This window comes from Nelumbo nucifera, chromosome 6 (assembly GCF_055504915.1).
Source record: "Nelumbo nucifera cultivar China Antique chromosome 6, China Antique-T2T, whole genome shotgun sequence".
Classification (NCBI taxonomy): Eukaryota; Viridiplantae; Streptophyta; class Magnoliopsida; order Proteales; family Nelumbonaceae; genus Nelumbo; species Nelumbo nucifera.
The window spans coordinates 34,378,915-34,451,003 of NC_142654.1; the positions used below are offsets into that span (position 1 = coordinate 34,378,915).

The 72,089-nt window shown below is 38.1% G+C and overlaps 2 protein-coding genes and 2 long non-coding RNA genes across 6 annotated transcripts; 2 read left to right on the top strand and 2 right to left on the bottom strand.

The window, feature by feature from the left end:
* The first annotated feature begins 19,785 nt into the window (after positions 1 to 19,785).
* Positions 19,786 to 26,348, top strand: LOC104606450 (uncharacterized). The gene is made up of 2 exons (XR_736769.3): positions 19,786 to 19,909; positions 25,835 to 26,348. It is a non-coding gene; the product is annotated as an uncharacterized LOC104606450 (long non-coding RNA).
* Positions 26,349 to 36,994: 10,646 nt separating this feature from the next.
* Positions 36,995 to 42,343, top strand: LOC104606451 (ent-kaurenoic acid oxidase 2-like). Its single transcript, XM_010271669.3, has 8 exons — positions 36,995 to 37,543; positions 39,763 to 40,240; positions 40,367 to 40,630; positions 40,843 to 40,932; positions 41,040 to 41,118; positions 41,220 to 41,326; positions 41,442 to 41,563; positions 42,105 to 42,343. Exons 1-8 carry the CDS (start codon positions 37,302 to 37,304, stop codon positions 42,208 to 42,210), a joined length of 1,488 nt encoding a protein of 495 aa, XP_010269971.1. The 5' UTR covers positions 36,995 to 37,301; the 3' UTR covers positions 42,211 to 42,343.
* An 883-nt stretch (positions 42,344 to 43,226) lies between these two features.
* On the bottom strand, positions 43,227 to 45,159 carry LOC104606452 (glycine cleavage system H protein, mitochondrial-like). The gene is made up of 4 exons (XM_010271671.3): positions 44,987 to 45,159; positions 44,633 to 44,721; positions 43,662 to 43,832; positions 43,227 to 43,552 (listed from the first exon to the last, which is right to left on the bottom strand). Exons 1-4 carry the CDS (start codon positions 45,093 to 45,095, stop codon positions 43,424 to 43,426), a joined length of 498 nt encoding a protein of 165 aa, XP_010269973.1. The 5' UTR covers positions 45,096 to 45,159; the 3' UTR covers positions 43,227 to 43,423.
* Positions 45,160 to 68,820: 23,661 nt separating this feature from the next.
* LOC148790755 (uncharacterized) lies at positions 68,821 to 71,950 on the bottom strand. Of its 3 annotated transcripts, XR_016077173.1 has the most exons (4): positions 71,285 to 71,950; positions 71,086 to 71,162; positions 70,616 to 70,758; positions 68,821 to 70,254 (listed from the first exon to the last, which is right to left on the bottom strand). It is a non-coding gene; the product is annotated as an uncharacterized LOC148790755 (long non-coding RNA). The 3 variants fall into 3 exon arrangements; XR_016077171.1 differs by having other exon boundaries at positions 68,821 to 70,758; positions 71,285 to 71,948; XR_016077172.1 differs by having other exon boundaries at positions 68,821 to 70,758; positions 71,393 to 71,946.
* Positions 71,951 to 72,089: the final 139 nt, after the last annotated feature.

Consider the following 72,089-nt stretch of genomic DNA (forward strand, 5'->3'; position numbering starts at 1 on the left):
AATGTAGGTTTCTTTTAACTATACCGACTTTTATTTGGACTTGATTGGGGAGATCATTTTGCTATACTTTGTTAATTTTGATGTCCCAAGGTGTACTTTAGTGCATCGCCCATTTATGTTGTTCTAGGTTGGGATTTAGAATTGACCTTCATTACTTTGATACGAAAACCTTAAAGAATAATTGCAAGGATCGTTATCCAAGAGAATGGTTATTCACTGCCTTTCAATGGAGCAAACTGCCCATATATATACAAATACATCAAAAATAAAAATAGCAAGAATAAAAATTAGCAAGACTAAAAATTAGCAACTTCCTAAAACTCTAACTTCCTAAAAGTTTATATGCACAAAATTAGCAACTTCCTAAAACTCTAACTTCCTAGAAGTCCATATGCACAAAATCTTTCTAAATATCTTACAATATCTCTATTACTCCCCCTCAAGTTGGAGCATGTAGGTCATGTATGCCCAACTTGCGAAGAAGAAAATCAAATTGTCATCGGCCAAGTGCCTTTGTCAAAATGTCTGTTAACTGATTATAAGTCTGCACATGAGCAATCTCAAAAGTCTGGTCTTGCAAGGCATCATGAACAAAGTGACAATCAACCTCTATATGTTTGGTGCGCTCATGAAACACCGGATTAGCTGCAATATAAATAGCGACACAACTATCACAATGCAATTTCATAGGTCTGGGATGTTCCACCCCAAGGTCACGTAGAACACTCTTCAACCACTTCAGTTCACACGTCGCGGCAGCCAGGGACCTATACTTTGATTCTGTAGATAAATGTGAGACGGTATATTGCTTTTCGGTTTTCCAAGAAATAGGAGACCGTCCAAGCATCACAAAGTACGCAGTCAAAGAGCGCCGTGTCAAAGGACAACTAGCCCAGTTGGAGTCACAATAAGCATATAGTCTGAGATCACTGTTGGTGCTCAAAATGATACCCTGGCCCAGATTCCCTTTGAGGTGTCGGGCCACCCGTAGAGCTGCATCCCAATGTTCTTGTCGTGGTTGTTGCATAAATTGAGCCAATATATGCACAGAATAGCAAATCTCTAGCCGTGTTATAGTAAGATAGATTAATCTCCCGACTAGACGTCGATATTTTTCTGGGTCATCAACCAACTTCCCGTTGGCCAGTGCGAGTCGATGATTTTGTTCCATGGGCAAATGAGCCGGTTTAGCTCCTAGCAATCCTGTTTTTGAAATAACATCTAGGGCATACTTTTGTTGACAGAGATAGATGCCCTCATCTCCTCTGGCAACTTCAATGCCAAGAAAATACTTCAGCATCCCAAGGTCCTTCATGTGAAAGCACCGACTCAGATACTGCTTGAATTGATGTATCATCTCTCCATTGTTTCCTCCCATAACAAGATCGTCCACATACACCAAAACACATAGTGTAGCTCTGTCCTTATGGTAAGTGAATAAAGAATAATCTGAGTGTGATTGAGTAAATCCATACATCTTCAAGGTCGTGCCCAATTTGGCAAACCAGTTTCTGGGTGCCTGTCGTAATCCATATAAAGATTTGTGCAAGCGACATACCTTTCTTGAATGTGTAGATGAGAAATCGGGCGGCAATCGCATGTACACCTCTTCTGCCAAGTCACCATGCAAAAAAGCATTATGCACATCCATCTGATGAAGCTCCCACTTTCGTGCTGCCGCTACATCCAAAAACAACCGAACAGTCACCATCTTTTCCACTGGAGCGAAAGTCTCATTATAATCTATCCTAGCCTTCTGATTGTTCCCTAAAATCACCAATCTAGCCTTGTGTCTTTCGATCGTTCCATCTGAGTTATACTTGGTCTTGTACACCCATTTACACCCGATCGCTTGCTTCCCGGGGGGCAACGGTTCAAGAGTCCAGGTTCCATTACGCTCAAGAGCATCAATTTCCTCCTTCATTGCTTGTCTCCAATGTGACTCACGAATTGCTTCTGAAAAACATGTGGGATCTTTCCCTACAGTTATAGCTGCCAAGAACTGTCTATGTCTCAAAGAAAAATTAGTACAAGTCACAAAACGTGTAATAGGATAAGACACACCTGAGGAGTGGCATGATGTGGCATGATCAGCGAGGGGGTCGTTGATACGCTGCGCTGTGTGGCATACATAGTCCTTCAGCTTCTCAGGAGGACGCCTTTCCCTACATCCTCGGCCAAGGTTTTCACCTTCACTATTACTTTCCAAGTTCACGTTGCCCTCTCTCTGTTCATTAAGAGCCTCACCACTCCCCCTTGCTTCCGGAGTCAAGTCTTCTTCAGAAGTTGGTTCATTATTCGAAGTATCTGCACTATCCAGCTCATGATCATCAAAGCATTTGCACATCATCATTACAAATAGATGGTTGCTCGGTCACACCGGTGCTGAGTGATTCAGAGATAGCAACCTTATAAGGAAAAATATGTTCAGAGAATACAACATCATGAGATACAAAGAACTCATTTGTATCTAAGTCAAAGAGTCTCCATCCTTTCTTGCCGAAAGGGTACCCAACAAATATGCACCTTCGACTTTGAGAACCAAAATTGTCTTTGTCACGCCTTTGATAATGAGCATGACATAAACATTCAAAAACACGAATATGTTTGTAAGTTGATTCCTTCCCAGACAACAATTCACAAGGAATCTTTTCATCAAGTAAAGGACTTGGAGTACGGTTAATCAGATATCTTGCAGTCAACACACATTCACCCCAAAAACTCATAAGTAAATTTTCCTGAAAACGCAAAGCGCGCGCAACATTCAAGATATGGCGATGCTTGCGTTCCACCCTGCCATTTTGCTGAGGTGTCCCAACACATGATGTTTGGTGAATAATGCCATGAATATCACAATAATTACTCAAGGCTACAAATTCCGACCCATTATCACTCCTTATTACCCGAACCTTACTATCAAATTGGGTCATTACCATGGCACAAAATTTCACAATGTTAGCACTAACTTCACTCTTTTCTGCCATCAAATAAATCCACACTGCCCGTGAGTAATCCACAACTTAACGGTGTTTCAGAGAGGAGGAATAGGACCTTATTAGATATGGTCCGGTCGCTTCTCATACACTCAGAGTTACCCACATCCTTTTGGGATTACGCATTAAAGACTGCGATTTACGTGCTGAATCGGGTTCCAACCAAATCGGTTCCAAATACTCCATATGAACTTTGGACCGAAAAGAAACCAAGTGTCAGACACTTGAAGATTTTGGGTTGTCCAGCACACGTTAAAAGAACGAGTGCAGACAAGTTGGAATCTAAAACCAGTCGTTGCTTATTTGTAGGCTACCCAAAAGGCTCTGTAGGTTACCTTTTCTATGACCCAAGTGAGCAGAAAGTGTTCTGCAGTCGAAATGCGCAAATCTTGGAAACCGACTATATCCTGGACACCCATCGTCAGGAAGTTGTTCTTGATGAGGAGAGCTCAGGGGCAGTGGGAGATGTCCCACAAGTTCCAAGTAGTGACCAACTTAGAAGATCCACTCGGGCATCCAGGCCACCAGTCCGTTATGGTTATGACCAGGATAGTTACCTGGTGGAAACCTTGACTAGTGAGGAGGATCCCATGACTTACGTGGAAGCTATGTTGGACATAGATTCCCAGAAGTGGGTGAAGGCCATGAGGGCAGAGATGGACTCAATGGAGACCAATGGAGTCTGGACTCTAGTAGATCCGCCCTCCGGGGTAAAGGCAATCGGTTGCAAATGGATTTACAAGAGGAAGAAGGGCCCCGATGGTAAAGTTGAGACCTTCAAGGCTCGTCTGGTGGCGTAAGGGTACACTCAGAAAGAAGGCATCGATTATGAGGAAACCTTTTCGCCTGTGGCCATGCTTAAATCCATTAGGATCCTGCTAGTTGTAGCAGCATACCATGATTATGAGATTTGGTAGATGGATGTCAAAACTGCATTCCTGAACGGAGATCTTACTGAAGATATCTATATGCAGCAGCCGCAAGGCTTCATTGCTGCAGGTCAGGAAAACTTGGTATGTAAACTTAACAGATCCATTTATGGGCTTAAGCAAGCTTCTAGAAGTTGGAACATCCGTTTTAACTCTGCTGTCAAATCGTTTGACTTCGAGCAGAATCCGGATGAACCCTGTGTCTACAGGAAGTACAGTGGGGATAAGGTTACCTTCTTGGTTCTGTATGTAGATGACATTCTACTCATTGGGAATGATGTAGGAATGTTAACTACGGTGAAAGTATGGCTTTCGCAGCAATTCTCCATGAAAGATCTTGGAGAAGCCTCCTATATACTGGGTCTTCGACTCTATAGAGATAGATCGAAGCGGATAATAGGATTGTCCCAATCTGCTTACATTGACAAAATAGTCAAAAGATACAGCATGGAAAACTCCAAAAAAGGAAATGTTCCTTTCAGGCACGGAGTCACTCTCTCCAAGAAGATGTCTCCCAAGATTTCTGAGGAGATTGATGGCATGAAAGACGTTCCTTATGCCTCAGCCGTAGGGAGCATCATGTATGCCATGCTGTGCACTCGTCCTGACATAGCTCAGGCAGTGAGTGTAGTAAGCAGATTTCAGGCCAACCCAGGGCAGGAGCATTGGACTGCTGTGAAAAACATACTTAAGTACCTTCGAAGGACAAAAGAGTTTTGTCTTGTGTTCGACGGTAGCTCACTACAGATCCAGGGGTTTACAGATGCCGATTTCCAATCAGACCCAGATGATAGAAAGTCTACATCTGGATAAGTTTTCACGATAGGATCGTGTGCTGTTTGCTGAATGTCAGCAAACAGGGGTCCTAAGTAGCAAATTAATAGTCCACAACCCAAGCCGAAAGCATTGCCGTAAGTGAGGCTGCCTTATAAATGATGGTGTTCATTCCTGAATTTGGAATTCAGCACATCACCCATTCCACTGTTGTATGACAACGCTGGACCTACGAGAGGATAGTGTAAAGAGGTAGCATCAGCGGAGAATGTGGTAGACCCATTGACAAAGCCACTATCACAGAAAGTGTTTGAGAAACACGTGAAAAGCATGGGACTCCGGCTAGTACCTGATTGGACCTAAGTGCAAGTGGGAGCTGTTAGACAATTTTGTATGCCCTTAGCTTCAATCAGAATGATGTACTTTATGAGTTTATTGTAAATGAATAAAGATACATATTTGATTCATGTTCCCTTGGTATGTTTCTGTGTAATACCCTTAAACTGGACACTTAATGAGACTCGTGTTAGTTTAGAATGTTCACAGCCGGTGGGTCGGTCTGGGGAGACCTATCCTGACAAGGCTGACACTGTGGTGCCACCAAGTCGGTTGGGGTGGCCTGTCTTAGCTGCCAGGGTGAGACCCTAGGCACATACAGTGTAGGATTAATTGAATCTTTGAACTGGACCAGATTTCCAGTATTGCCCTGGACCTTGGAGATTGATGGGCAAAACTGGAAAGTTACACCCTACCCCTAGACTCGATTATGATACTGCACTAGGTGTCGGATTGGGCTATCTTTGATGTACCAATCAGTGAGATCCTTAGCGGGGGTCAAAACCTGGGTATGTTGGGACAGTCCGAGAATTCATCTGAGTGGGTGATCATAGTGACAAGATCAACCCCTTTTTCGGACAAAGGTAATGATCGGGGATGCACTCTCACTGATGGAAACCAAGACTGCCGGCAGCCGATTTCAACCGTTGAGATTTGTTTTGCAAAATATATTTTATATAAAAGTATATATATATATATATATATATATATATATATGGTTTCTAAATTGTTTGCAAGAAGGTTTTAATTCCCGGGATCCATATGAGTGGAGAGTGCAACACTGTTCCTTGCAGTCGAGGGAGAGGTCCTCTCTTGTCGGGCAGTGTATGATCATTATGGGCTGAGAGGTTAAGTGTAAGACCATTGAGGATAATGCCTGATGGGCTAATCTTGCATCTGCCCACAGTCCCTGGGTGTTACAAGGTGGCTTGGCCCAGGGACCACTTAGTGTAAGTGTTGGGCCCATAGAGCTCATTTGATGGGTTTCAGGGGGTACACTGTCTTCAGCAGTGCATTCGGCCAGGCCTTGTAACAAAGGCTGGGATGAACCCATGTGGCTGGGCTGAACCCATGTGGCTGATGTGTAGATCAATGCTTGGGTCCCACGCCATACAAGGAAGCCCAACTGGGCAGCAATTTGGAAGGTTTTTGAGTACATAACCTTAAATGGGCCTTAAGCCCATTTCGAACTGGGCTGATTTGTTCAGTCATTTCAAAGGGGGCGAATTCTGAAGTGGGTCAGCTAAAAGGATTGGGCTTAGACCCTATTCACTCAGAGAGTCCAAGATCTAAATGGGATTTAGATCTGGAAACCTCCTAATTAGATTAGGAGACAGCTGATCTTATCTGCAGATAAGATAAGGATTATCCCTTATCACTAAGGGACTTCTAACCCAAATATGATTTGGATTAGCAACTCCTAATCTGATTAGGAGCTGATCCCTTTAAGATTATAAAAGGGGAAGGGGGCGGCATCCTTGAAAAACACAATAAGATCAATAGCATTCTTCTCTTTAAGGAAGAGAGATTAAGAGATTTCCTGCATACTGTGAATTCTCTTCTGCCGCCACCTTCCTGCCTTTGCCATTCCTTCAGTTCGATCTCCAGTTCTTGGGAGCAATCAAGATTGGATCTTGATTTCAATCTTTTGGGAAAAGATTGATTGGAGCTGTACTCACAAGCCGTCCAGTTGATTCTTGCGAAGGGTCAAGTTCTTTTGAAGAACATTGCTGATTTTGCTCCATCCTTCACTGCGCCATCTTCAGTGGGAGCTGATTTTGGATCCTTCCTTGGGCATGAACACCTCCATTGGGAGATAGTGTTTCTCCGTATCAGGTATTATCCTCTCCCACTCCTTTTGGTTCAGATCTGGTTCAGTTTATGGTTCAAGATTGATCCTTGAAAATATGATTTTCTAAATAGGGAATGCGATTCCCAGTTGAAGGGAGAGAAAATTTTTTTTAAATTCGCCCCTTATTCCGCAATCTTTGGGCGTCCATAGGATGGATCTCTCATCCCTTCAGTGGTATCAGAGCCAGGTTCAAATCTTGAACTAGTTTGTTTTAGATTTGAACCTGCGCAATTGGGCAGAAGGTGTTCTACCCAATTTGCACAGATATGGGTTTTGGGAAATTTGTTCCCAAAATTAATGGGCGAATAATCTGAAATTAATTTTACATAAATCTGATTATTATTTCAAATTGTTCTTTATGATTTTCTTGATTTATGGGCTGTTCGTACAAGAGGAGATCGAAATCTTGGTTTGCGCAGGGAACCTGCAAGATTTGCAGTTTCTTGATTTATTTATTACATTTGGTCTGTAAATAATTTTTTTTTTTTATTTTCTAGACTCAATGTATAGGTATTCGATCTGATGTAATTATTAATAGAAATAGGATTTCTATTTATTTTAATTTTGGATCGAAGAAGGCGGCGCAGAAAGGGAGATTTCGCAGAGAAGAAGATTTCACAGATGGGAGAATTGCTATCTGCGATTTGTAGTTTGTGAAACTGCATTCTGTGATCTAACCTCTGTTTTGCAGGATGAATTGTGCGAACAGCCCTGATTTACTGATTGTTGTTTTTCTTTTATCAGTAATTAATTTCAGATTATTTTCTTGAATTAAAGATTTAATTAAAGATCAAACCCTAGACCCATTCGAACCAAGATTGGTTCATACCGTTTGGACCGAATCTAGGGTTTAATCAAGGCTGAAAGTCAGCCCTAATTTCCCACTAATGGGCCTAAGGATTGATATTTAATTAAATGGTTAATTCGGCCCAACCTGTAAAGGCCCAGTTTTAAACAGTTAAAACTGCTATAAGCCCACTTAACACATAAAGCTATATGGGTTGAACCGTTCGGCCCATATACCTAGATAATGTTAATGGTTAATATTATGGATTTAAAATGGGCTTCAAATGGGCTTTACAGATAATTAATTGATTAGATCAATTTATCCCTGCATGTGATGTATGGATGTGTGATGTGCTACGTACATGGGCCATAAGTACTTGGCCCATGCTCAATCGACAGTGGCTCCTTCGCACACCATGGCTGAATGCACATCATTGCCATGGTGTCCCTTTTGGTCATTGGATGACCTCCCTCAGTGGTGGGCCCCACACCTCATCATGAGGTCTCGTGCGGAACCCTAGCCGATTTAGGCCCACCAAAATCTGGCTTTATGAAAGTCAGTAGGAGCCACTTTGGTTTTTCCTAAAGATGGAACTAGGGCGTAATTATCTGTTCCCTCCAGATGATATGAGTGCATGTGATAGGGAGATTCATATGATGAACTCTCTAAAGGCCTTCCATCATTAGCACGAGGATGGGTCCTTCAGTAATGAGAAAACGCACCAGAAAATGGGCTATCCATTTGCTGTTGGGTTTGTCTAAGTGTTTCATAAGATGATAGGGGCGTCATAGACCGATGTGGGAGGGGCTTCACCAGAAAATGGGAACTCTCTCACGGTACCTTGGCGTTCACGAATATGATGGGTAAGCACTCACTGGACAGAAAAGTTTACCTGAAAACGGCTCTGAACCTTGTCTGACAGAGGCCAAAGGGAAAACTCATATGATGAGTGGATATGATCCTTCACAGAAAGGTGGTGGGGTTATGCAGTTGAAACAGTTGGCTTCATGCACCCTATGTGATTTCCCACATTTCCAAAGACAACCCGTAGTCTCCGTCACTGAGAAAGGAGGGAAATCTCAGAGACGAATAAATGGAAATGGATCGTAGATTAAAATCCACATCTATGAAATGAACATGAATCAAATTAGGTCGTGGACTGATGTTTGCTTTTTTATCAGAAAATGGCAAACGGATCATTTGCAAAGCTACTTGATGACAACAAGTTGAAAGGCCCAAACTATGCTGACTGGTATAGGAACCTTATGCTGGTCCTTGCTTCTGAAAAACTTGACAAAGTGGCAAAGAATCCTGCCCCGGAGCGTCCGGGAGATAGGGCTTCTGAGGCCCGAAGGAGAGACTATCAAGAATGGGAGGAGAAAAACTCCCTTGCCCGGTGTTACATCATTGCCTCCTTGGACAATCCGATACAGAGGCAGTTCGATCAGATCGAACTTGCCAAAGACATTTTGGACAGTCTCAGGACAATGTAGGAAGAGCAGAATCGTTCTACTCGACAAAAGGTCTTGAAACAGTTCATGACCACACAAATGTCCAAGGGTCAACAAGTTCACGACCATTGTCTTCGGATGATGGGATACATCAATGAACCGGAGGCTCTTGGATCCGGGCTGGACCTTGCAACCCAGATAGATGCTATCCTTAACTCTTTGCCTCCTTCCTTTAATCCGTTCATCATGAACTATAACATGAACAAGCTGAATGTCAGCTTACAAGAGCTCAGCAATATGTTGCAAAGAGCTGAATAACTGATTAAAAAGGATGAGCCTGTAGCCATGCTTGTTGAAGCTGGCAAGACAGGCAAGAGAAAGAGGAAGGCAAAGAAGCCTCAGAAGAAAGCCACTAAAAGCAAGAAGTAGAAGAAAGACAAAGCATCGGATGCCTGTCACTTCTGCAAGAAGACCGACCACTAGAAAAGGAATTGTCCTGCCTACCTGGAATCCAAGAAAGGTAACTTCGAAACTTGTGTTATAGAAACCAATTTATTGGTAGCTTCTGCGTCCTGGTGTATTGACTCTGGGGCTTCAACTCATGCGTGTAACTCACTGCAGGGGTTCAAGGTAAGCAGAAGGCTGAGTGAAGGAGAAGTCACACTCTACTTGGGGACTACTGCAACTGTTGCAGCCGCGGCCATAGGAACCGTGGAATTATATTTTAGAGAAGGAATAATTGTACTGAAAGATTGTCTTTATGTACAAAATTTAAAAAGAAATTTGATTTCTGTCTCAAAACTGTGTGCAGATGGTTATTCTGTCTTCTTTAGTAATACGATTACTATTAAAAGAAACAACAGATTCATCGCATACGGGGAACTAGAGAACGGTCTCTATGTTCTACATCCTTCTCTAGAAACTAACATAACCGAAACTACGTCGGTTGAAAACCCCAAGAAGAGAGCCCATGATACAGTTAATCCCACGTGTCTGTGGCATTACCGACTTGGCCACATCGGTGTTGACCGAATCACAAGGTTGGTAAAGGATGGTCCTTTGGATTTTCTAACTGTAGAAGATCCTCCCACCTGTGAGCCTTGCCTACAAGGCAAGATGACGAAACGGCCATTTAACAGTAAGCCTGAAAGATGTACAGGCACACTTGACCTAATACATACTGATGTATGTGGTCCCCTGAGTGTTAGGACACGAAATCAACACGTGCATTTCATCACCTTCACAGATGATTTTTCACGATATGGTTACGTGTACCTAATGAGACACAAGTCTGAATCCTTTGAAAAGTTCAAAGAGTTTAGACAAGAGGTCGAGAAACAGTTAGGGAGAGAAATTAAAGCCCTTCGATCCGATCGAGGTGGCGAATATCTCTCTGACGAATTCAGGGACTACTTAAAGGACAATGGGATAGTATCACAATTAGCTCCTCCTGCTACACCACAACTTAACGGTGTTTCAGAGAGGAGGAATAGGACCTTATTAGATATGGTCCGGTCGCTTCTCATACACTCAGAGTTACCCACATCCTTTTGGGATTACGCATTAGAGACTGCGATTTACGTGCTGAATCGGGTTCCAACCAAATCGGTTCCGAATACTCCATATGAACTTTGGACCGGAAAGAAACCAAGTGTCAGACACTTGAAGATTTGGGGTTGTCCAGCACACATTAAAAGAACGAGTGCAGACAAGTTGGAATCTAAAACCAGTCGTTGCTTATTTGTAGGCTACCCAAAAGGCTCTGTAGGTTACCTTTTCTATGACCCAAGTGAGCAGAAAGTGTTCTGCAGTCGAAATGCGCAATTCTTGGAAACCGACTATATCCTGGACACCCATCGTCAGGAAGTTGTTCTTGATGAGGAGAGCTCGGGGGCAGTGGGAGATGTCCCACAAGTTCCAGGTAGTGACCAACTTAGAAGATCCACTCGGGCATCCAGGCCACCAGTCTGTTATGGTTATGACCAGGATAGTTACCTGGTGGAAACCTTGACTAGTGAGGAGGATCCCATGACTTACGCGGAAGCTATGTTGGACATAGATTCCCAGAAGTGGGTGGAGGCCATGAGGGCAGAGATGGACTCAATGGAGACCAATGGAGTCTGGACTCTAATAGATGATGAAATTTTGGGAGAATAAGTTTTTGTAAATCAAGTGTTTTGAATTTTGAAAATAGATGATGAAATTTGTATTAAAAAGTCTATCAAGCTAAAACTAAGATGTATTTGTGACTTAAATATTTTGAATGGAGAATAGGATTTTAAATTTTTTTTGTAATTGATGATTTGATTTTTGTGTTTCATTTTAATTTAGATGAATGAAGAGAAAACAAGTTATTTGAAGCAAATTATAAGCTTATTTAATAATTAAAAATAATTATAGGTTATTTGGAACAAATTCTAGGTTATATGGGAAGGTTGAAAAATTATAGATTTAGGGAAAGTTGCGACACTACTACTAAAAATTATAGTTACTGCTATATTTAGTTTGGCATGAAATCAGAGAGAAGTAGCGATGGTTGCCACTACAGATGATCACTATTGCGCTAAAAATCATTTTTCTTGTAGTAAACATTAATTACAAAAGTTAGAAGATAGAAATCAAAGGAAGTTAAAATACGAAATGGAAATAATAAAAAAGGGTCATCCCACGCCTAGGAATCCCAACAAAGTCAAATAGAAAGAAGTCAACTAAATAAGGTTCAAATAGATGAGACCTTTGCCAAAATAAATAAATAAATAAATGGGGCCTTTAAGAGTTATCCATATAACCAAAATCACCACAATATTCTAAAAAGAATGGCTGATATCTAGAATAAGGCAAATAGAAGATGTAAAGACAAGTTGTTTTATGATTAAAAACCAAAACTTGATATTTAGTAAGAAAGGAAAAAAATTGGGTAGCATGGACTCCCATTGATTTATAATTCTAATGTAATCTATCCAACTTCACTAAAAAACGAAGCTCCAAATACTAACAATGCATAAAGTGTAAACCTAAAAGGATAATAAATACAAATACTTTCATCAGACTTGATACATAAATTGAGCAAAAAGATAACAATTAGGCAAATGTATATATAGATAAACGGTTCATATAAATAAATAGAAAAATTAAATTCACACACTAAGAAAAACAAAAAAAAAAAAATTTACAAATTGCACATCAAATTGAAATCGCATGGTGTGAACCAATTTTTCCATCAATGATGAATTCGATCTCCACCGCACTCTAGCCCACAAATTCAAGATTTATAAAAAATATTCTAAATAATGACAGAAAATAAAAGGATTACATATTCAAATCATTGACCCAAATTGAAAACCAAATCCTAGTATAAATAGCTTCCAAGTCAAATTCAATTGTACTAGTTATTGTTAGACAATGTGTATGCCCTCAACTTCAACTGATTTATTGTATATAATTTATTATGAATAAAGGAACATTCATTTCATGTGTCATTTTGGTTGTTCTGTTAAATTACCCTTGGTTTATATTAGTATTATGTATGAGCCTACATAGTTAATTTAATATGGGCTTAAGATTTCACAATCGATGGATATATTTGGGAAAATCTATTTTGATAAGGTTGTCATTCTCACATTGCCCAAGATTGTGGAGTAGTGGGTCTTATCTACTTGGGTTGTGACCTAAGGTATGAGGATGAGTGTTTATAATAAATATTGAATTGGACCAAGCCTAGTATGCTCTTAGACTTTATGATAGGTGGAACAAATGGGTGCTACTCTTAATCCCTAGACTTGATATTAATATTGGATCGAGTATCAGATTTGTCTATTTTTGATATACTAACCAATGAGATCCTTCTAGGGTTAAACATCTAGGTCATCTTGGTATGTTGGGTCATTCAAGGATGGTATGTCGATTGATGATCAATGTGATAGGAATACTTTGTAAAACTTCCCCTTTGGACTCCTAAATATGCTGTACAATAGGATTATCTAAATCCTCAATGATGGATTCAAATGGTGTTGGAAGTTGGACACCATGTCGTAACAACAAAAAGGGAAAAAGTTATTCCCTTAATGTAGTGTCAAGTATTTTTAATAAAGAGATTAATTGCAAGTGGTTAATTAGATTGTATTGACTTGATTATTACGCAATGGGCTGAACCAATGGACTTGGGACTTTAGGATGATAAGGTCCCAAGTAGCTTAAGTGTTTAGACATTTTATAAGCCTGATTACTTAAGCCCATATCAGCATGGGTCGAATTAGACTATGAGACTAATGAGAATTTAAGTGGTCGGCCCCCACTAGCTTGCATAAAGCATGTGACATATTGTCTCTCCCACTAAAGTGTGGGTCCAACAACATGCAAGCTGTAATTTCCCAATTAGATAAGAATTTTTCTAGAATTATTAGTGTTAATGGATAGTTAGAAGCCTTACATTAGAGTCATAGTCAAACTATGTGCTATAGAAGTCTAATAAGACTAGGATTTGACTAGTTAGACTAGATAGATGGATTCCAATGTAAAGGATGATTCAAGAGAGCTGGACTCTCCCTGATCTTATCCTAAATAAGTTAGGAGCTGTTGTATCAGGAGAGGGCTCATGTATCCCTCCTAAGTCTATAAATAGATTAGAATATCAAGGGGTCAGATCCATACCATTTTCTCATTACTAGCTGAATCCCATCCCATCTTATGTGAGCTTTTGGCTAGGGTTTTGAACTCCATTCGACTAGCAATTTTATCCACTCTTTCCAACACTCTTCTAGATTTGTTTTGGGTTAAAATTATTGTCCAAAATCGTGGCAAAGGTTGGACATTTGCTGTTGTAATTTCTGGAGAAAGAATATGAGATTACAAGGTCAAAGTTGTACCATCTTCAACTCATTGTAGTGTTTTGAGGAAGATTTGTCTTGGGTGTGAACACCACATCGAATTCTTTAATTTGTGGACTTCAAAATCAGGTAATGATTAAATCTTAACCCAAAAGATCAATTATTTCATTGTCCAAAACCCATTTGATCCAAGAGGAGAAAACCCATAATTTTCTCCCATGTGATTTCAACATTACGGTTTCAATAGAAATTTGATTTCTTGCCACTCTAATGGCTGAAAGTTTTGCATAACATGATCATTGGATGATCCTTTAGTTATGGCCGATTTGACTCCTTGATTCAAATCTGTTTAAGTTCAGTGTAAGATTTGAACCTAATGATCTGATACCATGTTGGAAGGGTTAAAATTATGATATTTCATGGCCAAACATGTTAGGGTTGCTGGCCAAATTATAAATAAAATTTTAGTCCAACTTGGGAACTGATTTCTTAGTGTTTGGAAATTTGAACTTTCTAGATCAAACTTGCATTGACCTGGACTGGATTTGAACCCTAAATTAAATTTAAGTGTACTTGATACAGACTCCACATATTGCAGCTCCTAGAGTGGTAGTTTACGGCCAAAATCCAGACCTAGATTGGCATCCCAACTAAAAATGGCACAACTAAAATATTGAGGTTAATCCTGCAACACTACTTTAGCCGATTTGCACTCCAACTAGTGGAATTTGATGCAACTGTGTAAACCGCTTCTTCTCTGATGTTTTCCTTTAAAAACTCAACAGAAATATGGTGGAGAACCGGTCCTCTCCAATAGGGGTGGCAACGAGCCAAGCTTTTCACGAGCTATTGAGCTTGGTTCATGAAAAGCTCAGCTTGGCTTTGTTTAAATCAAGCTTCGAACTAAGCTCGAGCCCAATTTACAAGCTTGTTTGCTAATTGAGTCGAGCTCAAGCCTAATAAAGCTCGGCTCGTAAGGCTCACAAGCCTAATCAATCTTCTACATACATACATACATATATAATATTTTATTTTCATATATAATAATAACTAATTATTATAATTATTGATTTTTTAAATATCAAATAAAAAATAAATTATATATAATATTTTTACTTTTATAAAGCATTTGACTCACAATCGAGCTCAAGCTTATGAACTTTTGACTTGAGCCGAACTCAAGCTCAAGTCTCTAGCTCAAACCAAGCTTGAGCTCGAGATTGAGCTTGAGCCTCATACTGTATTGGCTCGAATCCACCCCTAGTCTCCAAGGCTGGTTAGAACTAGGGTTTTGGGAGCAAGAGAGAAGAGAAAGAGTATAGAGAATGCATAGTCCGATCTCTACCTCTTCACCCTATATATAGACCTCTCTTCTAATTAGATTAGGTGTTGATCCAAATCTGATTTGAATTAGGACTTAATCCTTCTAATAGAATGGAGCTCCATACCCATATTCGATCCATATCGTCATGTGGCATCATTAACTAGTCTTACTAGTAATGGGTTGTTGAGGCCCATTTTCTTTAGTGATTCACATACATAAGTGTTGCAAGGCTTCTTAGGCCTGAATATTGTATGGCGTGGGACCTACAAAGGTCTTGCATAAGTTCATATAGGTTCAGCCCATGTCTAGAAAGAGAAAGGCTGAATTCACTGCACAATGGTAGTAAACCCCTGAGCTAATCAAGTTGGGCTTAGTTTGGGCCCAACACTTAAGTATAAGTGATCATTGGTTTTAGTCATCCTATGAAGCCCAAGGATAATGGGCTAATATGAGATAAAACCCATTAGTTTACAAGCCCTATAACGGTCTCTTGCCCTTAACCTCTTACCCCTAAATAATCAAAACACTACTCATAGGGAAAGATCTCTTCCCTAACTACATAATGTAACCCTCTACTTAGATGGATCCCGGAATTAAAACCTTTTACAAACATTTTTCACAAAATAACATAATATAAGTATAAATATGCTTTACAAAACCAATTCCAAATATAGTTGAAATCCACTACGGGTAGTTTTAGGTTTCCATGAGAGAGAGTGTAAAATCCCGATATTCACTTTGTCTAACAAAGGTGTTGATCCTATCATTATGATCACCCACTCAGGTAATATCTTAAACTAATCCAACATACCCAAGTATTTGACCCTAAGTGGATTTCACTAGTTGGCATATAAAAAATGCAGTTCGGTCTAACACCTAGTGTAATATCATAATCAAGTATGGGGTGAAGTGCAACATTCTAATTTACCCATCTATGTCCAAGGTCTAGGGCATGATTGGAAATTGGTTAAAGTTTAATGCTTCTCACAAACATTTGTTGGTTGTGATTGGGGTCTAACCCTAGTAGCTAACACAAGTTGCTCTACTAATTCAACAACACGTCAATGTCGACTTTGGTAGGATAAATTTCCCTAGTTTATCCAATGGTTGAGAATTTTCTAAACTAATACAAGTCTCATAGGGTTCCAATTTAAGGAATAATTCACAAAAGCATACCAATCCAAACATTAAATAATAATGTACTGATATTATTAATAGATAAAAGTTAGTGTACATCAATCTCATTGGAGCTAAGGGCATACATTGTCTAACAAAAATCACCACCACACTTAAAGTAAAGAGAAAAATACCACCCCTCACTAGAGCTCGCCCCAATTTACAACCAATAAGAAAAATGAATAATAGAAACTAAACTCTAAAATACACCATTCAAGCAAAAAACCAAACCAAAAACAAAATAACAAAAGAGAAAACTACTCAATAGTCAACATTTTGAAACAAAAATGAAATTCACAAACAAAAACAAAAAATAGAAAAAAACATAATAACAAAAGAAAAAAATGTTAAAATTAGTAGACAATCAACGTGGAGACAAACCAAAAAAATAAGTAAGAACAAACAAATTTGATAGAACTGAGCTAATCAAAATCAATAGACCATTAGGGTACTCAATTGGAGACCATATCTACTAGTAGAAGCATGAAGATTGAGTTCAAAAAACCAAGAAAGTAAGTTAGAAAAAACATAAAAACAAAAGTAAAAACTATTCAATCTTCTAAAATAAAACTGAAATTCACAAACAAAAACAAAAAAAAAAGTTAGAAAAAATCGGAGGAAGAACCCTAGAAAAAAATAGAAAACAAACATGCAAGAACAAAAATTGGAAGAATAACCCTAAAGAAAAAAACAACTATAAAACCCTAATTACAAGAACAAACTATATTTCCATCGAAAAAACCTACAAAAAAGTAAAAAATGAAGAAAGAGGGGAGAATGAATAGAGAGGGAAAAGAGTAGAGGTGTAAAACGGGCCGTGACGGGCCAGCACGACATGACCTGCCTGTGTCCCACGCAAAGTGCAGGCTGGGTCGTGCCAGCCCGCGGGCCGTGCTGCCACCCCCAAGGATAATTTGGGGGGGAGTGTCATCCTGGCACTGCCCCAAGCCCGTGTGGGCCCATGCCGTGCTATGTCGTGTTCCTGGGCCAGGTAGGCTATAGGTCGTGTTGGGTTGGGCCACAGGTCGGGCCTTGGGCATGGGCCGAACCGGGCCAGACTGGTTTTTTTTTACATTTTTGATTTTTTATTTATTTTCTAAGTAAAACTAAAATATATAACTTTCCTTTGTGAACTATTTGAAAAAATAAGAAATCTAACAAAGGAATGAAAAAAATACTTAACCGAATAAGAAGTTAAAGAGACAAAGACTCAAAGCGAATAATAAATTGGAAGAAAAATAGGAATTTTATTTCATTTAAATTTGAATGATACAAAGCATACAATGGTTGGATGAATGAAATATGAAAATTGGAAAATTGAATAAATTAATAAAATATAAAAAATACAATATAGTTACAAATTGAAAATAAAAAATTACGTTATTAAAAAATACCAAATAAAATTAAAACAAAATTTACAATAATTTGAAAAATGCTATACAACTATTGAGTATACAAAAAATATTGTAAAGTTATTTCACTTTACCCAAAACGACCCCCAAACTAGTTGTTAGATAGCTGTTGAGGGGCATTTGTGTCATTATTTCTCCCCCCAAAACCAAAATGCGTAAATACCCCCTATATAGTTGTTTATAGTTATTTGGGGGTATTTCTGTAAAAAAAACCCCCAAAAAACTAAAACTAGCCATTGGGACCTCCCCCAATGGTCAGTTCATCGGGCGGGCCGAACGTAGCCTACTACAGGCCTATAGGCTAGGCTGTGCTGACATGTAGGCCATGGGCGGCATGACACAGCCTGTGCACTTAGAACCCCAGGCCCAACACGACCTTGACCATCGTACCAGGCCTAGTACGACCCATATGCCGTCATGCCGAGTTGTGGGCAGCACGACCAGTTTTACACCTCTAGAAAATAGAGTAGAAAACTATGAACTAAATCGACAGAAAACCAAGGGGGCAAGAAAGAATAGAAAGGGGAGAATAAGTAGAGAGGAAAAAGAATATAAGAGCAAAAAACAAAAGGGGGGGGGGGAGAAGAGGGCAGGTTCTAAGACAAAAGGGAAGGGGGAAATACATGGAAAGGCATGGAAAAAGAAGCTCTAAAGAAGTATACAATACATGTCAACCCAAGCACCATGCATTCAGACTAGAATTAGCGACCATATACACCCTAGGCAATTTAAGAAAATAGTTGTTTAGTCTGGATCACCTGCTAACAAAAGACTTCCAAAGCCCTATCAACATCATCTCATACCACACATCTCATGCAATGTCCTACTTTTATGGCGACTCCCAATTTTATAGGAGTTTGGCTTCCATCAAGGTAATGCTCATTCGAGCAGCGTTTATAGCCTTCAATCGAAAGTATCTTTCTCCTCATGTTGTTGGGGAGATATTCACGATACAAAACCATGAATGTAATGTAATTATTGTAAATATTTAAATGTTTTCCAATTCAATTGAGGATATTTAATTATAAATGGATGAATTCACATCTCCGCCCCACAACGTCCCACAGCACATTCCCGCCATCAATTGGGAACATCTCACAACGGAGATGTGCTGTGGGACGTTGTGGGGCGGAGATGTGAACTCTAAATGGATTGAATTTTGATCGCATTAATGGATTCAAAGCCGGACAAATGGATAGCAAGTGCAATCATATACACCGGTCCTAGAAGAGATGGTAATATCAAATAAATGGTTCTATCTGATAAATGCCCATGAAACCAAATACAACCTAAATTTGGTGTGTTTCTTTACATGGAAAAATAGATCAATGTTTCTAAAAAACAGATTAGTAACGTCTTTAATTTTTGTCTTAATTCTTAAAGTTATCGGCCACATGTACAAGCGATTAGCTTTTGTAGAGGTGCATCCAATAAGGGGAGACGGGATTGATAGTGGACAGTCCTAGCAATTGAGTGAGTCGGGTTCGGGTTGGGTCAAGACACCTTGGGTTGATTTTGGGTTGGGTTGTCAAATGCTACACCCTAACCCTAAAGGTTCAGGTTAGAATTGACCCATGGATCAATTCGGGTCATCACAAAAAATAATTGAAATGTAAAAAAATAAAGAAAAATTACATGAAAAATAATAAAATTAAAGGAATTAACATTAAAATTCCAAATATAAAATAAAAAAAAACTTGATTTTTAGCAATTCAAAAGAATAAACAACAAAGAGTAAAGATTAAATAGTAAAAATTAAAGAATGAAAACTTCTTAAGATGCATAAATAGTCTCAATTAGACCTAACAATCGGATCACCAAGTTGACCCATGACCCAATCCAATCTATTTTTTTTTTTTCGGGTCGGGTCATTTTCAAAGATAGATAGTTAAATATGAGACCCTAACCCTGTTTTATCGGGTTGGGTTAGATCTGATTCGCGGGTTGGGTCAATGTTTTGCCAGATTTAGTAGTGGAGCAATCATCCACCAAACAGTCCTCGCGAGCCCTACTTTTCATTTAAAGCCTTCAAGGTACGAATATCAACAGGTACTTGGGTTTTTCCTCCATTTATTTGTTTTTGTTCAGGAAATTCCTTTTGTTTTAATTTGTCGATGTTTCAGATATTTGTGTGTTTGATCGATCTTGTTTGACCTAGGGTTTTCGATGATTTGAATCGTAGGAGGTGTTTGACCCGTTAGGGTTTTACTGGAGGTTTTGGTGTCGAAATCCTTGATACTCGAGAAAACTTAGAATGATTCAAATCAGACATCAGTTGAAGAATTGCAGTTTTTTGCCTGTTAGAAATGGAAGATCCATAAATTGTTACTTGAACTATAAAACTGCTAAGTATTCACGAATAAAAAACTTGTTTTCTCCACATGACTAAATACATGCTATAAGATTCTGCCGGCATCGGGGATATTTAACTGGTATGAAATGACTCTTTGATTTTTCAAGCGGAAGATACAAACTGGTCTGGCGGTGATTCGATTCCAGTTCCATGGTCCTTGCATAACTGCTATAACCATTTTCAACTAGAATAGATTTACTTCCCTACCCTTGGTGTTCAAACTTCAAAGAAAAACAGATGAATATATAGATTAAGAGAAAATCTGTTCTGCCGGAAAGACATGATACCGAGAGAGCTTTGACCAATCAACCCCCACCCACCCATGTGAATTTTGATAAATACCACCTGATTGGTTACCACTTATGGATGGCATGTCTGAATTTCTGTTATTATTCCAGTCGGCTGAATTTTTACATGGAAAGTGGGTAAACGGGCAGGGGGTATCCGGAAGACAATAAAAAATTTTAATTATAGCCCCTTCAAGGGAACCTTTCTGCTTGAGTATTTAAAAGAAATAGAAATTAAAACAGGATAAGAAAGAAAATATTGCAAAAAAACTAGGATGATACCTTTTTTCTTTACTTGTGTAGGGATTTCTGAAATTTCATTTTTTCTTCTTTTGGTTTTAGAGCAGGTCAAAATGCACTCTGAGAACAAAACTTGAATCCTTAGGCAAATTCTTAATGCTGAAGTACTTGTGAAAAGATGGGTTTCCTAAATTTGGATAAAAAAAAGCAAGCTAGCCATGGCATTCCACTTATAGAACCCACATTCACGCACATATACTAAGGTGATGAAAGAGGACCCCCTTACACAGTAGGCTACTGTTTTTTTCTTTTTTCTTTTTGGTGGGTGGGTGGGGGTGAGGGTATGGTGGTGACTGGTGTGCTGTCAATAAGCCAATTACAGTGCAAATCTATGACACACAGGGATACTATATTCTCCAAAATCAGCAAAACAAAATGATTATGTGAAAACTGGACAAAATGCTAGGTTTAAAAATGGATTCAAGGATGTAGTTCAATGGCACTGAAGCATAAGATTAGTTACACAAAGAGCTACAAAAACCAGAGGTTAGCCCGACCTTACAAGTCTTAAAAAATAATGAAAAACAAGCCTTGACAATTTTCTTTAACAGAAGGTATGGCCTTAGAGCAGAATAGAGCAACAGAACATGCACTACTAACTAGAAATGCTAATTTCTGACTCAACCCATGTAACCCACTGAACCCACACATTTACTTAGAAGGTTGTATATGAGTTAACAACTCATTTGGTAAAGTGGGTGGAGAATGGGTTGGGCGATAGGTGCCCATTGGCATCCCTCTAAATGCACATATTCTCTCTCCCATAATGTTTCCCAATGGGTGAGTGTAGGTTGGGTTAGAGTGAGTGGGGGTAGGTTACATCTATTTGGGCTCCATGTGGATGGGGGTTAAATAGGTGGGATAAAGAAATCTAAATGACCTAGGAATCTTCAATGCTGCAAATTGGTTGGAGCCCAAAAGTGGAAAATTTCATCCCAAAAGCTCTACATGTGTTCCATATTCTGTTCTTCTCCTATGGCCTATGGGATGGGAATCCCGTATGCCATCTCAGTCTTATGGATCAAGCTTGTGGAAAGAGATCATGAAGCTAAAACAGGATTTTTCCAAAACAGGCTGAAACCTGGGATGGGAGTCCATGCATTATGTTTACCCCAACTTTTATTTTATTTTAATTTTTTGATAAGCAGCAAGAAATAATTCATTAAAGAGCAAAAACCACACTTCTCGAAACAGGGCAGGTGGACTAAAATAGAGCAGCCTAAGAATGAACCAAAAGAGGCCAAAAAGGCCAAAAACAGAAAAAGAAATTCCTCTTATGGATTACAGCCTGGACCTCGGCACCCCCATTCCAAACTATCTTTACCTACCCCCAACCTCACCAGGGAGTCAGCTAGCTTGTTTGCACTCCTGGGTGCCCAAATGAATGAGATGTTCAAGTTGGTACCCAATGAGTGAGCCAATCTCACCAACTCTCTAAATTGCCATGGAATTAATTCCTGAGATTGCATCCACAAAATAACTGTTTGACAGTCCCCTCAACTACTAAGTTTGACAATCCTTGCTCAATTAATAGTTTAAGGCCTTGGATTAAAGCCAACAGCTCTTCCCTTAGAGAATTTCCAAACCCATCTGGCCCTGAAAAGCTAAAAATTATATTGCCAGCTGAATCTGTAACTACTACTCCCAATCCTGAGTTCCCAGCGTTTCCAAGAAAACATTCATCAAAGTTTAATTTACACCTTCCAACATCTGGTGGAGTCCATTCTACCTCTCTTCGTGGTGTCCTATTATTAAAACCAGCAATGATGTTCCACCCTCCTAACATAGTTTTCAAGGCGTCTAGGCGATTTTGGGTGACACTGGGGCGCCTAGATGCCTAGGCAATAAAAACTTTATAATTAAAAAACTGACTTTTGGCTAGTTTCCTAGTTTTATATACCATTCAGCATGTATGTTAATTGAAAAAATAGCAATTCTCTTTATTAAGAACATTAAATTTCCTCTAAAAATGTGGCAAATCATCACATCTAAAAGATAAAAATCTTTTACATATATTAATTTCATTGTTTTCAAAAATAATACTACTATAATAAGTATTTAATAGAGCAAATTCATATTAATTAGCAGCTAAAGAAGGTTAACTTTATATGATAAATATTCAAGAAGGAAAGTAAAATAGAAAAAAAACAAGAGTGGAATTTCTGTTTTATTTAATTAGAGAGAGAATAGAAAAAAGAACTTTATTATTCTATTCTTTCTTTCTTCTTTCTTTTCTTTCTTTCTTTCTTTCTTTTTCTCTTCTCAAAACCCTTTGATCTTTTAAATTTCAATAGTAAAACATTAAAACAAAGTATAATCGATATATATATATATATAATAAAATGTATTAACACATACATTAATAAGATACAGCAATATAAATGATATTATACAAGGTGCCGCCTTGTCATTTTTGTCGCCTAGGCGCCTAGGTGGGCGCCTAGTTGCTAAAAGTCAAGGCATTTGGGCGAGGCGCCTAGGTGACGCCTTGACGACTATGCCTCCTAATAAAATGTTTCCCAACCTTTATCAAATAGCTGAAAACAGAAATATTTCTGTCAAGGATGCTGTTGATTGGGTTGGCACTCAATGGTTGTGGGCACGAAAGTTCAGGCAGAATCTGAATCATTGGGAGGTAGGGATGGCAGGTGAGCTGTTGAGAAGGTTGGAGGATGTCCAGTTAAACACCCAATCAAGGGACACAAGGGTCTGGACCTTGGAGCATTCAGGGTCGTTTTTTGAGAAAAAAGAGTAACTGAATTCATTCAAAAGATAGGAAGTACATGACAAGATGTACAACAAGGAACCTCGAAGGACTCTCTAAGAACTACACAGTAATTGGACTGTCACTATAGAGATAATCCTTGTGAACTCCAGCCTTAGCTAGGCCATCACCTACAGTATTTAGCTCCCTAGGAGTCCAGCACAAGTTTACATTTCATAGAAGATAGCAAATCTCTAGCTTCATCCAGGTAATGGGCTAAGTTCCAGGGGCCGCTGTCAGGTTATTTTAACCCTTTAAAAGTGTTAGTAGAATCTCCTTTGATTGAAGAAACCCAAATCTCTTGCTAGCCAGATGCCAGTGAGAGCAGCTAAAATTTCTGCCTTAGTTGAAGTTGCAACCCCAATTGGTCCACTGAAAGCCCAATAAATGTTGCCATTCCTCCTGAGAACACCTCTAATGCCTGCTTCACTCGGATTGCCAAAGGCACTTCCATCAAAATACAGAGTTATCTCTCCATCTCAACGAGTCTCAAACTATGAGGGGCAGATCAGGAGATGTGATGGGAAAATAAAAACCGAGATTCCTTTAAAATACTCAGAACCGGTGGCCCAAAGAAGCACCTGTGGGGGATAATGGAAATAAGCTTCTCCTGGTTTCTAGTCGTTTTTTTTTTTTTTGATAATTGTTTCTAGTCTGTTCTTAAACACACGGTTATTTCTCTCTTCCCACACTCCATAAAACAGCATGAGCAATAGATTGCCACCAACTCTTTCCTCTTCTGCTAAAGCTCCACAACATGTTCTGGAAAAACCCAGCTATGATCAAACAAATTAAGAAAGAAGTACCAAATTTTCCTGGTTTCCTCAAATTGAAGCAGGAGATGATTAGCTGATTCTCCATCTTTTAAACAAAAACAACAGGCATGCGGTGAGAAGCAGGTTCTTCCAAGATTCCTTATCTGGAGCATTCAGGGTCTTTCTCCACCAACTCTTGTTACAGGGCATTAATAGGTGAGTTCTCCATATTTAAGTGGAACTGGATTTAGCAAGCAAAGGTGCCTACTAAAACCATTTTCATAGTTTGGTCTGCTGGGTGGGATCAAATTCAAACCATGGGTACCCCCCTCCCCCCTAATACACGCACGCACGCATACACACACACACACACACACAAAATCAATGGCTGAGCTCCTCTCTTCTTTCAGCTAAAGGGAAAATCTTATGGGACCAGCTACCTTTTGCAATCTGTTGGAAGGTTTGGAAAGAGAGGAACTAAAGGGTGTTCCAAGGGAGAAGTTCTACTTGTGACTTGTGAGGAGCATGAGCAGAATAGAGTAGGCTTTAATCCAGTGGGCTAGAGTGTTGCATCAATTTTCTGGAGTTTCAGTAGCTAATTTTACCAATGGCTGGAATTCAATTATCCTTTGTGCTGGCTCAGACATTGGTGTGTCCTTTGTGGTCACCTCCAGCCCTAGGGTTTACAAGGTTAAAGTTTGATGGGAGTAGTGAAGGCAACCCAGAAACCTCAGGTGTTGGAGGTGTATTCAGAGATGAGAGTGGGAAGGTGGTTGCATTTGTACTCTGGTCCCATTGGGATGGGTGACGTTCTTAGAGCTGAATTGTTTGCTTTATTGGTAGGTTTAAGGAAGGCAAAGGAGCTGAACATTCGAAAGTTGATTATTGAAGGAGACTCACGGCTATTGTTAAACTGGTTAAGAGTAATGGTAAGAGAACTGCAAATGCCTTGGCTGATAACTTGGCAAAGCAGGGGATGGGAAGGGGTCAATTGTTTTGGGCAATCTTGTAATTTCCTTTTGGGTCTCTGGGGGAGAGTTAAGTCATTTTATCTCTTCCTGGAGTTTTGTATGTAATCTTGTTATCTATTAATAATATAGACTTCTGTTCTGTTATTGATAAAAAAACTTTATGTACGTGATATACGGATACTTTTTTTCAAGTGCGTGATATAGTAATACAATACCAATGCCATTTATCAAGAAGAAAATGATATTATGATTAACTGATGCATATATGAATGAATAGTCTCTCTATTGGCTGCAAAATGTAACTCTGGAAGTCATGCCTTGGTTGAGTATGAAAATGACATTTTGGCTCATGTATTTAAGATTTTCTTCACTTGTACAGCAAAAACAAAATATTTCACAAAAGAATGGCATGATACTGAGTTTATTTTGCCAACCTTATAAATATGTTATCCTCTTAAGTATATATTACCATTCGCTGTCCATTGAAACTGGATATGTCTATGTTTCTGCATCAGTCCGATAATTTTCCAATGGAATCATGTAGTGTAAATTTTGCACGAGGAAGAACAATCATTTTATGGATAACGAAGTACCTGGCAAGGAGGTTTCTCAGGGGCTGGCCCGAGAGTCACTTATTGCTATCTCTCAGTCTATACCAGATAAGATTATTGTCTCGAAGCTCTCCTCTGAAAATTTGAATAGCAGCAATGCAGTTGAAGTGAATGATAGTGACGGAGCTGAAAAGTATAGGTTGAAGCTGATATCAATTTCCTACGTGCAGTCACCAGATATTAAGACCTAACCAGTTGCATTAGGTAACCTTGAGGGTTAGCCAGACAGGAGGTTCTTCACCATGAGAACTTATTGAAATAATAGATCCTCTGTTTTTTTTTGGTTGTTTTTAGAGCTACTAGTAAGTGAATGGTTATGGTAAATGTTCTATTAATGTGGGCATAAACATAGAAATTAAAAGTTAGACTATGTGTAAAGATGTATCATGTTCTTTACAGAGATTTTTCTTGGGGACAATGAAAGGAAATGGATTTTAGTTTTTGTTATCTACTTTACCTGCATGGGTGTTGCTATGTTATTACAACTATGTTTCAATACCATTCCTTCCAGTTCATATAAGGCCATAACTTGGTGTCAAAAACTAAACATGCAATGTAAAAGGGTGGGTATATAACTGAAACATTATTGGAGAGTGGAGATTAAAATTTTCATGGGCTTCTAAATGGGCCATACTTCCCATAAACTCAAATTTGCCCATGGGCCTTAGTGTGGGTCCTTCTATTTGGATGCTGCCCCATACACTTAAATATGTGCATGGGCTTTAACATTTGGGTTTTGCTTTCGCAAATCCATTAGCATGATGGAAAGGCCCATGTGGGACCCACTTTAAAGTCAAATTCAAATTCAAATTTGAATTCAAATGTGATCACAAGTCTTAGTAGTTTATGGAAATAATCCAATTGCAGCCCATCTCAAGTCCTAAAAATGGAAATCTAGTCAATGATTGAAGAGAGAATAATTGATTGAAAACCATTCTCTCCATAAATGGCATATTGTCAACCTTCTTTATAAAAAGTAACTAAAGTTGATCAAATCTCTACTCGACTAAGGCACATCTTCTCATAGATGGAAAATAGTCAATGATTGAAGAGAGAATAATGGATGATAAGTTATTATCTCTAATTATAACCTTTACTCTCTAAAAGGGGTAAGAAGAACTAATCAAATCCTCAATCAAGGGGAGGAAGAGGTTAAATCAAGAAATCTATAATAGGGGTTCCCATCAAGAGGGAAGGGACTTTTGGAGACAAAGAGAAACTGACTGAAGTAAGAATGCTCTTAGAGAAGGAGAAACTATATATACTACTTTCTGAAGAGATAAGCTACAACTCTTAGAGTTCTTGCAGAATCCTTATTTTGATCAAGCTTTCAGAGCCCAATTGAAGGAGCAATCTCCACCATTCTTTGGAGTATGAGAGCACGTTATCCAACCCTCGGCTTCAACTCAAATACAAATATTCAAATTGCAAGAAGTACTTTATCAAGAGAGAATAAGAGATTTTATCTCTTTTGTAAGAGAGCTTCAAATACAAAGAATTTATATCCCATTTACTTTAAAAATGAGAAATCGATTTATTTGAAATTTGTGTTCATTTTTCTTGTATTTGGATTAATACACGAAGTTTGTGTTGAAAATTACATATGGAAAAAATTTCTTCCACAGACTGATATGAAATGATATGGTAGAAAGCATTAGTACTTAGAATTAAGGCTAGTCTGGACTAGAAATAGGATTAAATATGTGCTTTACATTCTGGTTAGAATGGATTTAAGATGTGCATATTTTTTGAGAATACAGAGTATGCCTAATCTTCTGCTTATTCCATGGAGTTCAGATCGATTCCCCACTGCACCGCACCACGTGCCCCGCATGCACAATTCAGTATGCATTGGGAAGATCTCCCAAATGCACGGTTGGAATGTGATGTGGGGCATGCTCTGTGGGTAGCCCATGCAAATTCTATTCCGTCGATGTTGGTGGAAGTAATTTTGCACATTTCCCCCTCAAATATTTATGGTTAGTGATCTTGGAGGTTGTCATTCTTTGGTTTTGGAAGTAATCTAATTAGTTAGAAATAATATCATCATGTGAGAATTCATTCTGAAGGCACACGAGTAGCTGGGCAAGTGTTGCCAATAGTTTGTATTGGCTCCAGATTTGCTACAAATAAGGTGTCTACAAATTGGTAATTGAGTGGATGCAATCAGGGAAGTTGGGAATTTGGTAGTATAGACAATTGATAAGGAAAATACTTAGCATAAAAAGGGAAGTGGGTGTTTGTTTCAAGTGGGTAAGGAGATCGATAAATGGTTTTGCTGACGCCCTAGCAAAACAAGAGACCATAAGGGAGAGACTTTACTGGGCAGTGCTATAATGTTTGATGTTTTTTGGATCAACCTTTTCTAATAAGGGTTGACTTCTTTATTTCAGTTTAATTTATCTCTAACGAAAGTTATTATTTCTGACAAAAAAAAAAAGGTGTCTAGAAGGGGCTACTTATCCCAGTAGCCAAATCTGAATCATCCAGAATATAGTTAAAAGCAATGCTTTGCTCAAGAACAAGGTTGAACCAAGGTTAAACTATGAATTACTCAAACCAGTTATTTGGTTCCTTCCTAGTTTTCATATTTTGAGTGTATCTATTAATGATGCCATAACTATTCAAACCATGATCAGGGGACCTTTGTGGTTTGATGCCTGGTCTAGTTTTCAAAGTATTGGTGAATTTGAAAAAAGGCTTATTGATTTTAGAAGCTTGATAGTATTGAATCATTGTACGATAGTGTTATGGTTTAGCCAATTCATCTTGATCTGTCATACTTCTTGTAAGTTAATATCTCAAGTTTGTATTGGGGAGGTGCATCTAGCCTTTCTCAAATGGCAAACATGAGATGTGGTCTATAGCTTCCGAGATACTTTCAAGGCTACTCAGTCCTTGCACAGTTCATTGTAGAGGGGAAAATGAAAAAAGTTCTTTTCTTCTCCATCTCTATTATGTTTGAGAAATGTATGGCTGATAGTCCAAGAAGAGAATCTCAATATTACAGGCCCGACACAGTTAATTGTACATTGAAAAGATGTGCTTTTTTGCTCCATCTCTTTTGTGTTTGAGAAAAAGGTATGGCTAATGATTTAGAAAGAGAATCTCAATGTATGGATGCTTAGATTATGAGATCAGGTTAGATTTTGGCATGGGACTAGGAGATCACTAAGTGGGAGACCCATTCAAATGGTGGGGTCCAACTTCCAACGTAATGAGTGTTACAGATGAATGAAACTGTCCTTCCATCTTAGTTGTATACTTGTATATTCTGGAAAATCTACGAGGATGATGTTGAATTGAGCCTACATTTTGTCTTGCTTCAGGTGTTTCCTTTCATTGAAGAGTGGAGACAGACCAAACTACAACTTTGATACATTATAGCTCTGTGATTTCTTGGCTTTCATTGAGGAGTGGAGACGGACCAAACTACAACTTTGATACATTTTCTCTGTGATTTCTTGGTTGGATCTTCAGTAGAGATGGCACAGCGGGTTGAATTTTCAGAATCCAAACTCTATTCGTACATGAAAATGCAAAACCCTCCTCGACCCTATCCTTTCCACATGTAAGAATGGGGCAGATTGGGTTTAGAACTTTATGGGATGTGGGTTCTAAACCCTTTCCACATTTAAGAGTGGGGCAGGTTGGGTTTAGAACCCACATCCAATAAAATTAACAACATTTAAATTTGCAAAAATTAATAAATTTATTAAACTTGATAAAAGTTTCTTGTTATATGTAAATCAATAAACAACCAAACTAACATAAATAAATATCAAAATTTTCAATAACTGAAATGATTTCATAATATCATTCTAAATCATTTACAAAATTTTCAACAACTGAAATGATTTTTAATGAGTAATATCATTTTAAATCATTCACATAACAACATCAAAATTTTCAATAACCGACATGATTTCCAATGGAAAGAAAGGAGGAGAGAAACCTATGAGCATAGCATAGGGTCAGGAAGGGTTGGGTATTTTAGTAAATATAAATATTAGGGGCATTTTAGTGATTTTAATGCATGGATTGGGTTTAGCTAAAACCCGTACCCCTACGGGTTGTAAAACCCCAAAACTCGTTCCTGACCCAAAACCCATTTTCCAACCAAAAAAAACCCATCCATCGGGTGGAAATTGCCATCCCTAATCTCCACTTTCTCTCTTTTTAGTTTCACTTTCGGATAGCAAGTGCTGTGATGAGCTGCTTGGATACATGTTGCCACTTGTCGCATGTCATAAGATGTATTGAATCTGGATCCGTTTTGTCATCTTCCATGAACAGCTCTTATTACAACTGTCAATGAAGTTTCATCATGTTCATTGTCCTAATTGGAAAGGTTTCTAATTCCTATAACTATAGGTGCATGTTTTCTAAAAACGTTTTGTTACAGTGATATGATAGAACAATCCATGTTCTATAAAGAAAACATTGTTTTAGAATCGGGATTCTTATAACACTTCTGTACTCTCTGATGATGCTACTCATGCAGCCATGGAAATGAGTATAGTTCATTTCAAGTCTGAAACTTTCAAAATTTCAAGATCAAAGAAAAAAGAGTAAAATTCCATCCACATCAAAGTTTTATTGGGAGCTGATATCTTGACTCCTGTCATGCCCCACTGAGAGATTTGCTGTTTATTTGATAGCGATGTTAATGAATTGGGTGCCCGTGGGTATGATAAAAGGCACCGTGGGCCACATTGAAAACAACTGTTCTAATCCCAGAATACTTTATCTAGAAGTGGTCCACCTGTTAATTATACAACATACATTTTATTCCAATGACTCCTTCTTCCCGAGCTTACTCTTCTGAACTTCCATTCAGTGTACCATTGAAGATTCTGAATTATCACATTTTACTACAGATTTGTTATTCTGAATGTTTCCAACTTCTACCTCTGAACAGTCTTGGTGAAATGATCCCTCTTCTGCATATCCTATTTCAAAATGTAGACTAATTCATCCCCTTCCTACTTGAATTATACAAAACAATGATCATTAAATGGCACAACCGTTACTCTGATTTGACTAGTTAGATTATTGGCATGTGAACCTTCTATAAGTGTGGTTGTTTGAGAATCAAATCCATAGGGTTGATTGGTGTCTGCCATCTAGAGCTGTAGGTTTGATTAGAAATGACTTTGGCTTAATAATTATGCTTGCTTTTAGCTCAAGGTTGGCCCTATCCCAGCTGGTCAGACCAACCTGACACAAATGAGAGATTCCTGGTTTCATGTGATATACTGGAGTAACAAACAAAGTAGTTGCCAATCAGCTTGTTTGTGGGACTCAATTTGCAATATCAGGGCTTTTTGACATGGATCCTTTCTATCTTGTCATGTTGATTTGATACGAGCAAAATCATTTGAAGTTTTGTTGAGGATTACATGATCAACTTTGGGCAATTGATCACTCAATTGGTAATGGGTTTTCAGCTTCCAAGAAATGAAAATAATGATCCAGCACAAAGCTCCTGGAGACATCAATCGTTCACAATTGTTTGGTCTCTTAGTTCAGTTAACCACAAACAATTCACATGATCTAAGCGGACAACCATGAAAAAGGCAATATAGGGTTGGAGACTTCTCATTTGTTGTCAACCTTATAAGTTGTGGGGTGATTAGGAAGGAATCCTAAAAATTAATCATTCATTTCAACCATAGACATAATTGGAGCAATTATCTATATGTCTCATGCGGGATAAAGCACTAGAAAATGAATCCATCTATTTGTTGTTATTTTAGGAAACTAAACAAATAGGATGATATTTACTAAAATATCACTCAAAAGTAATAAGCTCCACTGATTAGTTATATCAATCATATCATATTGCACATTGGAGGTTGAGAAAATAGAAACCCTTGAATCCCCCCATAAATAAAATCATACTTACAAGGTTTTGGGTGGAGTGGCGGGTTGGGATAAAGCAATGTTTTAAAAACCGATCCTGAGCCGGAACCATTCTCGTTGCCACCGGTTTCCGGGTTGATGGCTCCACCATCAGATGGTTCGTTCTTAAATAATTAAAATAAAAAAATGGTCAAAAATCATTAAATGAATCGAATGGATAAACGGTTCAATCGCCTAGATCAATAGGTCGTTGATCAATTCAATAATTTTTATCCAAAGACCAAGTTTGGGGTAAAATGAAACCGATTATCCAAATGGTTTCCAATCCAAACGGTCCAACTGTTCGGGACAATAGCAGTTCGAAAACATTGGGATAAACAGGTTACAAGGTTCATCCAGTGTGGCAAAACCAGGGCTTCCTCTTTTCATAAAGAATGAATCAATGTATCTTTCTACATTTCTTGATTCAGATACCTTCCTGTTTTTTCTTCAGTGCCTTGGACTACTTGCATCCAGTCAGACATGATCATCAGTTAAATTCATTCATTAGTCTGGGCTCACGATGTTTCTTTTCCTTCATACTTTTTTTTTCTGTGGTCGTGGCTCACTTGATCAAACCATCGTAGTCTACTGTGTCTTATCTGGTCGCTAGTTGGTTTTGCCCCCACATTTTAAATAGAATAATATCTAAATATGTCTCATGAAAATTTTCCAATAATCCATCTCAACATCTCAATCTGTCCTTCACTTTATATATATGCCTTTAATAAACTTGATTTTGCTCTACAATTATGCACGGCTCTTAGAATTTAGTTCCATAACCATAATATATTCTTTTTACTTTTGGACATTGACTAATACATTCCCTTTACCCATGAAATCAAAAAAGCATTTCTCGTTTGGGTGCATGTATGGAATTGGCTCAAAACCGTTATTGTATTATTGTATGGTAACTTGGCAATTACGTAAAAGAAGAAAGGAAAAAAAAGATAATTGATGTTGTATGATCTGAGCACTCCTAGCTGGCTGTAACATGGCTCCTAGCAGTGATAGATGGCACCTGAGACGGAGAGGAACGTGAAGGATTCCCGGGGAGCTCTCCGTTGGGAACACTCCAATGGTTAAGTTAGAATTCTGAGGAAAACTCAAGGAAAGTAGAGAGAGAGTTAAGAGTGCTGAAAGTGTTAGCTTCAATACCTTTGCTTCGTGGGGTCGGGGTCCTCTTATACCGGAGCTCAGTCACATTAGGCGTAACCGCCACTGCCCTAGCTGTTACTGCTAGGGCTGAGATGGCGGGTGCAAGCTGCTGCTGCAGGGTACGGATCCGTCAGGCGTGCCACGCTTTTCAGAGATGGCAGGCACAACGCCACCTGGCGAGAGACGTGGGTGGTACCACCAGATCCGACAGGTACGGATATCAGGTGGATCTTCCCTGCAGGCTTCCAAGCTGCTTTGCACCAAACCGCCTGGGGCTAAGTTACCTTGCACTGAGATGTCGAGGTACCCCGAGGTGCTCACACTGGAGGCGAACCTTAAGCAAGTAAGAAGGGGAGTGTCGACGGTGTTGTCCCGAGGTGTTTCTCCCTCAGGACACTTGGCCAAAAGTCGGGGTGTTCCCTTCTTAGGAAGGAAGAGCTCGAAACCTCTTAGGAGGAGCTCGGGCTTCAAGGGTAGCTCGGGTCCCTTTGCACGGAAGGAGCTCAGGGCGCTCCATCCTCAGGTCCCTTGTCACACTTGCCAAGTTGTTCAGCCGGGCTTCGGCGAGCTTGCTACGCCGAATTGTGGCTAAACTGTCATGCTGAGTTGCCACTTATGCCAGGTCATGTCCACATATCCCCGTGCTACGAGGTCGGGCCAAATCACCCTACATGAATAATGGTTAAAAAAATCTTTGAAGAATTAAAAGTTTAAAACTTTTAGCTTAAAACCTCTAGGGCTGTCAATGGGTCGATTCTACCCGACTAAACCAATTATATTTGTTCTTGCTTGTTCTGAATGGATTAAAACCTGAACTGATTATTGAGTTAGTAATATATACAGGTTTTACAATTTTTTTTTGTTTTTGTAATTTTTGTTATAATATATATTGTTAAAGCGCTTGATTTATGAACATATAAACAATTTGCCCAGCTACTATCATTTTTATTAGGATTCGACTATGATACCAGAAGAATTCTTAATGAATCAGTCGGTATCAAAAATGGGACAAGTGGTAACTGGTAACCGATCAGGTGGTATTTATCAAAATTCAACGGGAGGGTTTTGATTGGTCAAAATTGTTCTGTTATCATAGATTTTCCCTTTTTATTAAGGTTATATTATCAAAAGTGAATTTTTAAGTTGTTATTAACATAGATAATTATAGATGTCAGGATAATTGGGTCTAACTGGCCCAATTAATAAACAGGGATGATTTTGAGTCTATGATTGTGTCCTGATTAATAATCAGTTTAGGACTAATACACCCTATCCTGACCTAGACCTAACCTATTGATAGCCCTAAAACCATGTTCGTGTTGCTAATTTATACATAATTAAGATGTCACTAAAAGTAGTACTAAACTATCATATTTATTTAGGGCTCCTTTGGTTTGCAAGAATAGGGGTTTGGAATTGGAATCGGAATAGGCCATTTTGATTCTAAATTTCTAACTATTTGGTTGGGCAGAAATGGAATCCCATTCCGATCTTGGTGGAATGAAATGGGATAGCCCTAAAACCATGTTGATATCCCTATCCTGACCTAGACCCAACCTGTTGATAGCCCTAAAACCATGTTCGTGTTGCTAATTTACACATAATTAAGATGCCACTAAAAGTAGTACTAAATTATCCTGACCATTGGGAATGAAATCCCATTCTAGTTGATTTCAATTTCCATTCTGATTCCTATCTAAACCAAACAGACTATTTTAATAGACCATTCCGATTCTAACTATGAACCAAATGGACCCTTAGATATTTTACTTACATCCTCAAATTAAAGAAAAATAAATTAAATTTTAAGTTATATAAAATGAAATAGGATAAGTTGATGAAATCTCCCCTGAAGTTTCTGATCATTGCTGAAACCTCTCTTGCAGTTTGGTAATTGCAATCACCTCTCCTGTACTTTGTAACATAGTTGCAAGTAGACCCCTTTTGTTAGAATCCTCTAAAAAGAGGCATGAAAATGTCTAAAATACCCATGTAGTTATTTTTAACCAAAATGTTTATTTTCCAAATTTTCTTTTCATATGAATGGCTATCCTAAACCCTTCCAATCTCTTTTCTAAAATTGATTTTTTTTTTCTAAATTTGTCTTTATATCAATTGCTCAAAGGTAAAGCTGCAACGTTAAATTCTCTATTTTTTTTGTTGTTTATAAAGTTTGCATTGTTTTTTATTTTTATTTTTTTTTTAGAAACCAGTCTCAGTAGAAATTACATGGACATTTTGGACATTTTCATGCTACTTGTTAGAGGATTCTAATAGAGATAATCTACTTGCAACTGTATTAAAAAATTTAGGGAAAGTAATTGCAATTACCAAACTTTAGAAGATGTTTCAGCTACAGTCAAAATCATCATCGACAATCTTCTTCCCTTATCGTTTCCCTTATAAAGGAGTTAGGCAAAACTGTTAGCAAATCTTTTTTCTTTTCTAATTTAGTAAGAAGTACGCATGTTTTTTTTTTCTCTTGTTTTTCTTTTCTATATTTGAAAAGAGTTCAAAAGCTTTAAGCATATGGTATGTATAAACATTTCACTATCAACTGATAAATAATAAATAAATAAGCTTTTCACTTCTCCAAAATGTGACCAATATTAAATAAAACTTTCATCAAATTAAATGACCAAGTGGCCGTTTGGAAAGTCTTTCTAAAAGGGTTTTGCAAAAGCTTAGCATGGGAGCTGGTCTTTGAAAATCAAGACTATTGGTAATATGTGTTTTTAATTATTTTATAATTATTAATTATTGATCAATTTGTTTATAATATGCTATTATAATCCATTAATAATTTTAATTTTTTCATTATTTTAAACAGATTTTATTAACTATTAAATGATTTCTTATGTTTTGATAACTATTTAATTAGTTATAAATATGTTACTGATTTAAATTATGTTTATTATTTTATTTAGTTTTAAATGAACCATTTATTGTTTTCAATAATGTACTATGTATTACATTTGAGCAATGTATTTTACATGTTTTATAATAATTTATTGTTAATTATTTAATTAATTTGTTATTTTTTACTTTGCATTTAATAAATTATGAAATTATTATAACTCAGATGGATTTACAGCCCTACTCACAAAGTCTTCCATATAACTCATCAATCATTGTGGGCCATACACGGTATCTCGGACCTGCATATGGTTCGTCCACTGCATTATATATCGGTTCATATTGTCGGGTTGATTTGAGTTTGACAACCCTAACTAGTTAACTGCTAATAGTAGTAATATCCATGGCCGGGCTGGGCTGCAAACGGATTAAATTGGATCGGGTAATAGGTAAATCCGAATTTGATTTGTTTCTATTTAAATTCGAAAATAGATTTTATTTATCATATTTACATTGGATTTGAATTGCAATCAAATATTGAATAATAGTATAAATAATTTAAACTTAAAATGATCAAAATATTATACAATATTAATTATTAAAACGATGAAATAAAAATGACTTTAATATTGTATTTTACAAGGGTTTTGGAATTGGAACTGCTCCAGTCACTGGTTTTTGGGTTGATGGTTTGATCGTCCAGTTTGAACGGATGGCTTGTTTCAACTAAAAAATTGAAATAAAAAACAGTAAAAAAATATTGAAAGGGTCGATGATTTGACTGCCTGGGTCAATAAGTCGTTAACCAATTCAACAGTTTTTGGCCAAAGAATGAGTTTAAGCTAAAAAAAAAACGATTGCATGAATGGTTCCTACCAAATGCTCCGGCCGTTCTATCAAACTATGAACAGATTGGATTCGGTTCATCCTGAATGGGATGGAATTCAAATTCGAATTTTGGACAAACGCATACTGCTAGGAGCCCTGGCGAATGAGGGCAGTCACAACAATTCACTATTTCATTATGAAAAGAAAAAAAGAGCTCAGTGTTTTCATGACTCATCCTTACTAGCTTAGCTATGTCCTCAAATCAGTGTCTTGAATCTGTGACTGTGAGCACAGAGAACAGATTTCCTTCATTTAAAATTTTTTTTAAACTAGGAGAGAATCGAGGCTTTTGAGAAAAGGACAAGGCAAGTAAAGAGAGAGAGAGAGAGAGAGAGAGAGAGAGGCGGGCAAATTCCCTTGGCCCATTAAGGATAAATGGGGAGAGATTATACTTGGTTTTATTATTTTCCAATTTCATATCAGCAGACAAAGATTACAACAATACTGGACCCCATTCTCTTTCTCTTTTGCTATATATCCATATAGAGTTGAACGTTGGAGGTAAAGTGTGATAGAAGATAAACAGATCGAGCTTTGATAAAATTATAGCAGCCAAGAGGAAAAACAAGCAGCAATCAGTCAGTCAGTCTTTTAATGGAGGTGGGTTTTATTTGGGAGGTGTACTTGGTGCTGCTCTTGGTCTTGGCTGCTTCATTTGCTCTCTACATTTTGCTCAAGAGAGCAAATGCTTGGTTTTATGAGCGTAGATTGGGTGAAAAGCGACTGTCTCTCCCTCCAGGCGATCTGGGTTTGCCTTTAATTGGAAACATGTGGTCCTTCCTCAGAGCTTACAAGTCTGGTGATCCCGATTCCTTCATCTCCACCTTTCTTCAGAGGTCAGTCTCTCTCTCTCCTCTCTCTAGTTTTAAACATCAAGCTGTTGTTGTAGAGTGAGTATTCTTTAGAATGAATGATAGAGCTACTTACTGACTTACTGGAATGAGAGAGAGAGAAGATGCCGGCGCCGGCGGTGGTTCTTGTCATTCTTGTTGGCATTACTTCCCAGTTTTTTTAATTAATTAATCTTTTATGAAATGTTCATAGACGGTAAGTGATGGTCCATGAGAACCGCTACCCGATTGGCTGATCTGATCATCAGGCATTGATCGTTTTCTTTTTTTATTCACATGTCCATGCGAAGTTGAGAACCAGAACCTGATCTGATCGAACCGGGATCTGCTCCTCACAAATGGGCGCCTCACAGGTACATCCACCATGCATTGGGAACATCTTCCGTGAATAATAACTAATAAGTACGGGAGATGCTCCCAATGCATGGTAGGATGTGCGTGTGAGGAGCAGATCCGGTCTCGATCTGATCATCAAATACTGTTAATAGCATTAATAGCAACGTTATGTTACAAATTGTCCAAAATCTGATCTGATTAACCCAGATTTGCATCTCAATATATGATATTGAATCTGCATCCATATCCTCCTCTCATCTTTTTCTTTAGTAGCACAGTTAATTTATGGGAGTTATTTTTAATTAGTTTAGTAATTATTTAATACTTACATGATTTTAGATACATTTTATTATAAAATGGCAGATGAGAATTGAGATCTGCTCCTCACTAAGTGCCTCACAGTCACATTCCACCCTGTATTGGAAACATCTCTTATGAATAATAAATATAAATATGGGAGATGTTCCTGATGTACAGCCAAAACACCCTGTGACATCGGTGTGAGGAGCAGATCTGGGCTCAGTAAATGAGGCTTTAGCTGTCAGTGAGGCAGTCCCACGTAGACAGTATAAAACAACGAGACTGGATTTGTTCCTCATAGAGCATGCCTCACACTGATCTCACAGTCACATCCCATTGTGCATCAGGAACATCTTCCATACTTATATATATGTTATTATTCATGACAGATGTTTCCAATGCACGGTGGGATATGAGCAGCGGATCCCAATTTCAAAACAACAGGCGGCAACCAGACGAGTCATGTGTTGACAGTAGTTAGTAATTAAGAGAGAAAGAGAGTAGGCAGGGATAGAAATGGGTCTGATAGAATTAATTCCACAAATGTCAATTTCAATTTCAGAAAAAGAAAGAAAGTATAGTATAAAATATAAAAAATACAATAAATTTTCAATTATTTTTATGATATATATATATATATATATGTGTGTCTTTTTATAAAAAAACTTATGAAAATGTAATTTAAAGATATTTATAATTAAATAAATAAAAAAATCTATGATACAGAAAAAAAAAATGATATGAAAAGAGTTTTGACCAATCTTCGCTACCTAATTTATTGGACAGTTGTTTTTCCTATAGCATAATATATGTATGCTTATACATATAGAGAAATATCCAAGTCTAACAACAATCGGATTTAAATTTGAATTGGCCTACCAATCTTGCTGCCACACGTGCTATCCATTCTAAACCATTATTTAAATTTTTTTTCTTACGTGTAAGGGCAATTCTGTCATTTAGCAACAACCAGAGGAATATGGAATGGGGCCCAGGGCCTAAAGGATGTTTCATTTGTCGTGGTATCATGTCTTTCCTGGACGTCCCCACCCAGAGTGGACTGTCATTTATCTTCTGGACATATCCGCAGAAGAAATCTGAGTGGACCCACCGGCAAAAAAACAGGAAAAAATATCTTATCCTATTAAAAAACAAAATCAAAAGATGCCTAACTACCTTAACTGACCACAAAAGCAAGTATTAATTGGAATTTCCATGGTCAAAGAAAACCGTGTTGGCCACTTCAAATTCAAACTCGAGTATCAGTCGGGTGGGCGGTCTATACCCGAGACTCGAGAAGGGATAATTAACCAAGTAGGTTATATACGTCTGGTGTAGTGGAACCTGTCCGAATTGTTGCCAGGTGGCAAGACCTTAGGCCTGCTGAACCCGTTCAGCATTCAGTCCTTGGTGACACAGAAAAGGTTGGAGCTTTGGTGGTCCATCAAGGACCAGCCCATTTAGTCCTGATAGGAGTTGTAGGCACTGAAGGAAATCGTAGCTATTCAACGGTTAATGTTTTTCCTGATCACACTGTGAATTGTGACATCGTTTGATTTGCAATGCAGATATGGTCGAACTGGAGTATACAAGGCCTTCATGTTCGGAAGCCCAAGTATAATGGTTACATTACCAGAATCCTGCAGGCAGGTTCTAATGGATGATGAAACATTTGGACCCGGTTGGCCTAAGGCCACTTGTGATCTCATCGGAAGGAAGTCTTTTATAGGCATTTCCGACGAGGAACACCGGCGTCTGCGGCGTCTAACAGCTGCTCCAGTTAATGGGCAAGAGGCATTATCTGTGTATCTTGGGTATATTGAGGACTGTGTAAAATCTGCATTGGAGAAATGGGCTGGTATGGAGACAATTGAGTTCTTAACTGAGCTGAGGAAGCTTACTTTTAAGATAATCATGTACATATTTCTCAGTTCTGAGAGTGAGCATATAATGGAGGCTCTGGAGAAGGAATATACAGCTCTAAATTATGGAGTAAGAGCAATGGCCATTAATCTCCCCGGATTTGCATATCACAAAGCTCTCAAGGTGACGGTGTGAAGCCTTGTTCTTCCTTATATAACAGTTGTTGTCTCTATAAGCTTCTTTTTGTTATGTTTATGGAACAATGGCTTTTTTCATTATCAAATCTGCAACTGGTTTTCTTGGTTTCAGTCTCGGAAAAACCTTGTAGCAATTCTTAATTCGGTTGTGAAAGAGAGAAGGCAGAGGATGATGAGTTGTCCACCTCCGGCAAAGAAAGACATGATGGATGTTCTCATGTATGTCGAAGATGAGAATGGCAGAAGGCTGAGCGACGACGAGATCATCGATGTTCTAGTCATGTACTTGAATGCTGGCCATGAATCTTCTGCCCACATTACAATGTGGGCCACTGTCTTACTACAGAAACATCCAGAGTTGTTCCAAAAGGCAAAGGTGAAACCAGAGAATCTAGTTTTAGAGGTTTTTCTATATGCAGAAAGGCTTAGTTAAGCTTCAACTCAGTCAAATTGAGTTGGTTTAGCCCCAAATAAGCACAAATTTTTGAAAATTCAAATGGATGCTGAGTCCAGCATTACCTCTGCAACTCTGCCAATTATATCTATTCCACTGACTGTTTTCTAACTGAATATTACCACATGTTTTAGGCAGAGCAAGAGGAGATTGTAAGGAACCGACTACCCACACAGAAAGGTTTGACGCTCAAGGAAATTAGACAAATGGATTATCTTTCCAAGGTATTTGCTCTATGACCTGAATTTCAGGCTCCTCAAATTTCAAGCAGAGTTGACTACTAGTAGGTTTATGGAATACAAACAATTACAGCAATGTCTTGACCTTGAAGGTGATTGATGAAACACTGCGTCTCATTAATATATCACTAGTAGTATTCCGGGAGGCTAGAAAGGATGTCAATATCAGTGGTCAGCTTCTTTGAACTCTCTCTTATTTTCTATCTTTCTGGGTTGAAGTTTCTCTCTCTCTGATTTATGATTTATTGAGAGAAAATGATGTATTTCTCCAGGTTACAGCATACCCAAGGGATGGAAAGTTTTGGTTTGGTTCAGGAGTGTTCACTTGGATGCTGAAATTTACCCTAATCCAAAGGAATTTAATCCTTCTAGATGGGATGTGAGTAAGATTTTATATTTATAACTTTCTTATCTATTTCTTTTGGTACATATATGTTGCCACGAGGTTTGTACTGTAATCTAATACATAATCTTCTCAAACTGTCTGTGTCCAGGGGTATACACCCAAAGCAGGAACCTACCTTCCCTTTGGAGCAGGAAGCAGGCTGTGCCCTGGAAATGATCTTGCCAAGCTAGAGATCTCTATTTTCCTCCACTATTTTCTTCTTAATTATCAGTGAGTTCCTCATCTTGAGTTTCCATCTCCGAGTTGGTCTAACAAAAAAGAAAGAAAAATAATTTTTAAATGCATTCTCTCGATTAATAAGAGAATATCAAGTCTCAGATTCTTTAGTTAATAGTTATAAAATTACCAAAGAAAAAAAAATCCTTGGGAGTTGGAATGGAATCTCCATACAAATCCATCAATATTTGTGATATAAGGGTCCGTTTGGTTTACAATCGGAATCAGAATCGGAACCAGAGTGGTCCATTCCCTCACCTGTTTGGTTCAAACTAGAATTGGAATCGGAATCAAAATTGGCTGGATTGGTTTCTCATTCCTGGGGGAGAGAGAGGGAAAGGCCATTCCCTCATAAGAAGGAGTGCCATTCCCAGCAATGGAAATGGGGTTCTGATTCTACCTAACCAAACAGTTGGAATCCGATTCCAGACCTCTATTCCCATGAACCAAATAGTTAGTGTTCTTTTCACGTTTTAGCAAATATAAGTAATTTTCTGATTTTTCTAACAATCTACTCTGAATTGGCCATTCGCAGGCTTGAGCGGCTTAACCCAGAATGCCCAGTGAGGTACTTGCCTCATACAAGGCCCATAGACAATTGCTTAGCAAGAATCAGAAAGATTTCATCACCAGCTATGTAGACTGGAAGAAAAAGAAAAGCAATAACAGCATGTGTTATGCTTCTTATTTATCCATAAAAAGGATTGAATTCTAAATATTTTTTTTGATTGTCAAGATGATTTGGTAATGGAAAGTGTAGATTATTTGCTGTTAGTAAAGGCTTCTTTTGGATATATACAGAAAAACAAAACAGGGGTGGCAATTACACCTGTTCATGGGCCGGGTTCGGATTTGACTTTTGTCAAAATTCTAATAGGCCCAATCCGAAGCCTGAACCCGAGACAGTATAAAGTTGGGTCCTGAACTCTAGGCCCAAACCCAACCCATTAACGACGACCCTACAGAAAATGGTCATAGTTTTTGCTGTTGATTTGAGTATCAGTCCAGATGAGTCGGTTGAACAGGATTCAACCACAACCAATCTCATACCTCTTTTTAACCATTGGATTTTGAAGCCTTGATGCATGAAAGAAAGAGGACACTCGATCCTTCAACAGTTTTCTTGTTGTTTGGTAAGTCTTTCTAGGTAGATCTTTTAAAAGACACATTGAGCTTTTAGGGTCTTATCTTTAAAGCTGTGTTTGATTGCAATGCAAATAAATTTGCACTGATACAAAACCATGGCAGTGTAAATGATTTGAGTGTAAATTGTGACCTATTTTTATTTCAAAATTTAGCTTATTTTGTTTGATTAAGACATTAAGCAGAATAAGGTAAAACCCAAAACAAAATTAAAGAATTTGCATTTTTTATATTTACACCCCCATGCATTTGTACTAATGCAAATAAAATTGCACTGTAACCAAACACAGCCTAAGGATCAAGACCGTTTGGTTCACAGCATGGTCTACCAGGTTGATAAAAACAGCTGGGAATGCTATTTTCAATGTGGAAAGATCAAAAACTTCATTTAAAGCTTCTTTATTTTTGTTTTCTTCGGTCTTTCCATGTGCTCGTCCTCGCATATTTTGATCTACGCGATACCAAACGGAAAAGACCATTTTTTAATATTTTGAGCTTTCCACAAACCAAAAGATGTGCCAAAAAAAACTCACCAAACACCACCTTACATAAAGACTGCACAACTACAAATAAAGAGACTGAGAACAGAACTGGGGAGTGTAAAATAAGTTCGATGCCTGTAATTCTCAACAATCAACAGAAATTTTTTCAAAAGTTTGGCTAAATATCTTCTTCATCATAAGAAGAGGAACCCGAAGGAATCTTCCAATTCTAATGGGCAGCATCTTCCTCCTCGCAGAATTTGGTGTACTCCTTTGGACCCATCAAGGATTCCAGTTCTGATGGGCTGCTGGGCTTTACCTTGATCATCCATCCATTTTCATATGGGCTTGAATTGATCTACACATCACTGTATGCAATGAGCCCACAACCAAAGAACTAGAACTAAAAGAGGCAGGAATTCAAATTCAATGGAATTGAAACCTGAAAGAGAGCTGGAATTCCTTACCAAACCGGGTGCTTCACTAAGCTTGGTATTAACCTCAACGATCTCCCCTGAAATAGGGGAGTTCACATCACTAGTTGCCTTCACACTTTCTACAGCTCCGAAGCTGCCACCTTTTGACACCGAGCCACCTGGCTCCGGCAGCTCCACAAACACCACTTCCCCAAGATGGTCCTGCAATCCAGTCCACAAAATAGATGGCCCATTTGGACCATCACCTGGGTTAACCATCTAATCCGGTAAAAGAACCCCTTATTTTATTATTTATAAGAAAACATTCAGAAATCAATAGTTATGAGGATTGTTTTGATTATTTTTGGTTTATTATTTAATTATTTTGTATGTATTTTCACGGGTTTTTTAAGTTGATCAGATGGTCAAACCATCAACCATTTTGGACCAAGCGGTTCAACACAAGAACTGTACTACCCACTAAGGAGAAAAAGAAACCCACCCCCCCCCCCCCAAAAAAAAAAAAAAAGGTGGAACTTTGGGGACCAGCACCAAATGAAAAACAAACCAGTGATTTGATGGACCACCAGAGGTCCAGCATTCCAGATGGTCCCCACCTCCATTACCCAACATGTGGCCCATAATTTCTGGATGGTCGATCTAAGCCCAATAATCAGATTGTCAAAGCTATGAGTTGGTGTATGCCATTTCATATACTCTGTATGGAGTTGGGATAACATTGAGAACCATGGACCTCAAGAACAGAATATAATTCTCCACTAGATAAACTCACTTGTGGCCATGTTTCTTCGACAAAGAACAAACCGAACTCCGTTCCTTTAGTTTTGAATTAGCACTGAACAGTCTTGAAATAACAGCAAAATACAGAAGAAAAGAAAAAGAGAAAATCTATACAAGAGAAAGGTGAATGAAGCTTATAGCAGGATCTAATAACTGTGGTTGATTCTGAAGAGAATTAAACTTTAAATTTCAGTTGGGTTGGCTGTTGAGGGAATGACAACCTGAGCATGGTCAGTTATGCCAATTGTTGCCACTGCGCCTTCATGCTTTACCCATTCATGTGAGGAAGCATATTTTAATCCATCCAAGACTGCATGAAATGATCGAATTAAAGCAAAGAAATTAATTAACTGAGATGGATGTCTGTGTTGGAAATTGAAACTAATCCAACATAAAAAAAAAAAGAAAATCATCAGAAGAAACAAGCAAACCAAAAAGAAATTGAGATATTCCAAGGAGACCCATTTGATGAAAATAATGATTTTAGTTAACAAATTAAAAGCAAAAGCTCATCTGTAATTCTTTTCTGTAGATTAAGGGAGGAGAGAGAGAGAGAGAGAGAAAGAGAAGAGTACCAGTAGAGAAGCATCTAGAGAGACAAAATGCTGGAGAAAGGGAGGACTTGGCAGCGCAGGAAACTCTAAGTGCATTGGCTGTTGAAGAAGCCCACATTCTGAGTGCCATATTATCTTGATTCTCTGGTTGTCTGTTTGGTTGGTTAAATAGAGAAAGCAGATACTAAGGCAGAGAATGAACGGAAAGGTTGTGATTTATCGTGAACGAATGGATGTGTTTGTACTCAGTCAGTGGTGGTCACGTGACCATTGAGAGCCTCTCATCCTATCTAATAATTAATAAACAAAATCCAATTAAGTACCATTTTTCCTTAGTTCCATGGGACCGTGCATGAATGTTAACCATAATTATGGATTATAATTAGATGATTATTAATTTGTTGGCAGATAAGACGATTGAGAATGCCGAGAGGCATGCTCTTTGGCTTGAAACAATGGACATGTGTTTTGCCATCTTACTCATTTTGCCTTAAGAACGTTTTAACCCTTTGTTGTTGTGTGTGTCTTGAATTGTAATTAGGTTCTTGTTTGAATAAAATTGAGAAAAATCAGAAGAAAAAAATTTCATAGTAATGTATAGATACCCCATTTTTGTGCACTTTATTCTTTATTATCTCTCTATAGCATTTTGATCTTCAAGCAATGTTTCAGTCTCTCAATCGATGTAGGGATATTTTTTTTAAGACTTTTGTGGACCACCAAATTAACCTAATTAAACCAACAAACACATAGAGATTCAAATTCCAAATCGAATGATACCAAGATTGCCCAAACTCGGCACTGTTCACCCCTCCATTTTACAATCTAGAGCATGAACTAATCCTAAAACTCCAAATCTGACAATACCAAAATCATCCAAATCTAACACTATTTACCCCTTATCATAAAGACCTGATGATGGACCTGATTCTAATCATTCGATCAGGATCATTTTGATCCAAAACCTTATCTCACATTAAGATAAAAATCCAATACAATAGATACATAGAACCCAAAATTCCAAATCCGGTGATACCAAGATCACCTAAATCCAAGACCATTTACCCCTTCTTGAGACACAAACTTAAACCATTTCCGATCAATCGTAACATTCAAATTGGGATCCCCTAGAATAATACCATGGGATTAGAACATCTCACCCTTTTTGAGCGCTATCTTATCTTGCAAGTTCTATCCTAATCCAAAATAAATTAGGATTACACTTTTAACTAGATCTACATGTTCATTCTTTATAGGTGAACCTCTAAGACTCCCTTTCCCAACTTAAGAAAGACTCTATCCATAACCATTTATCTCTCAATACCAATTTTCAATGCTAGATGAACCCAAACCTTCGTATAAATAGATGTCTTCTCTTAACACAAGAGTAGGGAAGGAGACAGAGGAATCTATACAAGAGCCATCGTAGGAGTGGCCAGAAAATCCCCAAAATCTGAAGTTCTTTCTTGAAGCCAAACCATGTAAGAGAGCATCCGAACACATCCAGCGCAATCAATCGAGCTACATAACCACAATCCACGTCCAATTCTGTTATCTCACTTACATATTCGTCTTGGCCAAAGAGAGTGCAACATCATCACTGTTAGGCACTGGATGGCTTGTGATGCGAGGACCTCGGCTTCGTCGGAGAGAGAATTACCTCAGAAGCGCAGAGGCATCGGCCTCGGTTGCTGAGGGCTTCCCTTAGTTGTCTTGGTGGCAACTGCTTTGCAGTTGAGTCCGCCTCTTAGGAGTGTCATGGACGGCCGAGGGCGAGGTACCGTGTCTTATACAGGTACAAGGTGATCATGCCCCATGGCCATGTGCTTCACAGATGTCACAGGACCCATGCGCAGGATAGGCACCGGCTAATTGTTGCCGTGCATGGGACGGGTGACGGGTCGGTTTGCCATAGCCGTGTGTGAAACGAGTGTTGACATCGACTAGTAATGACCATACGTGGGACGATTCTCGGCATCTATTGGTCGTAATCGTACGCGAAATGGGTCTCAGCATCAACCGGTCATGGCCGTACGTGAGACGAGCCTTGGGTCGGAATATAACAACCAAAAGAGCACATATTATAAACCGTACATCCAATTACTCAACAAAGTAAAATCAAAGAAATAATAACAAAGAAAAGACATATGCAAGAAAAAAAAACCAATGAATAAAATTGGTAGCTCCCTCCCACTAGACTCCGAACTCCACGGGATCACGCCGCGTGATGGCAGGCCTCATCCTCCCCCCACCCGGATCGGGTGGAAGCGATAGATTTCATTGACTGATACGTTACTCCCCGATTAAAGCGGGAACGGATCTCATCCACTCAGGCCAAAGATTCTGTAACCGTTTTGTGAGACCCACGGCAGCTCAGCTATATAAGGGCAACAACCCCTCTAAGGCCTGGGTACGTGCAATTATTTTTACATTCAAACTCTCTAATACACATATCATTCAACTCTCAGCTCGCAATACTAACTTAAGCATCGGAAAGACCTCGCCAAGTTAGACACCACGGGTTCTCTGAGTTCCACTGTTTTACAAGCTGAACTAGATCTCCACGTGGCCAAGTCCCAGATCATCCTCCAGCTAGGAGCACCAGATCGTGCACCATCATTTGGCGCAGACTGTGGGAACTCGATCGAAAGGTCATTCCAACCTCTATCTTACTCTTAATGGACTCTTCCAGCAACACCAGGAAAGGTATTGACATGAACGTCACCGGGAGGCAAGATCAGCAATCAACTCTCCCTCACAGTTTCCGGGGTCCCATCATTGTCAGTACCGTAGACCATCCCGCAAGTGAGTGTCCCGCTCCCCCAGGTGGGCACCACCTTCTTAGATCCCTCCGTGATTCCCCTTGGGGTCGGGCACTCCCAGTTAATGACCTGGTTCAGTGCGTCTGGACGATGCAGATCCAGATGCAATAGGTCCAGCAGTTGTAGCAATACTTTCTCTACCAACAGTATCAGCAACAATTTCCACCATTGCAATCGAGTCAGCAACCGGTTCTGCCTCGCCACGCCACTCAACATCAGAGGCAAAGTTGGAGCACGCACAGATCCACCCAGGATGTCCGCCGATCTCCCCGTCGGGGTGAGGGGACATCGCCGGTACCAGTACCTCCCAAGAGCCAGACTTCACCACGGGGCAAGACAGACAAGCAGCACACTCCCCCGATCTCTCAGGGGGGAACCCGGGAGACAGGCCTGAAGTCAACAAACCTGACAAGAGTAACCAACCGCAACATTCGCGGCCTAAGAACAACAGGTCACGGAGAGAAGATCATTAGATCGGAGCCCGAGATGCAGACTCGAGGCAAGCCCCCTCCGTGCCTCACCATGACCAACACAAGCTTCACACCCAAGAGGAGTCAGCGAGAAGAAACCCCAATCCACCTAGCGACAGTGTTTGGGAGTGCGAGAGAGCCAGTGTCGAGGTACCAGACCAGACTAAGGCTAGTAGCACCAATGTCGAACCTGCAAAGAAGCAACAGCGGCGACGGCGTAAAACGCGCCGCTCTTCGGCCAGAAACAATCCACCAGCAAAGCTCAGCCATCCAATGGAGTGGACCAAAGAGATAGAAGAGGTAAGCTTGGTGGCAACGAAAACTATGCTTGTTCTGCTGAGCCGGTCATCCCCTTTGTCACCCGAGATCTTAGCGGCCCTGATGCCAAAGGATTTCAAGGTTCTCATGCTAGACAAGTATGATGGGTCGTTCGACCCTAATGACCACGTGGGTGCCTTCCAGTCTCAGATGCACCTCATTGGGGCTGACGAAACCTGCATGTGTGTGGCCTTCTCCACCACATTCAGAGGAGTAGTTCGGACCTGGTATAAGAACCTCACACCGGGCTCCATCAAGGGTTGGGCTCAGTTTGCCAACCTATTCACAGCGCACTTCATTACCAGTAAGAAGTGCCCGAAGTCATAGGAGAGCCTTCTGAACGTGGTGCAGAAGGAAGGAGAGTCTATTAAAAGTTATATCAAGCGCTTCAATGAGACGTGCCTGCAGATACTAGACCTCGATCCAGTGGTGCACCTCATTGCAGCGAAGAAGGGGATCACCCACAGAGAGTTCAAGTAGCACATGGTAGCAAACAAACCAAAGAATCACCGAGTTCCTCAAACTAGCTGATCAATTCATTGGCACCGGAGAGGAAATCAACTAGAAGATTGACAATCTGCTGGGTGAAAAGAGGAAGAGAGAAGACAAAGGAACAAGCAACAATAACCAAAAAAGAAAGAAAAGTAAGTCCCCGAGCAGGAAAAGAAGCAAATCCCCACGTTCGAGAAGTAAGTCCCCCTCGCGCGGCTACAAGTCAGGTCGGCGTTCCAAGACCCCTCTAGAAGAAAGAACTAACTACACCCCCCCTAACGCGAAGAGAGGATAAATCCTAATGGCTATCAAGGACTCCTCCATCGTCAAATGGCCACCCAGGCTAAGGGAAGACCCATCCACAAGAAACCCGAATGTCTACTGCCACTTCCACCAGGATCATGGTCATAGCATGAAGAATTGTAGGAATCTTCGCTACAAGATCGAGGAGCTTATTCGTTGCGGGTACCCAAAGAATTACATCTTGCAAGAAGAGAGAGGGCAAGGAGACCGGTAGGGAGATCGTTAGGGAGAACAGAGAAGGAACGCCCCCGAGACTAGCAGGCAAAACGAGTAGCCACATCGGCAGCTAATAGAGGAGAGACCAGTCCGTGGCGTGATCAATATGATCACTGGCGGGTCTATCATTGCGGGGTGCAGATCAGAAACAAGGAGGACATCAGTCCGTGAGTTGGAGAATGAAGGTGAAAACCCGCCAAAGCGACCTCAGCTCGAAGTGAAGTGGATTCTGGTGGACTCGGTAGCTCGACGGATATCCTCTTCAAGGAGACCTTTGATAAGCTATAGTTATAGCGGAGCGACCTGAAGCCAGCAGATGCACCCTTGGTAGGGTTCAATGGAGAAGAAGTCAAACCCCTTGGTCAGGTCACAATACTAGTGGAGGCAAGCACGTGGCCGAATGTTGTGTTATTCGAGCACAGTTTTCTAGTGGTCGCGACTCCATCCCCCTACAACGCGATCACATGTCGGCCTATCACACACGTTCTACGTGCGATAGTGTCCACCTATTACCTAGCGATGAAGTTCCCCACTGATTACGGTGTGGGGGTCATGCGAGGTGACCAGATCGAATCCCGTAAATGCTACGTGGCCGCCCTGAAAGGAAAGGCAAAGCTGGTGGAGGATGTCGAGCTCGAACAACCAATGGAGCATACAGAGGAGCGAGCTGCCCTGACCGAAGAAAGGGTCCACATATTGGTTTCTGAGACCGAGCCGACCAAAACTCTTCAGATTGGCACCCTGATTAGCGAACCGCTCCAAACACAACTTGTAAGTTTCTTACTAAAAAATCTAGATATCTTTGCTTGGTTCGTGGTGGAGATGCCCGGAATAGACCCTAAAATAATAACTCACAAACTTAATGTGGACCCTCTAGTCAGGTCAGTAAGACAAAGAAAACGCAATCTCGCCCTGGAGCGATGGAGGGTAGTCGATGAAGAGGTCGAGAAGATCCTCGCCATAGATTTCATCAGGGAAGTCCATTACCTGAGCTAGGTTGACAACCTGGTGCTGGTGAAGAAGGCCAACGGAAAGTGGCGCATGTGTGTCGACTACACCAACCTAAACAGAGCCTGCCCGAAAGATTGCTTCCCACTGCCCAAAATGGACCGCCTAGTAGATGTGATCTCGAGGCACGAGTTGCTGAGTTTTCTGGACGCCTACTCTGTCTACAACCAAATTAAGATGAACCGTGCTAACCAGGACAAAATCGCATTTATAACTGAATTTGGGCTATACTGTTATAAAGGTATGCCCTTTGGTTTGAAAAGCGCTGGGGCAACGTTCCAGCAACTTGTAAATAAAGTTTTTGAGTCATTGATCAGCAATACAGTGGAATGTTATGTTGATGACATGGTCGTGAAGACCCAATTTTTGAGCTCTTTGTTGAATGATTTAAATGATGTTTTTCAAATTTTAAGGAAGTATAATATGAAATTAAACTCGAACAAGTGTGTCTTCGGGATCACGTCGAGTAAATTCCTAGGTTACATAGTGAACGTTTGCCCTTTGGTTTGAAAAACGCTACGGCAACGTTCCAGCAACTTGTAAATAAAGTTTTTGAGTCGTTGATCGGAAATAAAGTGGAATGTTATGTTGATGACATGGTCGTGAAGACTCTATTTTTCAAGCTCTTTGTTTAATGATTTAAATGATGTTTTTCAAATTTTAAGGAAGTATAATATGAAATTAAACCCGAACAAGTGTGTCTTTGGGGTCACGTCGGGTAATTCCTAGGTTACATAGTGAACTGACAAGGCATCAAAGCCAACCCGGAAAATAAAGGAAGTCCAAAGGCTGACTGGCTAGGTAGCCGCCCTAGACCAGTTCATGTCTAAGTCGGCGGGTCGATGCCTGCCTTTTTTCAAAGCAATAAAAAAGAACGAGGACTTCGAATGGAATGAGGAGTGCTAGCTCGTGTTTGACAAACTGAAAAGGTAGCTAAGTACTTCGTCGGTTCTAACCTAACCTGAAGAAGGAGAAGAGTTAAAGTTCTACCTCTCCGCGAGTGACGAGGTTATCTACTTGGTACTAACTTGAGAAGTAGACCGGGTCCAGTGACCCGTCTACTATGTTAGTAAAGTTTTGCACGATGCCAAAACTAGGTACCTCGAGATCGAGAAACTAGTGTATGCGCTGGTTACAATAGCTCAAAAACTACGCCCGTACTTCCAGGCCCACACTATCGTTTTCCTCACCAACAGGCCTTTGAGGCAGAATTTGCTCAAGCCCGAGGTGTTTAGGAGATTGATGAAGTGGTCCATCGAACTGAGGGAATACGACATCCAGTTTGAGCCCCGCCCAGCGATCAAGCCCAAGTCTTGGCGGATTTCATCGCAGAATGCACATTCAGCACGCCAACCCCGAAACTGATTGAGCCCGCTAATACGTCGGAGGCATCGACTAGTGCGATATTGGTCCCTGTTAAGGTTGGACCAACGTGGGACGAGGAGCCCTAGATCCTCCACGTAAATGGCTCGTCGAATCTGCGAGGAAGCGGTGTCGGATTGATGTTGTACGGGCCAAGCGAGGTGAAGCTGGAGTATGTTCTCCGGTTCAAATTCGAAGCGTCGAACAACGAGGCGGAGTACGAGGCACTAATTGTCGGGCTCAACCTAGCAATAAAGATGGGAGCCAAACACTTCATCGTATGTAGCGATTCACAATTGGTGGTCAACCATGTTAACGGTGCCTACGAGGCTTGTGACCAGATCATGGCAGCATACCTAGCCAAAGTCAAAGAGATTCTACCGAACTTCCACTCTTGCTTCATTAGGCAGATTCCAAGGTCCGAGAATGGTAAGGCCGATGCACTATCTCAATTAGCCAGTACCAGTGAGAATACGAAGCAGACAATATATATCGAAGACCTGCCTCACCCCAGCATTCTCGGGGGGGGGGGGGGGGGGGGGGGGGGGGGGGCAGAAGAGGTCGCTCTCGTGTTGGTAGTGGAACTGAGTTGGATTGACCCGCTCGTCGGCTATCTACTCCATGGGACCTTGCCGGCAGAACACAATGCAGCTCGGAGGGTAGAACGACAGTCAGCGCGATATGTTTTGATCGATGGACGGTTGTATAGGAGGTCCTTCACGTTTCCCTACCTACGTTGCTTACGACCTTCAGAAGCGGATCAAGTGTTGCCCGACATCCACGAGGGACTCTGCGGAGGACACCTGGGGGGCAGGGCGCTTGCCCAGAAGGTGTTGAGGCACGGATATTACTGGCCTACCCTGAAAGCAGACGCCCTTGTGCTCGTCATGAAGAGTGACAATTGCCAAAGGCATGCCAACATCCCCTGGCTACCCATTGCCGATATGAAATACTTCACCAGCCCATGGCCTTTTGCTCAATGGGGGATAGACATACTCAGACCTTTTGCCTCGACAACCGGACAGAGGAGGTTCCTGGTCATTGCAGTGGATTACTTCACGAAGTGGGTGGAGGCTGAGCCCTTGGTAACCATCACAACTCACAACATACAGAACTTCTTCTGGGAAAACATAGTGTGCCGCTTTGGACTACCTCGGGTGTTGATTTCCGATAATGGGAAGTAGTTCAAAGACATGAAGTTCTAGAACTGGTGTGCGGAGATGGGAATCCAGCAAAATTTCACCTTGGTGGCACACCCGCAAGTGAACGGACAAGCTGAAGTAACAAACAGGGTGATTCTCCGTGGACTGAAAGCTCGCCTGGCCCGAGCTAAGGGATTGTGGGTAGATGAGTTTCCTAGTGTCCTTTGGGCTTACTGAACTACCATCAAAACCGTGACGGGTGAAACACCCTTCAACCTCACATATGGTATAGAGGCGGTGATCCCAACAGAGGTCAAAGTGCCAACGTTACAACTCGAAGCTTACAACGGGGAAGCAAACGATGACGAGCTCCATACTAACTTGGACCTGATAGAAAAGGTACAAGACTTGACCTACATTCGGACATCGGCTTACCAACAAAGAGTAGCTCGGTACTATAACGCCCGGGTGAGGAAATGACAGTTTCGTGTCGGCAACCTGGTCCTCTGGAAGGTTATGGTACCAGAGCCTGACGTCGGTAAGCTCGGACTGAATTGGGAAGGTCCGTACTGCGTAAGACAGGTGTTCGGGGAAGGTACGCATGAGCTCGAGACCATGGAAGGGAAACAAGTACCTCGTGCCTGGAATATCAACAACCTAAGAAGATACTATCTACGAGCTCACGACTCTATAGCATATGAGAATTTGCCAAGTCCACAAGACTACTGAACTAAAGAGAGGACATTAAGTCACTCCCAAAAGCCAAAGGGTTATAGTGCCGAGTTGACAGAAGACCTCGGGACGATATAAGACCCAGTTGCCTCTCTGGCATGGGCGGAGAACTCCTAGTCACCTCTTCAGCATAGGCTGCTTAAGACCCGGTCCCCTCTTCGGCATGAGCTCGTTAAAACCTATTTGCTTTGGCATGGGTAAAGCAAAAGTAGCTCGGGTGTAGGCAGGTCGGGCATGTACACCCTATAGTGTCTGCTCACTCCAACGTACAATAACGATTGTTCCTATTCAAGTTCGGGGTGATCCACACTTAGATTTTGCACAAGGAGTTTTTGCAAAAAAACTCGTATTCCATTAATAAGATGCTTCAAGTACATAAAAAAAGGGAAGAGATAGAGAGAACAAGATTACAATTGTTTAGCCGAGCTCGGAGGCTCGAACATCAAATATTTACAAAGGGGGGGTCCAAGAAAAGAGGCATCAATCACTTCGTGGCTCGTCACCCTCAGCAAAGGCATCAGCGGGCAGTTTGTCTCCATGTGGTCCTCAACGACCTCAACATCCTCTCCCTCTCCCGTCGTCGCTTTCCGCCTCGAAGTCCAGATCCTTGGCGGCTTCAACAGCCATCTCCTTGAGTTTATTTTATTAATATTTTCTATTAATTCATTAATAACTTTATTCTGTATTATTAATTATTTTCAATTATTTAACATTTTTAGTATTTATTCAATTTAATTAATCATTAATTAGATTAATAATAAAATTATTATTTATTTATCCATTAATTACTTAGTGAATTATTAAATACTCTATTCTTAATTATTAATTCATTAATAATACTTTTTATTATTTAGTATTTTATTATTAAAATTAGATATTAATTATTTAAAATTAATTAGTATAATAGTTTTTATTGGTTTATATATTATTATTATTATTACCTATAATTTAATTAATTTTTTAATATTTTAAAATTAATAATTATTAAATTATTTTTCATTTATTAATTTATTAATTATTTATTTTGGTTTACTTATTAGTTTATTTTAATTAAATTATAATTAGTTAATTAATTATTAATATTAATTAATATTTTAAATTTTATTAGTTTGTATTTTATTATTAATATTTTATTTTATGAATACTTACGAATTAGTTAATAATTTTAATATTTTATTTTGAAACAAATAATTAATTGTTAAATTATTAATATTTTTATGAATGATTTATTTTAATTAACTTATTAATTGTTTTTATCAAATTATTTTAATTATTTTAATTTACGTTATTAATAATTTATCTATAAGTGATGGGTCTAATGTTAACTTTTAAAAATACTACAACGAAGGTGTTTTTTCTTTCTGTAAACAAGTTTCCCTTTACATTCCCACTTAGTTTCCACCAAAATGGTGGGGTTTCACATCCCAAGAATTGGGATCTATAATCCCACCTTATCCCCTCCCATCTCATGACATCCCACAAACCAAACATAAGAAAAGAAAAACATTCTAGAATATTCTATATTTTCCCTTCCCATCCCACAAACTAAACAAAGCCTAAAGGGGAAAAAAACATTTTGTTGAAATACAAGGGGTCATGAGATGTATTCTCTTGTCATTCTAGGATTTAAGGCTTGATTAGGCTTAGGCTCAACCTAATCCCAACCATAAGACTATAATCCCTAGCTAGGTGAAGCTAAAAATTATTAGCCTAGGCCTTATCTGAGGTAAATCTTAACATACCCATACTTAAATTAGGTCAGACTAGCCCATTTGTCCACTTGTATTCTTTATGTTTTACTTTTATGGATTATAGAGCATATCAATATTACAACTTAATGATATTAAGTTGCACACCATTTGAGTGGTATATCTTATACAATATATGTATAAAATATACATATATAATGCAATATCATCATATGTGTATAAATTATATAATATATACATACATGCTTTTACAAAATCCCCACAACAAAAAAAAAGGTAGTTTTAATATTTTCATTATTAGATAGTGTGTACACCCTTAGCTTCAATTAATGTATTGTACATATCATTGTTATGAATAAAGAACATTTATTTCATGTGTCATGGATCTGTTTTACTAATATACTTCATAGTTCATATTATTATTATGTATGAGGCCATATAGTTATAGCAATATAAATTTGAGCATTCACAACCATTGGATAGATTTGCGGAGTCTATCTTGACGAGGTTGTCATTCTCGTACTATCCAAGATAGTGGAGCAGTGGGTCTTAGTTGTTCAAGTTGTAACTTAAAGTGTGAGAATAAGTGTTTGCAAGAAAGATTGAACTAGACTAAACTTTGTGTGTTCCTAAACTTTGTGACAGGTGGAACAATTAAGTATTGCTTTTAATACCTAAACTTGATATTGATATTAGGTTGAATATCAAACTTGCTTATCTTTGACATGCCAACTAATGAAATCCTTTTTAGGGTCAAATACCTAAGTATGTTGGGGTATCCAAGGATAGTATGCCAACTAATGATCAATAGAAATCCTCCATGAAGGATCCATTGGTGTTGGAAGCTGGATGCCATGTCATAGAGACAAAGAGTGAAAAGTCCTTCCCCTAATGTAGTGTGAAGTATTATTAGTAGAGATATTAAATGTAGCCAATAGATTAAATTGTTTAAATCAATATGACTTGGACCTTTAGGACGAAGGTAAGGACCCAAGTGTTTAAGTATTTAAACATTTAATGGGTTGAATCACTTATGAATTAGCCACTTAGGCTAATGAATGTTAAGTGGTCGGCCCAACTCAAGTATTAAGAGCATGTGACTTAATGTCGGTTCTCTCATTAATGCCATATAATCTGAGTTCTCTCAATATTAAAGTGTTTTTTCAAAAGTTAATGGATGTTTTAAGTTGGTTAAAAGTCTTTCGAAAAATCCTAGACAAACTACCAACAAGAAAGGCAAAGTTAGTTATTAGGTTTGACTAAGAAGTTTAACTAGAATTGATTAGGATAGTTAATGCAATTGTTTATTTATTCATTCATTCATTTAAGCCTAGGAGCCTTGTTGACTTGGATATCCAAATTGAGGTTAGTAGTAATTTGGCCCATAAATGAGTCTACTACATATCCAAAAGAGAATCAAGTAAATGGTCCACAAAGAGGTATAGCTTTTATCCTTAAAGTGTTGTTTGTTATTGAAATTTCAACTAGAAAATGATACCCAAAATTAGTCATAATAGACCCTTCGATATCATCTTGAAATTCTTTATCTTTTCTAATTCTAGGCAAAATGAAATTAAAAATGACTTAGATGGAGGCAAAATGATTAGACGTGACCTTCTATATATAGTTAGGATGGGAGTCTTTTCCCTATTTTGATGCAATTGACTTAGCTTCTCAAGGCTGCCTTGTAGTGGTTGTCCTTTTTAAGTTTTAGTAGTGATATTTAGAGTTCTCATCTGTTTCTTGTCTGTTTGTGGTTTGCTAGCTCGAGTTTGCTTCGCGGATGTTCTTGTTAGTTTTCTGCCTTTTGAGTTTTTGGGTGTGAATGTGCTCTTGGTTTCTAGGTATGTTTTCCTACCCTTGTGGTTTCCTCCTATGTTAGTGGGGTTTCTCTCTAATGTGGAGACTAAATTTCTTTTATGCTTCTTTGCTTTGCTTTGTTTTATGTAGTTAGATGATGGATTCAGGAGGAAATTAGCAGTATTTAAATGATATAGAGTAAGAGTTTGGACAAATGATGATCAAGCGGTAGATATCTTTAACTTCAATGATGTGATTATGGATGAGATTAAAAATGTGTGGAGGTTGTGCATGATGTTGGGATATAATTTTTTGGTGGGACCTAGTGTAGGGGCCCACTAATTCTTCAGCCCAAGATAGAGGTATTCCACCAGCCCATCAATAAATGATTGGGATTCCTAAATCGGCATATTACATTAGATGAAATCCCAATAAAATTAATTAACAAATTAGTCAGTCCAGTGGGGCCCAATTGAATGGTAATTACACTTAAATGAGGTTTCATAGAAATGCAAGAGTAGCCTAGTTGGATTGATGAAATCTTTGGAGCAACTCTTGCCAAGTGGCCTATTCAGCAAGCCTCACCAATCAATCTTGATTGGATTAAACCCAAAATCGGTGGAGAGAATCCTATTTAAAAAAAGGAAATCACACAACAAGGCTTAATTGATCCACCAAAAAAAAGGGAATTAATGGTTGGTCAATGAGCTAAATGATCCATGGGCTCACCCCTTTGCCAAGTGGCATGTTAAATCCAATCTATGAATTTAATTAAATTTAAAAGGAATCAAAGATTGATCACCAAATTGTCAATCTAGTGGGTCCATATTAATTACAATAGTTGGCCAAATTGAAATTTGAATTCAAATTCTTAGGCTGATTCATTTAAAGGGAGGCATTATAAATAGATAAAGATAGAAAAGCAAAGCCCTCTTGGAAGCTCTAGCCCTCCATCGGTCTTTCTCCCATTCGGCTCCCCCCTTTCAACCACTTATTTTGTCTTCGACCGCTTCGATTCGTCTCCGATCTTTTTTATTATTTGAAAAAGAAGGAAAGGAAACGGATTGTACTAAGATCAAGGAAGGAAGAAGAAAGACTCCAATTCTTCAACTGTCGAAGCACCGAAATTGCTACAACTTCGTACCATATCAACTGGGGAAATTTCGATCTTCAAATTCTCGTGATCTAAAAGGCTTCTGTCAATTCTACAGGCGAGGATATTCTTTCAGATGCTCACATTCTAATCATTGATTGAGCGTGAATAAATTTTCGCTCATACAAGGTTGGGCATTACTTGCTTCTCATAATTGCAAGTTCTATTTGTGGTTTTAAATTTTGTCCAAAACAAGAGAATTAGAGGGTTTTTCTTTGCAAAGAAAAAGAGAATTTGTATCCCACTTAAATTTCTACAAAAAAAATTAAATTTCTTTGAATCTGTCCACATTAATTTTGTGTGCTCCAAATTTAGCTCGAAATTTGTGTCAACACATGATAGGAAGAATACCTTTAGGATAGTAAGATATCCAAGTGTTTTAAGTGTTTAGATACTTAATGGGCCTAGCTACTTAAGCCCATAATAGGTATGGTCGAATTAGCCTATTTGGCTAATTAAAACATTAAGTGCTCGACCCCACTAGTTTGCCTAAAGCATGTGCCATGTTAATTCTCTCATTAAATTGTGGGTCCTATGCCATACAAGCTGGATTCTCCAAATTAGAATTATTAATAGTATCACATAAGAATCCTAGTCAAACTATCAACTAGATAATATAATAAGGCTAAGACTTGACAAGTTTGACTAGCTAAAAAGATTATAATCTTTGGGTTGGATTAGAAAAATAATATTCTTTCCAAACTAATCCTAATTATGTTAAGAATCATGATGAGGGGTAGTTTGGCATGATTTGTAAGCACGCGGACACGTGAATCATCTTGATGACTAGACGACAACTCAGCATTTCTTGCTACCTCAACAGGCTAGGTCAGCTTGATGACTAGACGACAACTCAGCATTTCTTGCTACCTCAACAGGCTAGGTCAGCTCGGGTACCTCGGGTACCTCGGGCACCTCAACCAAGACCAAGATTTGAGCAGCTTGTGATGGCCCGACCTACCAAGGTAACACGTAGCCAACTTCTAGAAGCTAGCTACCTATCTTCAACCTCTCTGGGATCACGTCGCACATCCACAAGCCTTATCCTTACCGCACCTGGATCGGATAGACTTGATAAGCCTTATTAGCTCACACGAAGTCCATCTCCGGGTGCAAAATGGACTCATGGTAACACGGGCTAGGAATAGCGGAGGTGTTTCATAAGACCTACGGCAGCTCGCCTACATAAGGGATTTAACCCGAACACTACAAGGTACGCACGATTATTTGCTCACTAGCTCTCTAGCTTACAAGCCTTTCAGCTCGCAAAAACAATTACTAACTTAAGCATCGGAGTGCCCACACCGGGTAAGCCACCCAAGGTTCTCTGAAGCATACTTTCCTTGCAGTTCGACCGGCTAACTAAGTAGATCGATGTCCGATCTATCATCCAGCTAGGAGCAACCAGATCGTGCACCATCAAATCATAAATAGACTCTTGTAACACTCCTCGGTCTATAAATAGAGTGCTATATGAGGGGATCAAACAATGCAAGTTCTCTACACATTGCTAAATTCGACCCAACCTAGTGAGTCCAATCTTGATTAGGTTTTGAACCCCATTTAACAAAATTTGTTAGCCGACTTTTATAACACTATTCTAGACATATTTGAGTTAAATACATCACCTAAATTCATGTGAAAGGTTGGACCTTTGATGCTGTGAATTTTGGAAAAGTTTTCAAAGACTACAAAGTAATAGTTGTGTCATCTTCATGTAGTTGCAATACTTGGGAAAGATCGGGTGTGAACTCCACTTCAATGTCAATATTTGTGGGCATCATAATTAGATACTACACTCATTATTGATCAAAAGATTTTATCTTTCTTAGTCCAATAACCCCAAATGACCCAAGAAGAAAAACGGAGTTTTGATTTTCAATTTATCTAAGTGCAGGAATTTTGCACAATATAATCACTAGATGATCATCTTTCACCGGTTGTATTGGATTTTTATCTCTTCATTTTGTTAGCGTATTTTTCTGTTTACATATAAAAAAAGTAATTGGGTCCTACTAATAGCCCTAATGACTATAGAATTTTCATTAGACTAGCAAGTGTGCACGTTGAATGTGGAAAACTTTTATGGTGATGATGATAAATAATATGTTTTTAAAAATTTATACAATTTTTTTATTTTTATGTCCATAGAAATTATTCATATTTGTCACACTTATTTTTGTTTAATACGACGAATACATGATATTAGTGATGTCCCCAAATGTTTTCTATAATTTTTTATACTTTCGTGTGTTTACTTTTTATTATTATTTAATAATGACAACATCGGTTGACACATTTGATTGAAAAGGTCGAATTGTTGAATCACCACTAAAGAGGAAAACAATTCCATTTTTGGCTAGTTTTAAGTATTTATTTTAGGGAAGTTGTCAAAAACTCACCATGAGTTATCAGCATTTCTCTTAAACTCACTACAACTTTTCAAAACATTTAAAACTCACCATGTCAGTAAGTTTTTATTTTCCAAAACTCACCTTCCGTTAGTGCACCATTAATGTTTCTTAAAAGAGGTGTCCACGTTAGTATAAATAACAACTTTTATGACCAAATCACCCTTGAATGGCGAGTTAGAGGAAAAGGGTCTTTTTCATTTTTCAATTTTTTTTTTACATTTTTAGTGTTTTGTTATAATTTCTAATGTTTTTATAATTTCTGTTTTTTTACATTTTTCTATTTTCTACAGTATATAAAATTTCTTGTATTTTTTGTTATTTATTTGCAATTTCTGTGTTTTTCTATAATTTTTGGTGTTTTTCTACTATTTTTATTTTCTGATTTTGTTTTTCAATTTCTATAGTTTCTATAATTTGAAAGTAATTTTTTTATTTTGTGTGCAATTCTATAATTTTTTATTTTATTTTTTGCAATTTCTATGTTTTTATATATTTTATATTTGAAAATATTTTTTTGATTTTTTTCCTCTTTTTCATGTCTAAATATTAAAATATATGTATATAATTTATATTTTTCTATAAAGGTTAAAACGTTAATATATTAATAACCGTTAGTCTCTTTAGTGTCAATTTAGTGATATGGTGAGTTTTAGACATTTTAAAAAGTTGTGGTGAGTTTAAGAGAAATGCTGAAAACTCATAGTGAGTTTTTGACAATTTCCCTTTATTTTATTTCTATCATCAATAAAACGATTATTCTTTGTCACACTTATTTTTATTTAATATGGTTAATTGATATAGGATTCAATAAAAGAAGGTGAGTGAATACTCTAATTATAAGACTTAACATGAAGGAATTAAATGAAAAGCAATATAGTAGTTCAAATTACATTCTTAGCCATGCCCTCGCAATTAGAGAGGGACCAAATTTAGAAAAGGGGTATTCTAGTTAATAATAGGATTCAATGAATGTTAATAGAAATTAATACTTTAAATATAAGACTTAATGAAAAGGATTTGAATGAAGAAAAAGTGGTCCAAATTATATTTATATCCTTACAATTAGAGGAATCACAATCAATGGTTGTTGACTGTTCTCCAGATTTTACTAAAACTAGACTAAAATCTTAACCAAATGACGATTCAAATGCTTCAACCGACTGGATCAGCGGGAGGTTGAAAACACTGCTAAAAACTAGATGAGTGGAAAAACTTATTATTAATCCTGGATCATGATGATCACGGCCCACCAAGAGCCCACTCAAAGATTATTTAGGCCAAAAATAAACTGAACACTGATAGAAATTTGCTTTTTCTAAGCAAATACTTGTAATAGTAGTTGAAAGTTGTGTTAAACTCTGAAAACTTTGAAACAAGGCATGAACGATGAATCAAATGGCGTAGAGACACCTGATCAGTGATCATTCTGGTTATTTGTGCAGGCCCTAGGGCCCACAAAAGCAACTAGTGGTCCTCTCTCCCCTTAAATAAGGCACTCCCTGTTATAATTGAGGAGATTGTGAGGCCCATGTATGAAAGTGGATGCATACTTGAGACCTACCAATGGCCCTCGAAATATCTTATCAAATTCCTATATATAAAGTCTTTAAGCCATAGGCCCCCATCATTTATATACGTGGCAACCTAAAAAATGCAGACATGTGGATCATTGGAAGGTCTTTAAGCATCTTAGAAGTTGGTTGTTTACATTTTCAAAGAGAAAACCCACTCCTCGTATACATAAATTGTTTTTAACCACATTTAAAATTTTGAATTCAGACATGTGGCACTCTAAGACAGGTACCATACATTCAACAATAGTTCTTTAGAAATATATGAGAAATAGGAAGTTCCCATTTTCATCCATTCCTAAAAAATGCAGAAAACGTAGAAGTGGTTATCCACAACCACTTCAGTCTACAGTCCACAATTTCAATAATTAATTTTAATTGAATTTCAAATATAAATATAATTATTAGATAAATAGTGAAACTCAAATAAAATAATATTACTATAAAAACAAAAAAAAAAAGAGTAAAAACCAAAATGATACATATGGCCACAGCCACCTACGACCAAAACCGTCTGATTGGCATTTTTTACGTCTCTTTTGTTTTTTTTTTTTCTTCTTTCTGATAGAACATGAAAGATAAAATAATTAGCATTTTTAATTTGTCTCTGAGATTGAAGCTAACTTCTGTACAAAAGATCCGAATAACAAAACAGCTTTTGTAGATACACCTATAAACCATAGTGTGTGCAAGTCTGATTCTATCATGAAATTTTCAAACAAATAATCCAACCCTTACATCATTTGTCTAGTGATTTGTAAATAAAACAGGAATAAACCAAATTAAACAACTTAAAATATAGGAAGTTTACCAAACAATAAGAAATATACTTACAGTGCATCATTACATGCATAAATCTTCGCCCATTACTTTATAAAGTAATCACTGCATAAGCCATAGAATATAATCATGGATTGTTGACTTTGGGTAGAAATAATCTCTTATAGGATTGATTTGATAATGAGATTATATAAACTCAGACATGTTTTTGAGTTTTTGTAACGCGACATAATGGTTGATTTTTCTGGCCCAATGCCCAATAAATTCCTGGGCCCGGCACGATATGGGCTTGGGTTTGGGTGCATCTTTATGTCATGGGCATTTTTGGACCTAGATTTAAAGCCCATTTCTTAAAAATCTCCATAAATGCATACCTTCTACCTCCCCTATTCAAAGTCGTGGCAAAATCCTCAAATTCATGCCTATCTTTTTTGGCCATCAGCCAAGCTTTTCACAAGTGATGCTCGTGAGGCTCGCAAGCCTAATAAAAATATATATATATATATATATATATATAATATTCTTAATTTTTTATATGTTAAATATATATATATATATTTTTTTTTATTTTTATAAAACATTTGGCTCACAATCAAATTTAATTACGAGCTTTTAACTTGAGCCGAATTCAAACACAAGTCTCTAGTTTAAATCTAGCTCGAACCTCATACTTTATTAACAAACCAAGCTCAAATAGTTAGATATTTGGTTTGAATTCACCCGTAGTCATTTTGGCTTTTTATATTCTAAAAATCCTGTTTGGTTGAACAGAATTATTACTATTTACATAGAATTATGTGCATAGATGTATTGTAGGAGAATCCAGATTTGCTCTTCACAGAGTACACCTGGCATCAACCTCACAGTGCTTTCAGTCATGCATTGAGAAAATCTGATTTTATTGAAGAAAATTTCAAAAGTTGTTACCCAAGAGAGGAGTTTTTCACTTTAAGTCATGGTTTTCGAACTACCGATGACCCGGATGGTCGGAGCGTTCGGCTCAAGAACCGTCCAGGCAACTGATTCCGTTTTACCCCAAACTTGGCCCTAGTCAAAAACCGTTGAAAAAATCAACAACCCATCGATCTATTCAACGGTCTTTGACCATTTTTTATTTTTAATTATTTTTAATTTTTTTATCAGAATAGGCCATCCATTCAAACCGAACGACTGAACCATCAACCCAAAAACCGATGGCCAGAATGATTTCATTTCTGCTTCCGAGTCATTTTTAAAAATCATGGTTCAAAGCTATATTTGATTTGAAGGAAAATGTAGGAAAAAGAAGAAAAAGGTAAGAAAACCTTTTACAAACTTTATATAGGTTTTCGTATCTTTCCCTACCTTTTCTTTCAAACAAAACATAGCCTAAGTATCTTATATGGCCTCTAGTCGAGTCGAATGCATCTATGCATATGTTGAAAACAATAATAAATTATTTGCATTGTATAATGTGTCAAAATAATTCAATCTCCCAAAATCCACTAAAAAAATCAAATACAAATACTGAAACTAGAGACACAGCCATGCCAAACACCAACCGGAGTAGCATGACAAGTTAATCAGAATACTCAGAACCAAAGAATTAGCAGGAAAAATAGAAAGAAAAAAGGCAGCACATATAACAATTGAAATCGAGAAAGTAAAAAATAAGAAAAAAAAAAGATATACAAAGCGAAAGAATACCAAGAGCATTACCTCTGTACAGAACTTGTCTTCTTCAAACAAGATCTGGGTAAGAACTAAGAAGGAAGAAGAAAGAATATTTATACCAATGGAAAAATGCCCAAGTGGCAAGTTGAAGTTTGAACTAGTCTGCAAATGGGCCTCACCATACTTACTCTCAATGTCTGTCTGTAGTCTTCCTTATCCTTCCAATGTTCGTACTATATAAAGAATGTTGTATTTTTATTAAATTGTCTTTGATTCAATTTTCATACAAGTAGATTTGAATTCAATTTTTTAATGAAACATAATATAAAAGTTATTTTTATTTCATTTCATTTGATATTATACGATACAATTTAATTTATTTATACAAATTACTATCCAATTGCTATCCAAATTCATTTGAATCCAATATAAATCAGTTGGATAAGATCTAATCTGAAATCAAGTACAAATGATATGTCCAATTGAGTCCAACCCGTTTTGCAACCTAGCTCAACTCAAGTAGGTAGTGAGGAACCAAATTCCAGAAAGATTATCTAGGGTTAGTGATGTCAAAGGGTTGGGACATGGTGTCCCACTCCCAAAATGATATAATCAGGACAGAATCATAGACCTAGAATCATCCTGATTAATAATAATCAGGATAATCAGGGCAGAATGCCATGATATAATCAATTATACTGGTAGCTGTATTTATTTATATAAATAATAACTTGATTTTTGATAATATAATCTTAGTAAAAATGACAGTAAATTAGCAAAATATTTATATGTTAAAATTGTCTATCATATTTACTATTTTATACGTAAATTAAAATAAAGTTTACAAAAAAAAAACTAGAAAATCTTTATATATTATTAAGAAAATAATCAGTTCAAATCTGAAGAAGTTCACAATAAACAAAAACTACTACCAAGCCAATTATTAATAGGGACAATCTTAAAATCAGAACCGACATAATTGATTTGGTCTATTCCATTCTGTCAGGTTGACCGGACCCATTGACAGCCTAATAGATAGGTTGGTGTGATAATTTTAGGCTGTGTTTGGTTGTATGTAAATAAATTTGTACTAATGCAAAATTATAGCAGTACAAATAATTTGGGTGTAAATTCTAACTTATTTTTGTTTCAAATTTTAGTTTATTTTGTTTGACTGTAATATAAATGAAGTAAATAAAGACATGAAGCATAATAAAGTAAAACCCAAAACAAAGTTAAATCAGAATTTACATTTTTTTCATTTTTACTCCCGCATTTGTATTAATTCAAATAAAAATGCACTGCAACCAAGCACATAGCCTTAGGAGTGAAAAATGGCTATGGTTGGTTGGTCATTTGTCAACGAAGTGGATGGAAAATTAATTGAAATGATAAATGTAGCATTTTTTTTAATTTCAATAATTTGTGTCTTCTGTTTTCATACTCTGAACCCGATATTAGTAGGCGTTGCAGCTTGGGTGGGCTTGGTTTGATGAGCATTTATCAAAACTTAAATGGGCCCGGTTCAAGGGCCCAGTCCCATGAGTGAAAATTAATAGTTACAGCCTGGGTTCCTCATAGTTACAAAATTCATTGTATCTCGATTCTCAACCATCACAACTAAACCATTAATTACAAAAACCAAGTATGCAGCCACCCAAGCCGTTGATTATCACATTTTGAAAATTTAGGTACTAGGTTGTCTCATTTTAAAGTTTGGGGACCAAATTGTCACTTAAACCAAATTACAGGGTACTGATCGAAAAATTTCCCTTCGGGAGGAGTTCAAATGTTTGAAAAGGGAAACTCCGCCATTGTCAAACTCCATGAAGCTCGAATGGAATCCCACTTCATAGATTGACTCCACAAATCAACATCTAGGGGTGGCAAATGGGTGGGTTGGGTAAGGCTTGAATATCAACCCACCCATATTGACCCACCAACCCACCATAACCCATCATCAAACCTAGTTAAAGGGTCATAACCCACCCTAACTCTAACCCACCCCAACCCACCCATATTGATCCACCAACCCACCATGACCCATCATCAATCCTAGTTAAAGGGTCATAACCCACCCCGACCCACCCATATTGACCCACTTGACCCATCATATTGACCTTTAACCACCCTCACCCATTCTAATCCACCTACCATCACTTATAAATATCAAAATGGATAGGGATGGCCCGTATACGCAAAATAATAAATTTTGAGAGAATAATTTCTCTCAAGACTGTCACGTGACAAAAACGAGTTAAGTCAACCCGTATACCAAAAAATGCAAAAAATGTAGAAAATTGGAGAAAAATTGTAAAAAAAATACCAAAAACTTGTAGAAAATATAGAACATTACAAAAAAATACTAAAAATTATAGAAAATTTGGAACTTTTGCAGAAAAATCAGAAAATGTGCAAAACAATACCAGAAAATTGTAGGAAATGCATGAAAAACACCAAAAATGCAAAAATTATGCAAAAAAGCACAAAAAATTGTAGAAAATGCAGAAAAATACTAGAAAATTTTAGAAAATGTAGAAAAATACTAAAAATGAAAAATTATAAAAAATGTAGAAAATAATAGAAAATTTGTAGAAAATACAAAAAAATACATAACTTTTATAAAAGTGCTTTCGCAAAAGTACTTTTGTGAAAGTGAAGCACTTTCATAAAAGTGTTTTTGTAAAAGTACTTTAATAAAAGTGCTTTTGTGTCAAAGTACTTTTCTAAAAGTGATTTCATAAGAGTACTTTTATAAATGCTTTTATGCTTTCAGAAAAGTATTTTCGTAAAAGTACTTTCATAAAGTGCTTTTATAAAAGTACTTTTATAAAAGTATTTTTGTAAAAATACTTTTGTAAAAGTGCTTATGTAAAAGTGCTTTCATAAAAATTCTTTTCATAAAGTGCTTTTGTATAAAAGTACTTTCATGTAAAAATACTTATGTAAAAGTTCTTTTCATAAAATTACTTAATAAAATTGCTTTTGTAAAAGTGTTTTTGTATAAAATTGCATGTGAACACGAAAGTTAATAAAATCTATTTTATTTCTCTTTTATTCACAAAATGAAATTTAACATAATGGACTAGAAGTGTAATGAAATGTTGGCACAATAAAAGGTTTAGCTTCCAATCACTATGACCCAACCCATCTTGACCTGTGCGACCCAACCCATCTTGACCCTAATGGGTACCCTTAACCCAACCCACCCTAACCCTTTTCCACTAACCCTAATGGGTTGTTCGACCCATATTGACCCATCAATAGATTGGGTGGGTCAAATGGGTTGGGGTCAAGATTGCTAGTCGACAACATCCATCGATTTCTCCCTCTCTCTCTCTCTCTCTCTCTCTCCATTCTCCACCATTGCGCCATATCCTTTTGTTATTGTCCTTGAAAATGCTAGAGACGAGATTGGTAAAAAATGTCATCATCAAACACCACACACATCCATTCCATTTGTAGTAGTGATGAACTTTGGTTCCAAGCAAAATTGAACTCTGAGAGTCACCTTTGTTTCTTCACCTTGATGTAGGTAAGTTCTCAGTTCTCACATTAGCCTTGGCATTTTGTTCTTCAGGAGTTTTGACAACTCTGATCAATTCTAAAAAAGAGAATAAGGAGGTCGGGCTAAGTAGGCATCCCCTACTAAGTAGGTGACCAATTCCGAGAGGTGTGCATCCCACTAATTGGACTTGTGTTTGAAGAGGGGAAATTTCAAGAAGATGAAACCTCAATCCCCTTACTCTTAGGCCCAATCCGTACAAAATGGTTCCTAATATAAAATTTACATTTCTTTTAATTTCTTAACTAGCGAGGGGTGCCCGTGGTCAGCACGGGCTCATAATAAGAATAATTTCTTCTATTACAAACATCGTGTTCATTACAACTCTCCTGACATGGTCTTATAGAAACTGCATTCATTATTTATGATACAATTAATTTGGCAAGATTCTATTCATAACCATCTTTCTTTTTTGCTATATCACCCAGAGTCACCTAAACACCTTGTCAATTATGGGATTTACAAACATAAAGAAATATTTACATAAACTACCAAAGTGATATAAAAATATCAAAATGTCTAACTGGTATAGAATGGATACATGTCTCACAAGGACAAGAGTTATAGGACATCACTTACTCTTTAATGCTAGTTTTACCAACAAACTCTACAACCGCCTTTCATCTTTGGCTGCTACTTTTGATTGTAGGTGCTTTTATCAATCTTGAAGGATGATTTCCACCATCAAGCACATGTAATTTATTGATGGAGATTTCATCTTTTTGCAAACTACAAACATCTTATCTAGTGCCTAGTGGACAGAGCCCAATCTTTGCTACCTTCCATCAAAATCAAACAAATATTTATGTAAGAAGAAAGCATAGAAGACTATGAAAAATGGAGAACAAAAATGAATGAAAAAGGGGAAAAACATAGAATAAGCACTCAATTGCAGCACTGTTTCACTAGAAAAAACTTGTAGTAGCACTGAATTGGACTTCTAAGGCAACCCTCATTAAATTGTAAAAACAGATTACCAACAACCCAAATGCATGAGACACATGTAGGATGCAGGTTTAAATTGTCATTGTCTAAAATGTGCTTGGATTCCAAGAATAAACTAATGGATAACACAGACATAACCATCTAATATACAAGGTCACATACATAAAGTACACATGCAGGATACAGGATGGGGCCATTGCCCAATGATGGTCTTGGCAAGCTAGGGTCTTGGAAAGGAGAATTGAATGAGCCATCTAAGAGAAGGTGATTCAAAGTTTAGATTTGGAAGCATCAACTTTTGAACTTTTATCTTATTAACCAAAATGTCAAACCAAATAAAAACTCCAATATCCAAATAAATACAAATATATTCACAACTGATGATGGATTAATTCATCTGACCCAGTACAAACAATAATAAATGAGAAATTGTTGTCACATCAGAATTTACATGGATTATAAATTCACAACTAATGATTGAAAAAATGAAGAAAACAGAATAACAAAAGAAGCTAAGCATAAGGTTCATGGATTAAAAATTTTAATTATTCACTAACGTTTTCATATTATCCTTCCCCACATAATTAATGAATGTTTTTTTTATTGTTGACAGAAATGACATTGACAGATTGAATATTTCTTTCACACATTCAAATATGGTATATGTATAATTTGGGAAAAACAACATTTATTTGTTGTTTTCGGGGCTCTAAAACAACACTTGTTAGTTAAGAAGACAAATCAAATACTTAGATCATGAAACTATCGATTCCATAGCATCTTCTACCCAAAGGATTCCATAGCATCTACTGCTCGCATGCTACAATAGAATTCCTAAAAAACAAATAAACACAAAATAATCAGAACATAGGAATCAAAAACCGAGAAACCATATGATATTTCCCTACAAATGGAAGAAGATAGTGGGAATGGAAGAGGACACTGGGAAAGGAGAGGAAGACTCTCAAGTCTCGAACACCCATCAAAATTCACATGTTCGAATTGTTGCCACATGGAGCCATCGGAAAATAGTGACCAACAAAAACCAAATCTTACTTCTTCCACTCAGAAGATTGACTATATGTTAAAGAACTTAAAATGCAACAAAATATTTGAACTGTAATTAGCAACATTCAAGGAAGAAAGTGTAGACTATAATAAGAGAAGATGACTATCCATCTAGGAAAAAATATACCCGCTTTTAATTTATATTCCTCTAAATACTTCATAGCTTACTCTCTAAGATGCAATCTGATCTCACTTCCACGTCCAAGTGGTTTATTCCATACATCTTCAGAAATTGCAAATGACTCATCAGCTGTGAACTCCCATATACACCTGAAAACAACAAAGAAAATATAAATATATATTGGTTTTCCATGTCCGCAAAGGATTCAGGTGAGAGACGAGAAAAAGATTTTCCAAATTAATTAGTCATAACATCAAAATGTTACTATCTATACCAATGACTCAACATAGTCAACAACAAGATGCACAGAGTAAAACCCAACTCCAAAACTGCACCATTGATGTTAAGGTCACATCCAGTTTGCATTTTCTCCACAAAAGTTGCATAAAAAAGAAAAATCTGACTTCATACAATCCAAAACTAATCAATAAACATCACAATGTTTTCTTGTCTAGATCAATTAAAAACAAAGTTACCTGAAGTTCCATATTTTGCAATGGTTCCCATCAAATGCAAACCCTGACAAGAAGCTTGGAATACCAACGAGATTCACCTAACCAAAACCAGCAAACACGAACCATTAAAACCAACAAACAGAAACTTGGTTGGTCACCATAATTGGCAAACACAAACTATAAACCCAAAACTGGGAGAAAATAGATAGCTTCGACTTACGAAAACCCCCCTTTATCGAGAAACAGAAATTGACACCTACAAAAACACAGACAAATAGAAACCAACCCGTTAGGATTAGAGAGAAAGAGAGACGGAGGGAGATGTTACCTGCATTTTTAGTGTTGAATTATTGGCAAGCTTCGATGGCATTAAACATGGATGATGCTGAGAAGTTCACAAACCCTTTCCTCTCAACAACCCCTCATGAGGTGGTGATTCGTTGTGCCTTCACCTCCTGCAGACAATGTCAAAACGAGAAAACCCTAAGGAGAAGTTGCATATCAAGAAAAGGGGAAAGTGTTGGCATTGGGTTGTTGCATTAAGAAAAGGAGCAAGTCACTCCTGCTACACGAGATAGAGAGAGGATGAATGAGATAGGGTGATAGAAAGGAGTTTTCAGAAGAAGTGAGAGGAGGACGATAGAGAGGCAGCGAGGAGAGGGAGGGTAGCGAGGAAGCAGGAAGAGAGGCAGAGAAGAGAGAGGAGAGTGGGAAGAGGAAGTGGTGAGAGAGAGAGAACAGGAAGATAGACAAGGAAGCTGGGAGAGAAAGAAGTGTGTTGAAGTAAGAGAGAGAGAGAGGAGTAGTGAGATGCGTGCTACACATGCAATGAAAGTAGTGAGAGACACGCTTGGTTTTTTCTCTCGTAGCAAGAGAGAAGAGTAGTGAGATGCGTGTTACACAAGCAATGAAAGTAGTGAACACACACGCTTGATATTGCAAGAGTGGATTCAAGATTCAGTGGAAAAAGGCCGTGGAGATTGGAAAAAGATAAAAGAGAGAAGTGGTCAGAGGAGAGAGAGAAA

Coding starts and splice junctions, on each gene's coding strand:
- LOC104606451 (XM_010271669.3), top strand. CDS start 37,302: ATGGAGGTGGGTTTTATTTGGGAGGTGTACTTGGTGCTGCTCTTGGTC. Junction 40,241..40,366: donor CATATCACAAAGCTCTCAAG/GTGACGGTGTGA, acceptor TCTTGGTTTCAG/TCTCGGAAAAACCTTGTAGC. Junction 40,933..41,039: donor AAATGGATTATCTTTCCAAG/GTATTTGCTCTA, acceptor TTGACCTTGAAG/GTGATTGATGAAACACTGCG.
- LOC104606452 (XM_010271671.3), bottom strand. CDS start 45,095: ATGGCACTCAGAATGTGGGCTTCTTCAACAGCCAATGCACTTAGAGTT. Junction 44,722..44,986: donor CTCTAGATGCTTCTCTACTG/GTACTCTTCTCT, acceptor CATTTCATGCAG/TCTTGGATGGATTAAAATAT. Junction 43,553..43,661: donor TTAGTGAAGCACCCGGTTTG/GTAAGGAATTCC, acceptor AGTGATGTGTAG/ATCAATTCAAGCCCATATGA.